This window comes from Equus quagga, chromosome 3 (assembly GCF_021613505.1).
Source record: "Equus quagga isolate Etosha38 chromosome 3, UCLA_HA_Equagga_1.0, whole genome shotgun sequence".
Lineage (NCBI taxonomy): Eukaryota > Metazoa > Chordata > Mammalia > Perissodactyla > Equidae > Equus > Equus quagga.
The window spans coordinates 101796635-101868723 of NC_060269.1; the positions used below are offsets into that span (position 1 = coordinate 101796635).

General features: G+C 35.2%; 1 pseudogene; it reads left to right on the forward strand.

Annotated features, from left to right (window-relative positions):
* Positions 1-19736: 19736 nt before the first annotated feature.
* Positions 19737-45754, forward strand: LOC124237229 (UDP-glucuronosyltransferase 2C1-like; annotated as a pseudogene).
* The last annotated feature ends 26335 nt before the right edge of the window (positions 45755-72089 follow it).

The window sequence follows — 72089 nt, forward strand, 5'->3', positions numbered from 1 at the left end:
TTGATTTTCTTTTCCTGCAATAGATCAAGATGTGGTCATCTGAGTTACCAAAGAGCATCTTGTGGGCATATGATTCAAAGATGCAAAAAATTAATTATGAATATTCTGATCTATTCAAAAGCTCTATGAGGATGCAGTTTTGAAAAAGAAACTAATGAAAAAACTACAAGATTCCAACCCTAATGTTGTTTTTGAAAATGTCTTTCTCCTTGTGGTGATATGTCATCTGAAATGCTTAACCTATGCTTAGTCTACAGTCTTCGATTTACCACTGACAATACCAAAGACTCTGTGAAGGGCTTACATTACCTCCTTCCTATGTAACTGTTGTCATATCAGACCTTAGTGACAAAATGACATTTATAGAGAGGATGGCAAATATGTTGTATTAGATAATTTTACATATAGATTTACATGTATGTATATAGATATATAAAATTAAGGAGAATTTATGTTTTCTTAGATTTAGTGTAAAAATGGACATATGATAATTTTTCAGTCAAAATTTATCAATCATCCAAGAAAGCTTGTGCAAATTGTTCTCGAATTTGTAGCCCTGGAGCTGTAAATCCATCTGACATTGGTCTCCCATATTAACACTCTTAGGGCTTCTTTATTTAAAGAGCTACATATGTACAACATTTTTCATAAATCACAATGTCTCTCTTATTTGTTGCTGTATAACAAACCATACTAACACCTAGAGTTTAAAAGAGCAACCACATTACTCCTCATGATCCTGTGGACTAGCAATTTGGGTTGGGCTCAGTGAAATGTTACTTCTTTGGGCCTTGCTTTGTCTCACTCATTAGGCTGCAGGTAGCTATCAAGTTAGCTGGAGCAGAATGGTCCAAGAAAGTGTCACTCACTTGGCTGGGGTTTAACAGACTAGCTGGACACTTTGTCTCCTCCATGTAGCCTCTCCAATAGGCAAGTTTGTCCTTTTGAAGATGGTAGCGGAATTCCATAACAGCTTGCATAAATGTTATAGGCCTAGAACATGAATGCCATTTTTGCTACCTTCCACTGCTGAAAAGGTCATGAGGCAAGTCCAAAGTCAAATAAATAGCCTTCACTTCTTAATAAGAGAAGTTGAAAAGAATACATAGCCCTTTTTAATATACTAAAGTAAGGAACTTCATTAATTATATTTAAAAATCAAGAGGTCAGCCATGAGGAAATATATTTTACCAATCTGGTTCTAGCAAAAAGTTTACTTTATGTATAAGAAAGTATGCCAACTTTGTGTAAGTTTGTGTTTACTTGTTTTCTAGTTAAATATTTCTATGACCTCACAGCTAAGTTTTCTTTCAGTTTTCAGAATCAATGTGTCTGATATTTGCCTTCTAGATTGAATTCATTGATTATTATTTCTGAATTGCTTCTGTGGTCTAATCATCTAATATTTCTATTAAGAGGAAAATTCTTAGTTATGGATAAGTTGTCTCTGAGCATTATCTAGTATTACTTCTTTCTTCTCAGTGGGTTAAAAGTCATCTGCTAAGGAAATCTGAAACTTTTGGAATTACTTTACAGTTATCAATAACTGTTTTCTTGTTCTACAGTTACTGCTTCCCTTCAGTTTAAAAAATAAAGCAAAATATGAGGGTCTAATGTACTTTTCATACCTTAATAGCTCCTAATTATGATTCGGTGAGCACATTCACTCAATAACAAACATTTATTGAGCTTCTGCTATGATTTTTTGTCTCCAGTAGGCAGAAGGAAATTAGTCAACATTTATTGAGAATTTAATCTTCCAGTAAACCTTCTACATCCTTTAAATTTATTGAATCATAGAAGACACACATAGAAATCATTTGTATACATACTATTATTATCCTCATTTTACAGATGTGAAAACTGAAATATAGAAAGTTCAGATAACTTGCCCAAGTTCTTGTGAGGAAGAAATGTTGTGAATAGGGTTGAAACACAGCAGTCTGGCCCCTGGATCTAACTCCTTGGTGTATTGCATTAACTAAGAGAAAAGAGAGACACACTGACTTCAAAAATCCACGCATATCTTAGAGAGACATTGTGCTAAGTACCAAGTATACTACAAAATAGAAGAACAAGAAAGTTAGTCTTTCTTGATCTTGGTGGTCTCTTTAACAGACATTTTCCATTGCCAGTATATATCTTTCAACTAACCAAATTTAGCTTTGCCAGGATGGGTGTTCCCTCATCACCTTTTACTCACATATAAAGCATGTTTTTGTTGGGAACTATTGTAAATATTTTGAAATCTAAAAAGAGAAATAGCTTTCAAATGAAACTTAACCATACTTAGCATAACTGTAATAATTATTCTCAATGGATAAGAAGGTATATAAGGATAATCTAAGGTTACAAAGCAATTAAAGATCTAGGTTTTAAATCTCTAAACTTTGACTATTTGTATATTGTATGAGGATATAGGAGGCAGTGGCTTGGAGAATAAAACCAAAGTCTAAACTCTCAAAAAACAAATTTGCTGAAAATTAATCAAGAATCACAAGTCATAGAAAATAAACTTTTTGATGAGATTCAAGAGCAAAGGTGTGCAATGTAATGAGAAGGAAAACAGGAATCAAATGGCAAACAATCAAAGAAGAAAACTGGTTGGTAAGTGGGTGTGAGAGTGGGTAGGTCTGCCCATAATAAAAGACTAAACAAGTAGTCTAAAGACCAAAGTTTCTATGATTAATCTGCTAAAAATTAATCAAGAATCATAAGTCACAGAAAATAAGCTCTTAGACGAGATTCCATAGTAGGGGCACACAGAGAATGTGAAGGAAAACAGGGATCAAATAGCAAACAATCGGAGTAGAAAGCTGAGTGGTAAATGGGAGGACAAGTGTGTTGGAGGGTCTGTGGGAATGTAAGAATAAGCAAATAATCCACAAAGAAGCTCAGGAGATATTTTAGGTAAATAAGGGAATACAAATGCAAGAGATTGATCCAAGCAGACTTTTACAAAAAAAATCATTTTCTATCCTGATTTTCCAGAAAGTTTATGTCATTCCTTGAAGAGACACCCATCACAGTACTGTTGATTTATTCTAGGGATAGAAACTGACAAAGGAGATCCCTTGGCCAAGTTTTAAATCCTAAAAGGGAGAATTTTCAGCATTTTTGCAGGTGAAGCTCCCTTATCACCAATTCCTACATGTTGTTAATGCTTGCTTTAGTTTCCCATATGTATAACTTTTCTGTAGCCTACAGACACAAATTAAGTATGGGAAAACACTTGACAGACTGAAATGTGGGATAGTGCCTCAGGCTCCCATTCTTTCATACAGTTATCAAGCAACAATCTCTTTACATTAAATTGTAATAATCAGTAATCAAAAAAAGAAACATATCAGGAGGTTTCTGGTTTCTTCAGAAAGAAAAAAACAGATAACATAGAGATGGAGATGAAAGACATGCTTTTGTTTAGTACATCTCATTCATCATGCATTTTCCTGATCACAGATGTTCCAGGACTTTGGTCCTGCAACATGGTTTCTTCTATAAAACACACAAGGGACAGTGAGTCTTTAAGCTATGGAAGTGAAGGCTTGTTGTTTCCTGCTGAGGTCAGCATCACTAAGGAGGACTCTTGAGCAACTGAGGTTTCTCTGCTTCCCATTCTCTAGATTCCTAAAGGATATTCAACGCCCCATGGGTAACCTAGTTATTCTCTGGTGCAACTGGAGAGGAGATTGAGACAAGTGTGGACAATGCAAATCTTCATGCTAGAGATCCGTATTTAACGCAGAAGACCATTATGATGTTTAGAAAACAATTTCTTATTCAACCACTTTCATTCACCTTGGGGCATGTCTTCATTTCAATGAGCACAAAATGGGTCCTGAGCTGGCCCATGTCCCATGTGAAACCCTGTCACATGGGTTTTCCTTTGAGACTGGGGATCATCAGTTAGCAAAGAAAATAAAACATGTTTAAAATGCCCTAGGATTCAGTGAAACTGTCAATAATATCATAAAAGAGGAACAAATCTAATACTATGAAGATGGAAAATGAGAATATGGTCATTTAAAATGTAATATCCATCCTATATAATTAAATGATTACAGAAATACATTCACATAGAAATATAATGTATCAGTATCTTGAATTTACAGTACATGAAAAGAGGATTGAATCTCTAATGAATTTTTGAACTTAGAAAGGCTGCAGAGGTGAGAATAATTTATTAATTAACTACTTAACTCTCTCACATACATCGGTGTTTTTTCAGTTTTGAGGGGATTGTTGTTTAAATGCTTGTTTAAATTTTAAAACACTGGTATATTTTGAACAACTTGACCTACAGAGACCTGAAACTTTATTCCTATATTTTCAAAGAAAAAAACTATGTCATTTCACAAATTTATGTGTTTTTCTTTTCCTAATTTCTTAGCAGGAAGTCCCACTACATTGTATGAATTGATGGAGAAACCTCATATATGTCTGACATGAATTTAATGGGATTTTGAATTCCCTCATCCACTCTTACCTAATTTTGAGTTTGTTGGAGGACTCCAGTGCAAACCTGCCAAATCTTTGCCTAAGATAAAACACTGGTCTCTGGAAAAGGGTTTTTCTTTGCCGTTCCAAAGACTGTCTTATAGAAATACATGAGGCAATATCAAAACTTCTTCACAGAATTCTTGCATATATTATGTATTTCATCTTTCATTATCACTGAAGTTTCTGGGCTACACAACAGTTGTTACAAGGATGTGCGAAATACAGGATCATGTGGGATATAGTCACTATAAAATATTCTTTCAGTGTCCAACACATAAGAAAGGATAATTTTTTCAGTAAGTATTTTCTGTCTACTAGATGCCAGATTCTGTACTCTGTACTGAAGAAGAAGAGGTGACTGAGATAAACACAGTTGCACCCCATGGGGAGCTTATAGACTAGTTGGTCAGAAAAATGATAAATGGTAAACAAGTATATGCAATTATTTATAATAAAATACAAATCATGTTATAAGTAAAATTGAGGTGATATGGGAGCTCTTTGCTTGTATTTTATTCAACAAAATTGCAATCAGGTATTTAAAATAATTAAATTCTGATAATGATATATTAAAAGTGAAAACATGTGTCAGTAATCAAAGGCCTTGGAATGTATGCTATCATGATAGCCAGAAAATATACAAAGGCCCCATTCCTGCCAGTAATACCATTTTTTCATAAAATATGGATGTTTTACTTACCTATCTCATTGAATTGGTCTGAGAATAAAAAGTTCTTAAACATTCTTTAGTATTTTCTGACTGTATTTTGAATTTGCCAAATCACTAAAATTTATTTGTAATCTCAAAATTAATACTTTCAGTGCTTTCATCTTCATCTATAGATGTGTACCAAGAAGCAAAAACATGGATTCACCTGACAGGCATGCTCCTGGTCGATGTCTCACAAGGGTCTCTGCCTTGTTGTACAGCTCTCAAACTGAAAAGTGTCCCTTTCCCAGTCTATCAAATGCCACATTTTTTGCATTTTTGTGGTTTCTCTGGTGATTGCACTGTTTAGAATGGCCCCCAAGGATGGTGCTGAAGTGCTTTCTAGTGGTCTTCAGAGGAAGCAAGATGACTATGACATGGCTTAGGGAGAAAATATGTTTGTTAGACAAGCTTCATTCAGTTCTGTGAGTTCTAGCTGTTGACTATGAGCTCAATGCTAAGGAATCAACAATATATATTAAACAAGGTGTCTTTAAGCAGAAATACACGTAAAACAAGGTACTGTGTAGATCGGTTGAATAAAATGCTGTAAAGAGAGACTTGTGGGAGCCCAACCTCGTGTTTCCACTGGGAGCAATGATTCAGTATTCAGCAATGATGAGTTTGCAGCAACTTCACAGAACACAACTGTTGGGAATAATGAGAATCAAGTAAATATGCAAAGCCCTTACACAGTGCCAACCACATAATGCTTAATAAATATTAGCTATTGTGATTTCAATTTGATTAGTGACTCTTTTAACAAAATGAATTCAGTTTAGAAAACAAAGTAAGCAGATGAAAATGTTAAAATCTATTTGAAGCTTTAAGTAGTCTCACCAGCATATAGAGTTATTCCTTCTGAGAGATATATATGAGTATGTATATATACAAGTGTATACTGGCAAACTCCTGAAATTTGCCCCTTCAGATCCCAGGTTCAGACCTCTGCAACACTTATCAATCCATGCTGTGGTAAGCGTCCCACATATAAAGTAGAGGAAGATGGGCGTAGATGTGAGCTCATGGCCAATCTTCCTCAGTAAAAATGGGAAGACTGGTGGCAGATGTTAGTTCAGTGCTAATCTTCCTCAAAAATAAAAAACGTGTATATGTATATATATAATTTTGAAATCTTAAATGGTGGTTGTTGTGGGCCGAAGTGTGTTCCTCCCAAAATATCCTAACCACCAGTACCTCAGAACGGGAATATATTTGGAGACTGGGCATTCAAAGAGATAATTAATTTAAAAGGAGGTCATATAGGGGCACCCTGTATGGAGATTAGGCCATAGACACATGCCAGGAGACCATGTGAAGACACCAGAAGATGGTCATTTATAATCTGAGAAGAGAGATCTTAGAAGAAACTGATTTTGTTGACACCTTGATCTTGGAGTTTTAGACTCCAGAATTATGAGGTAATACATTTCTGTTGTTTATGCTACACAGTTTGTAGTGCTTTGTTATGGCAGCCCTGGCAAACTTATACAGCGATATATAGGAATAAATTTGAATCGTGAATGTTGATGTGGTATATGTAATGAATTTTGAGAGTGTCAAGTTTGTATTAATGTATGAAAGGAGGATTATGCATGATTTGGAAGATAATATAGATATAACAAGTTAGGTGTGCTTATCAATCTTGTCATTTGAGAAAAGTCCGTCAGTAATTCTTGGCATACTCAATCATTATTTTCTGGGAAATAATTTCTATATTGAGTAATTGCATCCTAGATTCTTGTTTAGCTTTCATATACTTATAATAGTAGTAACTATTAACTTAAAATTTATAAATATATTAGTTTTTCAATAATAAGAACAAGACATTGTTGTGCATTTGGGAGTATAGATATAGGGGTTAACATTAAGGTAACCATTTCTTGCTGGAACATACATCAGCGTTCAGAGCAAGTGAGTAAACAGGAGAGAAAGCAAAAATATGGAGTTAATTAAGGAATAGAATAAGGGTAGATGGTGTACACAGCATCTTGAAGGAAATGATTTTTTTTGATGTTTTAGTGAAATTTAAACTATATAATAGGCCAAAAATATTCCAATTTTTGTTTATTTATTTATTTATTTGTTTGCTTGTTGTGGTAAAAATCAGGTAACATAAAATTTACCATCTTAACCATTTTTAAGTTTACATTTCAGCAGTATTAACTATATTCACATTATTGTACAATAGAGCTCTAGAAGTTTTTCATCTTGGAAAACTGAAACCACACCATTGAATAATTCTCCATTTCGCCATCCACCCCAGCCCTGGCTAACACCATTATATCTGATGTTTCTATGAATTTGACTTCTCTAGGTACCTCATATAAGCAGAATCATTTGTCTTTGTCTTTTTAAGTCTGGCTTATTTCACTTAGTATAATGCCCTCCAGGTTCCTCCATGTCATCGCAAGTGACATGGTTTCCTTCTTTTTTAATTTTTAATTATTTTATTGAGGTCATATAGGCTTATAACATTGTGTAATTTCAGGTGTACACTATTATATATCAGCTTTCACATGGACTGTATCATGTTCACCGCCAATAGTGTAGTTTTTATCAGTCACTATACATATGGGCCCCTTTGCCCTATTTTCCCTCCCTCCATCTTCTTCCCCTCTGGTAACCATTAATCTGTCTCCTTATCTATGTGTTTGTTTGTTTATCTTCCACATAAGAGTGAAATCATACAATATCTGTCTTTCTCTGTCTGGCTTATTTCGCTTAGCATAATACCCTCAAGTTCCACCCGTGTTCTTGCAAATGGCACAATTTTGTCTTATTTATGGCTGAGTAGTATTCCTCTGTGTGTATATACCACATTTTCTTTATCCATTCATCTGTTGACAGGTACTTGGGTTGCTTCCACATCTTGACTATTGTGGATAATTCTGCAATGAACAGAGGGATGCATAAATTTTTTGAATTGTTGATTTCACATTCTTTGGAAAAATATCCAGTAGTGGGATAGCAGGATTATATGGTATTTCTATTTTTTAATTTTTGGAGAAATCTCCAAACTCTTTTCCATAGGCAACATCAGTTTGCATTCCCACAAGCAGTGTATGAAGGTTCCTTTTTCTCCACACCCTCCACAGCATTTCTTAATTCTTCTTCATTATAGCCTTTCTGGATGTGTGTAAGGTGGTATCTCATTGTAATTTTTATTTAAATTCCCCTAATATTTGGCAATGTGGAATATCTTTTCACATGCCTGTTGGCCACCTATATATCTTCTGTGGAAAAATGTCTGTTCAAATCCTCTACCCATATTTTTGATAGGGTTGTCCATTGTTGTTCAGTGTTATGAGTTTTTTTAATCTATTTTAGGAATTAACTCCTTGAGCGATATATGATTATAATTATTTTCTTCCAATTGGCAGGTTGTTTTCTATTTTTTCTCATGGTTACTTTTACCTTACAGGAGCTTTTTAGTCTAATGTAATCCCATTTGTTAATTTTTTCTTTTGTTTCCTTTGCCTAAGTAGACATGGTATTCAAAAATCCACTGCTAAGTCCGATGTCAAAGAGTGTACTGCCTATATTTTCTTCTGGAGTTTCATGGTTTCAGGTCTTACATTCAAGTCTTTAGTCCATTTTGAGTTAATATTGTGTACGGTGTAAGATAATTTTCTTCTCTCATTCCTTTGCATTTGGCTGTCCAATTTTCCCAAAACCATTTATTGAAGAGACTTTCCTTTTTTCATTGTATGTTCTTGGCTTCTTTGTCAAAGATTAGCTGTTCATAGATGTGTGGCTTTATTTCTGGGTTCTCAATTCTTTTCCATCAATCTGTGAGTCTGTTTTTCTGCTAGTACTGTGCTGTTTTGATTACTATGGCTTTGTAGTGTATTTTGAAGTCAGGGAGTATGATACCTCCAACTCTGTTATTTTTCTCAGGATTGCTTCATCTTATGTTACTTTTCCTAATTCAGTCAGATATTTCTTGAAGAATTCTTCATTAATTTAATACCTTAGTTGTCTCCCTTCCTCCACCTGAATTATTTCTAGGTTTCTATTTTTGTGCTCTTAAGGCAGGCTTTTCCTAATATGTAAGAATTTAAGGAATAAGTTCCTCTGGATGTATCTCAGGTAAACAAGGAAACACCAACAAGAAAAGCTACAAGACACATAAATGAAATACTTGTTAGAGAACAAATTAATAAAAGTCAAACCACTCAGGAATAGCAAGATAGTGGTAAAACTCAAATCGCATCACTATATCCATGCAAATATCAAACTAAGGCTAAACACTACTGGAAATTGTGATCATTGATAAGATGTGTATGTGATAAGCCTTAACAATGTAATAACAATAATGTGCCAAACAAAAATTAAGATGTGAGGTTTAAGAGACATGAATGAGAGGTTGAGAAGTGACATCATAGTTAGAATTCATTCGATATTGACCAAAGTTGGAAACATTTAGAAATAATTATTCTAATCTCTAATGTAAATATCTCCTCAAGGATTTATAAGTAATTTTTAGTAAGTCATTTATCTATTAAAGAAATATTTATCCAAAGCCTGGCAATTCTTTCCCTGAATATATTTATTTATTTTACTGGAAATAATGTAATAAATGTAATCCTTTATTGTTGAGTATTTTTTTACATATTTATGATCACAGTTATGTTTATTTGAAACAAAGCAGCATTACAAAGTAACATCAAAATGAAAGTTTTACTGAGATATTAAAATATGACATTGTGTAAGTTTAAGATATTCAATGTGTAGATTTGATGTGTACACGTATGTATTGCAATATGATTAGCACTGTAGCATTAGCTGATACCTCCATCACCTCACATAATTACCATTTCATTTTTGTGATGAGAACATTTAGGATCTATTCACTTAGCAATTTTCAAGTATTTAATAATATATTATTAGCTTTAATCAACATGCTGTACAAAGATCGCTAGAAATTATTCACCTTATAACTGGGAATTTGAGACCAAAAAATGGTGCTCAAATCAACAGAAGTCAAGCAGTCATAATGAACCATAAGGTTAGAGTGGCAGCCAGGAAAGTCACACCTATGAAAAGCTATGAATAAGGTTATACAGCAGGCAGCCTTAGGGACAAAATGGATAAGCCACTTAAAGAACACTGCTTAGGCTGTATTACCAGAAGAGTTCAAGGATAGGCATCTGAAGGTTGAGGAAAATTTCTCCCCTAAAATCAGAACTACTTGTGGGTCTTTTGGACTTGAACATTTTTAAACCTGGAACTCGCTGACTGATAAAGAAAATAGGTCCTCCAGGCAAAGAATCTTGTAACATCACGCTACATGTACCTGCTTATGATTCCCTCAATTCTTTCCAAAAGAGACAGCAGCATCCCTGAAACAACTGATCATTTTCTCAGTCCCCAGCAATATAATTGAAGAGATACACTTTGTCTTTGGGACAGGCCGCAAAACGTATCTTTGCCTATGGGATAAGGTCTGTCATAGTGGGAAAGACCAAACAGACACACTTTACATCAGTTTCTTAGAGCTGCTGTAGCAAATTATCACAAACCTGGTGGCTTAGCACAGTAGAAATTGATCGTTTCATAGTTCTGGAGGGAAGAAGTCTGAAATCAAAGCTGTCAGGATCCATTCCTTCTGTAGGATTTAGGAAAGAATCCATTCCATGCCTTCCTCCTACTTCCTGGTGGCTGCTGACAATCCTTGGTGTTCTTTGACTGTGGGGTCCCTTTAGTCTGTGTCTTCACAGCACCTTTCCTTTTCTGTGTCTCTAATCTCCCTCCATCTTTCTTCTTATAAGGAGACCTGCTATTTGGTTTAGAGTCCATCCTACATCCAGAATGAAATTATCTTGGTATCTTTAGCTTAAGTATATTGCAAAGACACTTTCCCCAAATAAGGTCATTTACATAGGTTCTGGGGATTAAGACTTGTGCATATTTTGGGGAGGACCAGTATTCAACCCACTGTTTCCCTGAAACAGCTTCCTTTCAGCACTCCTCTGACTTTGCAGCCAAAGTGCAAATAGGAAATAACATCATAGTTCTGAGGATAGTGAAAATTAAAGGTCTTAAAGATTTAAAGGATGCAGGATGACGGACTCTATTATATCTCCATTAATTAATAGTCTGGGTACTGCCTACTCAAAAGATCCTGGAGACTGCTAATAGACTCCCCAAAACTCTAGCAAGCAGTTACTCCACTCTCAGCTTCTGTGCCAGATGTGGTATCTCTGTTGGAGCAGATTAGCTTATCTTCAGGTACATACGTGATATGAGGCCATTGCCTCATCATATTAGCTCATCATAAATATCATCATATTTGGTGAATGTGTTCTCTTCAATTCCTATCTGAAAAGACAATCACAGAGAGTTCTCATTCTCTTAGAGCACACAATGGCATACATTTACAGATGTTCCTCAGGACTATATCAAATAAACTTTCTTCTCTTCTCTCATATGACAGCTTAAAGAGATATAGATTCAATGGACATCCTTCAGAATATTGTGCCCACCCACTATGTTGATGATGTTATGCAAAACAGAAAAGATGAGCAAGAAGTGGTCAGTATTTTGTAGGACTGTGTAACACACATGAGCTCCAGAAATTGAGAGATAAACTCTATGAATATTAAAGTATCTGCCACATCAATAAAAATGAGATTCAGTCATCAGGGGTATTTGAGGTTATCATTTCTAAATAGAGGATAGATTTGCACATTTTGCCTGTCTCTCCACAAAGGAGGAAGACAGTGAATTGTAGGCCTTTTCAGGAATCAAAAGAAATATATTCCACACTCTGGCTCATATACCAGGTGCCACAAAAGACTACCAGCTTTGAGTTGGCCTAGAGCAAGTAAGGAACATGCAGTGGGTCTTGCCTGTGAAGGGCTATATTACTATGTAGATCTTATAATATTAGAAATGTCAGAGGTGAGAGATGATGCTGTATGGGTTCATGATAAGCATAATAAGAGAATCACAACTCAAAAGGACAATGCCATCAGGACTGAAGAATTACCTGTGTTTGGAAAAACACATACTGCTATACTATGGGGCCCTGTTAGATGAAACACTCAATCATGGGACACCATGTTAACACTTAGCAGAGAACATCCATCACAGAACAGGCAATAAATAATAATGTAGTAAATAACAATAAACTGACTTAGCCAGTTGACATTAGCCAGCCTCTATCATCCATCATCCCTGTTCTGGACCTAAGAGCAAATTAGAAAATGTCCATGGTGGCAGAGAGTGAGGCTGTGTATGGGCCTAATGTATGGACTGACATTTACGAAAGCAGGCCCTACTACTTTACTACTCTACTCCCAACACTGCGTATCTAGAGTATCAAGTCTGCTAGTACTAGAATGAAACACTGATTCCTTGATATGGCACCCTTGTTTGAATAGACCAAATGAATACTTGGGGCGCAGTTTCCTCAATTGGATCCCTTTCACCCTGCCTATTTACTCTGACAGAAATAGACACATATACTGGGTATTACTTATCTTATTATTTGCATGGGCTCTGTGAAAAGGTCACATTCTACCAACCTGGAATTTTAGCAGTTTAGACAGTTGACAAGCCTGAAAGATATAAAAGCAGTATTACAGTGATGATAGTTTAGGACCATGTGTGAAGACTGACTTTAACATGTCAAAACAAAGCCTCCTCTGAGTAGCTTAATATTTCAGTAGAAAACAGTGTGGGCTATTTTAATTTCTAAACTAGGCAGATCCTATTCCCCATGTATAGTTTCCTCAAACTCCACTTTGTTTTACTCACGCAGTGATATCCCTAGTTTCTGAAAGAGATCCTGTTCCTTGCAATGTAATCTGAAAATTGGCTATAGTCAGAAAGTTGGGATAATCTTAGCGTTCACATCATTATTTTCCCTTCTTTTGGTTATCATATTTCTTTGATATCTAACGTTCATTATTTAAAAATAGTTGATGTATGTAATTTGTCTAGTTTTCTAGTTGTTTATGGCAGAGGGTTAGTCTGGCTTTAGTTACATCATCATGGTCAGCAATGGAATTCAATACCTTAATTCTTAAGCAGTTCAGATGACTTGGAACATTATTTGAACTGACAAATTAAAGCAAATACTGGAGAAGCATTGTAAAAGGAGAGGAATTTTCATAATGTAGACATGTAGTGACCACTGAACTCAAATCTAGGAGACAGTCAACCTTCTTAGTTTTCTAGACTTACCAAAATTACGAGAACACAAATAAGCACTTTTTTTTAATATAAATAAAAAAATGGTTGATGCTCAGGCCATAATGTACCCAATAACATTGAGAGAGTAGTACTGACAATGGATGAATTCACTGGTGTATCAAACATCTTTAGCCCTTCTGCACTCAATAACAAACATAATTCAGAAGACTGCTTGACTTAAGGGATTTTTAAAATAAAATTCTAGCATTAATTTAAAATTTCAAATCTTTTCCAGCTTTATTAAAATATAACTACAAACAACATTGTGTTATTTTGAACTTATCACACTTATAGATTGCAAATAATTATCACAATATTATTAGCTAATGCCACTATAATGTCACATAAATATCACTTCTTTTTGTGGCGAGAAAAATCTAAAATCTATTCACTTAGCAACTTTCAAGTTTAATTCAGTATTATTAAAAATACCGTTATGTTGTACATTTGATCCCTAGAATTTATTCATCTTATAACTGAAGGTTGGTCCCCCTTGACCAACATCTCATTTCCCTCAAACCCTGGTCCCTGGAAACCATTATCCTATCTCTGTTCCTATGAGTTTGGCTTTTTTAGATTCCACATATATGTGAGACCATACAGTAACCATCCTTTTTTGTCTGACTTATTTCGCTAACCGTAATGTCCTCAGGGGCCAGCCAAGTTGTGGCAAATGGCCAGATTTTTATCTTTCTCATGGCTGTTTAATATTCTATTGTATAAATATACCACATCCACTGTACCAATTCATGTGACAATGGAAACTTACATTGTGTCCATATCTTGGCCCTTGTGAATAATGCTGCAATAAACACGGGAGTGCAGATATCTCTTCTACATCCTGTTTTCATTTCCTTTGGATAAATACCCAGAAGTGGGATTGCTGAACCATATGGTAGCTCTATTTCTAGTTTCTCAAGGGCTCTTTGCACTGTTTTCCATGGTTGCTGTATCAATTTATATTTCTGAAAACAGTGCACAAGTGTTCGCTTTTCTCCACATCCATATTAACACTTGTTATATCTTGTCTTTTGATGATGGCCATTTTAACAGGTGTGAGGTGATATATCATTGTGATTTTGACTTACATTTCTGTGATTAGTAATGTCAACAACATTTTCATTTTTACAAATGGCCATTTTTATAAATTCTTTCAAAAATATCTATCAGTTCCTCAGCCCATTTTTTAATCAGATTCTAATTTTTTTCCTATTGAATTGTATGAGTTCTTTATATATTCTGGATATTAACATCTTCTCAGATATATGATTTGCAAATATTTTCTCCCATTCGATGTGTTACCTTTTCATTTTGTTGATTATTTCTTTTGCCGTGCCGAGCTTACTTGTTTGATGTACTTCCACTTGTTTGTTTTTGCTTCTTTTGCTTGTGCTTTTGGTGTCATATCCAAAAATTTATGGGCAAGACAAATATCAAGGAGATTTTTTTCTGTATATTCTGTAGGAGGTTTACATGTTTTAGTGTTACATTTAAATCTGTATTCATTTTGTGTTAATTTTTGTGAGTGGTGTAATATGGGTGTCCAGTTTCCTTGTTTTGCATGTGTTTATCTACTTTTCCAGTCCCATTTACTAAAGATACTATCCATTCCCCCATGGAGTATTCTTGGGTCTCTTGCCAAATATTACTTGACTGTATATTTGAGGCTTTTATTTCTGGGCTCTGTACTCTGTTCCATTGGCTTATGTGGATGATTTTGCTAGTACCATACTTTTGTATCACTATAATTTTTTACTGTAGTTTGAAATGAGGAATTGTGATGCCTTCAGCTTTGTTCTTGATTCTCAGGATTCCCATAGCCATTTGAGGTGTTTTTTGTCCCCATACAAATTTTAACTTTGTTATTTCTATCTCTGTGAAAATGCCTTAGAATTATTATAGGGATTATATTTACTATAGCTCATTTGGGTAGTATGGACGTTCTAACAATGTTAATTCTACTGTTCCATGTATATGGAATAACATTTCATCCTTTGTGTGTTCTTCCATTTCTTTCATTAAAGTCTTGTACTTGTTTTATTTTTTTCTTTTTCCTGAGGAAGATTAACCCTGAGCTAACATCTCTTTCCAATCTTACTCTTTTTGGCTTGAGGTAGGTTAGCCCTGAGCTAACATCTGTGTCAGTCTTTCTCCACTTTATATGTGGGTCACCTCCACAGCATGGCTGACAAGTGGTGTATGTCTGTGCCCCTGATATCAACCTGCAAACCTGGGCCACTGAAGAACACTATGCCAAACTTAAACAATAGGCCACTTCTCCCAAAAATCTTGCGTTTCAGTAGAGTCATGCATCACTTAATGATGGAGATGCATTCTGAGAAGTGCATCATTAGGGAATTTTGTCATTGCATGAACATCATACAGTATTCTTACGCAAACATAGGTGATACATCCTAGTACACACCTAAGCCGTATGGTAGTAATCTTCCATGACCAACATTGTATATGCAGTCTCTCATTGACCAAAATGTTATGTGGACCTGACTGTATAGAGATCTCTCATGTATCTCATTAAATTTATTCCTAAGCATTTTATTGTTTTTGCTGCTATTGTGAATAGAAATATTTTCCTTTATTCTTTTTCAGATGTTTCATTGTTAGTGTACAGAAACATAACTCATTTCTGTATGTTGATTTTGTATTTAGGAAACTTGCTGAATCCACTGATTATCCACTCTAACCATATTTTGGTGGTGCATTTAGGATTTTCTATATGTAAGGCACATCACCTGCAAATAAAGGAAATTTTACTTCTCCCTTTCCAATTTGAATGCCTATTATTTCTTCATCTTTTCTGATTGCCCTGACTAGAACTTCCAACACTATATTAAATAAAAGCAGTGAGAGTGTGAGGCTGGGCCAGTGGTGCAGCGGTTAAGTTCACACATTCCACTTCAGCATGCCAGGGTCCACCAGTTCAGATCCTGAGTGTGGACCTAAACACCACTTGTCAAGCTGTGCTGTGGCAGGCATCCCACATATAAAGTAGAGGAAGATGCACATGGATGTTAGCTCAGGGCCAGTCTTCTTCAGCAAAAATAGGAGAATTGGCAGCAAATGTTAGTTTAGGATTATTCTTCCTCAAAAAAAAAAAAAAAGGTGGAGAGAGTGGGCAGATGTCTTTTTCCTGATTTTAGAGAAAAAGCTTTCTTCTTTTCACCATTGAGTATGATATTAAGTGTGGGCTTCTTGGATTTGGCCTTTACTATGTTGAAAAATGCTCCTTTTATACTAAATTTATTGACTGTTTTTATCATGAAAGGATGTTGTATTTTTCAAATGTGTTTTCTGCATCTATTGAGATGATCATATGATTCTTGACTTTCATTCTATTAATGTTGTGTATCAAATTTATTGATTTGATTATGGTGAATGATATTTGTATCCCAGATACAAACTCACCTGATCATAGTGTGTGATCCTTTTAATATGCTGTTGAATTTGGTTTGCTCATATTTTCTTGGGAATTTTGCTGCTGTAGTTGAGGGATATTGGTCTGTAGTTTTCTTTTCTCCACTGACTGGATAATTTCAAACGACTTGTCTTGGAGTTCACAGGTTCTTTCTCCTGCTTGATTGAAACTGCTGTTGATGATCTTTGTTCATTTTTTATTTAGTTCACTGTATTCTTTAGCTCTAAGAATTCTATTTCTTTGGTTATCCTCATCTAAACAAAATAGTTTCTTAAATTTTTTTTCAGCTTTATGTTTGATTCTTTCCATGATTTCTGTCTGTGTTGAACTCCCATTTTGTACATATATTGTTTTCCTGATTTCATTGACTTGTCTGTGTTCTTTGATAGCTCACTCAGCTTCCTGTAAACAATCTAATTTAAATCCTTTTCAGACAATTCATAGATTTTTACTACTTTGCTGTTCGTTGCTGGAAAGTTATTTTGTTCCTTTGGTGGTGTCCTATTTCCTTGATTTTTCATGTTCCTTGAAGTCTCGGATTGGTGTTCATATTTAAAGAAGCAATCACCTCCTTCAGTCTTTACTGAATGGCTTTGGGAGAGAGATAGCTTTGTCTGTCAGTCTGACTGGGAATTCTGAACCTTCTCAGAACTTTTTTAAGGATATCTCTGCTCCACACATCTTGTTCCCACTTGAGGGAATTTTGTTCAGATTATATATCTTCTCTTGATCTCACAAAGCCAGACTTAGTTTTGAGAGTCTCCCATTTGCTTTCCCTAGGGCGGAGGCTTGAAATGTGTCAGTTTATGAGAATTCTCCTAAACTCACAGATTAGATCCAGTATTTTACATTTGCTCAATAGATGTCTGCAAACGATTGCTCTCACCATCAATGGGACTGCACATCTGGAGCCATCAGGGTAATGAGAGTGAAGTGCCTGTAGCATGGGGCATCTTTCTGTCACTGGGGGTGGTCTGCAGGCAAAGTGTCCTCAGTGGCTTGTGGTAAAGCTTTCTACTGGAGTATTCAAACTGTTTAGTAGGAAGAACCATGAAGTGGTTTGTAGCAACACTTTGATGAGTTCTGAGCTCTGGCTGTGATCCTAGGTTCTTCTAGCCCCTCAGCCTCACAGGTCTCCTCAGTAATCTGAGTAAAGCAGAAAGAAATGGGCCTCTTGGGCAGCATCCTGCATGACTGGAGAAGCGAGATGCTCAGTTACATGATCACTCTTCCTGCCATAGTAGAAATCACAGATCAATTTGCTCTCTCTTGGCACTGAGTTATGCTGCGTTGGGGGAGGAGGAACACAGACAAAATGAAACTGTTCCTTTTACCCTCTTTGATGCATCTATTCTTGGAATTATTTTTCCCATGGTCAGTTGAATCTTCTCCATTGGAGTCCTGGATTCCCAAAGGTACTCTCATTCCTTGGTGGTTGTCAAAATCAATTTTCTTTGGAGGTGATGATAGTAGAGAACTCCTAGGCTGCAATCTACTGATGTCACTCCAGAAAAGAATTTCTTATGATCAAAAAGCTCAAAGGGACCTGATAATGATTAGTGGAGGAAATTGGAACAACATAAGAGTAGAAATCTAATCAGGATCTTGGGGGCCATGTCAGGCAGTGTAGATTTAAACGTACTGAAAAAGAAAGTTACTAAAGTATTTTGTTCAAGAATGTCATTCTTTGAAGTAAACTTTTTTGAAAATCAGAAAAATTCACATGTGGAATCTGTGTTGCAGGTGTGCAAAAGTGAAAACAGGAAGATCAGAAGGCTGTTGCGGTTACTCTAAGTTAGATAAAAAACAGCTAGGTTTTGATTCATGATAATGAAGACTGATAAAGGAGAACAGATTGATTTTTATTTGGGCATAGAATTTATAGATATGATGATCAATTGAATAATTACTTAATCCTATATTTTATTATCCAGTTATTCTTATAATGATAAAAATGATAGTGTTAACATCATATATTCCTACTGATTAATTACTTGAGGAAAAAAATCAACCTTTTAAGCAAATGTTTATACATGAATTTATTGTAGCAGATATATTTGGATCCATTTCTACATGTGACAGTGGCTTCCAGGTGTGGGAATCAAAGCGAAATAAAATAAGTTTACATTATAAAAGCTCTCTTCAGTTTAGAAAGCAAAGAAAATAGAATGGATATTCTGGAAAGAAAGGTAAGATTATTGTTATCTTCTTCATGTCCTGCTTTTTCTACTCTAAGATACCTCTTCTCAACATAACATTAATCTAAGCTAGAATCAGAACTTGAACTCATACCTGCAGTAATTTAAAAAAAATTCTTCTTTTTCTCTGTAAGATAAATGTGACTTAGCACAAAGAGCGCCTCATTTAGCAATAGTATATTTGGATTTAAATCTTCTCTCTGCCTTAACACCTCTTACAGTGCACATATTATCTCCAGGCAGTAGATGATAGCATTCTTCGTGTCTAGAATATCTAGCAAAGTTACGCATAAGAGAAATACTAGAGAGACAATTATGTTCAAATGAACATCAAATAAAACCAGAGAAAAAGATACAGAAAGCCCGATCTTAATTAAATATGCATCATATGATGATGCTTTAGAAATTATTTTAGATTTGTGTTTAACTTTAAGCCTCTTTATTTTCATATCCACTAAAAGAAGTGATGAAACATTGATTATGAATATTTCCTTCCTAACTCATTTTATTGACATTATTAATATTTTCTTTATCAAAGCAGTTGTTTTTAATTGTAGTGAATAATACAAAGTACGCTGGTCAAAGTTCAGCCCAAGCTACTATAAATGGTTGAGATAGTCAAGGAAGAGCTCTTTGCTTTGTGAACTTCACGCACTTGGTTTAAGCCCAGGTTTTGTTAGAGCAGGAGCTGATCATGAAGACTGTGCAAGGTTTATGTGTCCTTTTCATGCTTAACCTGTGTTTCCTCGACTCTGGAAGGACTGGGAAAGTACTTGTATGGCCCATGGATTTTAGTCATTGGATTAATTTGAAAGTCATTCTGGAAGAACTCCATCTTCGTGGGCACGAAATAACCATCCTGGTACCTTCACCCAGCCTTATGATGGATCATACCAAGATTCCCTTTAATGTAGAGGTCCTTCAACTTTCAGTAACTAAAGAAGTTCTCATGGAAGAGTTCAACACTGATCTCTATTCAGTTATTTTTGAACTGCCAAGACTTTCATGGTGGGACATGCTAACAAAACTGGCAGAAATGAACGAGAGATTTTTCAGGACACTCAAAAGAGTATGTGACAGTGCTATCACAAATAAGGAGTTACTCAGCAGGCTACAGGCAGCTAAGTTTGATATCTGCATTTCTGATCCTTTAAGTTTTTGTGGGGAGTTGTTGGCTGAGCTTCTCAATATTCCATTTATATACTCTTTTCGGTTTTCTGAGGGGAATGTCATTGAAAGACTGTGTGGTGGACTTCCCACCCCTTCTTCATATGTTCCTGGCAGCACAACAGGACTGACAGACAACATGACTTTTGTACAGAGGCTGGAGAACTGGTTATTTTACACAATGAATGATATGATGTTTTTATATTTTCTTTTTCCAGAATGGGATGACTATTATAGCAAGGTTTTAGGTAAGAAAATCTGCTTGCAATACGGATTCTTATTTCACATGTAAAATGTAAATATTTATCTGAGTGTATACAAACTTTAAAAAGGCAGTTTTAAGTGAGGACCCAAATTCCTGTGGGTCTTGGAGTAGCGAAATTGTGACTAAGCAGTGTCTTTAGTTGTTGCAAGTGGAAAAAATATGATTCTTTTGTTTGTTTGTTTTAGATGATTTAATACTTACAACATATCACAGAAGGAATATTCTTTATGTTTATACATAAATCCTACTTGCTGCTACTAATTTTTTTGAGTATCTGGAAAACCCCCATCTAACAGTGTGCTTTATTTCCAACACCTTGGACTTTTTCTCTCCCGTTTACTTCTCTTATACACTCTGTTTTCTTTCTGATTAACTTGCTATTTCTTAGGCTTTCTGTTTGCATCCTATCTAGGCTTAGTTTCACGTTTGCAGGGCTTGTCATATGGTGAGCACAAAACTAGAAAATAAATATATCTTGGTTTCATCTGCTCTTTTCTCCCAAAGAGGAAAAAAATGGAAGATATTTCTGTGAATGACCTTGTTTCCAGATTTTTTAACTTATCTCACTCTTTTGTTGTTCTGGCTCTACTCAAACATGCAACAAATATGAACTAATGAGCTTTAACCTCAAGTGTAATGTGTCTCATTATTTCAGCAAGTCTGTTTACTCTTTCCTTTTGCATAATTGGGTATTTTATTTAAAAAAATTGTTCATATAGTTGTGTTAAGAATGATGCTGCATAAGATATTATTTATCTTTGAGGAAGCAGTACCCTGATTACATTATTTAGAGGGGTTTTTTGAGATATAATTGACATAAAACATTACATTAATTTCAGGTGTACAACATAGTGATTTAATATTTGCATATATTGTGAAACGATCACTGCAATAAGTCTAGTTAACGTGCATCAACCAGAGTTACAATATTTTTTTCTTGAGATGAGGACTTTTAAGATCAACTTTCTTAGCCACTTTCAAGTAGTGACCATGCTGTACATTACATCCCCAGGACTTCCCTATTTTAGAAATGAAAGTTTGTATCTTTTGAACAACTTCATCTTGTGCTAAGACTCCAACCCCTACATCTGACAACCACCAATCTCTTCTCTGTATCTATCAGTTTGGGTGGTTTATATTGTTTTTTTTTAGACTCCACACACAAGTGATATCAAACAGTAATTGTCTTTCTGTTTCTTACTTACTGCACTTAACATAATTCCATCAAGGTTCACCCATATTGAGGTAAAAGGCAGGATTTCCTTTTGGCTCATGGCAGAATAACACACACACACACACTCACATATATATAAGGTATTAGAGGTATATATATAATATCTTATATAAATAATATATTAGATAATGTAATACTATATTATATATAGAATATTTATATTATATATATATAAAACCACATTTTCTTTATCTATTCATCCATCAGTGTACACTTAAGTTGTTTCCTTATCATAGTTATTCTCTTTTCTTTGGATATATACCCAGAAATGGAATCACTGGATCATATGGTAGTTCTTTGTTTAATTATATGCAGAAGCTCCATACTGTTTTCCACAGTGGTTGCACCAATTTACATTCCCACCGACACTGCATAAGGGTTTCTTTATCTTCTCATTCTTCTCATCATTTGTTATCTTTTGTCTTTTTGATGATAGTCATCCTAACAGGTGTGAGGTGATATCTCATTGTGGTTTTGGTTTGCTTTTTGCTGACGATTAGTAATTTCAGAATCTTTTCATGTACTTGCTGGTCATTTGAATATCTTCTTTGGATAAATATCTATTCAGATCTTTTTCTCATCTTTCATTTGGATTATTTTTTTATTTGCTGTTTAGTTGTATGAGTTTCTTATATTTTGGATATTAAATACTTATCAGATATGTGGTTTGCAAATATTTTCTCCCATTTCCTAGGTTGTCTTTTCATTTTGTTGATCGTTTGTTTTGGTATGCAGAACCTTTATAGTTTGATGTAGTCCCATTTGTTGATTTTTAATTTTTCTTTCTTCTGCTTTATGCAACATATCCAAATAATTATTGTCAAGAGTGACATCAAGAAGGCTTTTCCCTATATTTACTTCTAGGTGTTGTATAGTTTCAAGTCTTACATTTGAGTCTTTAATCATTTTGAATTAATTTTTGTGAGTGGAATAAGATTGGGTCTAGTTTCATTCTTTTGCATCTGATATCCAATTTTCCCAGCACTATTTACTGAAGAGATTATTTTTTTCCATTGAGTATTCTTGGTTTACTTGTGAATTATTAGTTAACTGTATATACATGCATTTATTTGGGGGCTCTGGATTCTGTTCCATTGGACTGTGTCTGTTTTTATGCCAGTATCATATGGTTTCGATTACTATATCTTTATAACATAGCTGAAATCAGGAAGTGTGATTCCTTCAGCTTTATTATTCTTTCTCAATCTGGCTCTGGCAATTCAGAGTCTTTTGTGGTTTCTTATGAATTTTAGGATTATTTTCCTTGTTACTATTTAACAAAGTATCTCTAATACCTTATCATTACTAAAGTTTAAGTGTATTCTTAAAAAATATTAAAGAGCCAGCCCTGATTGCCTAGTGGTTAAAGCTCAGTGCACTGTGCTTTGCTGGCCCAGGCTCTGTTCCTGGCTTGGAACCACACCACTTATCTGGCAGGAGCCATGTTACGTTGGTGGCTCACAAAGAAGAACTAGCAGGTCTTGCAACTAGAACATACCACTGTCTACTGGGGCTTTAGGGAGGAAAAAAAAGAGGAAGACTGTGAACGGATGTTAGTTCAGGGCGAATCCTTCCCAGAAAGAAAACAAATACATCAAATTTTCCTTTATACTTGTGATCTCTTAAAAGAAGCAACATCCTTTTTCCTTTTTCCTGGTATCTGTTCTAAATTTTTTATGAGAAACTATTTCCTCACCAACTCACAAAATCTATGAGTGTTTGTAATGAAGTATGCTGCCTACCAAGATCCCAGATGTTAAGGGAGGCATATGGCCTATTGAAGGCCAAAACATTGCATTGAGACTTTTTCTGGATTTTCTGTGACAGAAGCAGGTACTTATTTCTTCTAGACTTGACCCTAAAAAAAAATGTGGGCAGAAATTCTTGCACCCATCACTTATGCATGGTCAGAGTTCAAGCAGCAAAGGAAAAACTGAGAAAAGATAACTTAGAATTTCATCTTGGAGACATTTTCTGAATCAAGGATTAGGCTGTGGCTCTTCTACCACTGGATCTAAATTGTTTATTTACTTCTGTTTCCAGCAGTTTCATAGTCACTTTGGGAACCTCTTACATAGTGAAGCATTAATGATAGGATATGACTCTGTCTCTGAGTCTTTCCTCACTCTTAGGACCCTATAAATATTCTTTCTAAGAATATATCAATAATCTAGGACAAAGGAAGTCTTGATAAACAGAAGGAAAACATTTATTTTAACTCTCATAAGTTTAAAAATGCTTTTAGCTATAGATTATCATTTGGCTATTGAGAATTTAGGATCTTCATTTTATAATGTGTTCTAGTATATTTTCCAAATTTTTAAAAATATAACTCACAACTCTTATAGAATTAGTAAGAGAAACATACTATAGATAAATTCAAATCATCCAGGAGGGAATCATTAAGATCGCAAATCTGGTTCAAAAAATATTTGGAGAAACTATTTATAAACACTTTGGGGATAAAACAGTAATGTTAAGATAATACTGCTAGGTTAGACACAATACTGGTTAATGTCTTACAGGGCCATAAAATTATCGTTTTGGGTGTGATCTTTTCTACCAGACAGAAATATTCAAGTTAACACTTAATGTCATTGTATTTAGACTCAAAAGTCCATCGTAAATCAGTAATAAATAACAAAGTAAAACATAGGCACATTCTCCTAAAGAATTAAGTAATCCTTCATTCGTTATTCCACTATAACCCAGTATGCTATCAAAAGAGCGTGCTGTAGTTTCTTTTGATTTCCAAATTTGGAACATTTTCTTGTAACCTCTATGAAAATCCATTGTTCTTCACTCTTCTTGTGCTCTATTGTCTTCATTTCAATAAGATGCAATAAGCACACTAGATTATTATCTAAGGAGGAGAGATTTAACAGGAAAAAGATATTATCTTTTTATGAAAGAGAGTGAATCAACCATATGACTCTGTAATTTTACTCCTAGGTATATATCAAAGATAAGTGAAAATATATGTACATGTATACTCATAGGAGCATTATTCATAGTAGCCAAAAAATGGAAGCAACCCAAATGTTCACTAACTGATGTATGGCTAAACAAAATGAAGTATATCCATACAAAGAAATATTATTCAGAAATAAAAAGTAATGAAGTACTAGGGCAGGCCCAGGAGCATAGAAGTTAAGCTCAGCCATGCTGCTTCAGCTGCCTGGAGTTCACTGGATCTGATCCTGGATGTAGACCATCACTCTGCCTATCGTGCCGTGCTATAGCAGGCATCCCACATATAAAATGCAGGAAGATGGGCACAGATGTCAGCTCAGGGCCAATCTTCCTCAGCAAAAAGAGAAGGACCAGTGGAGGATAGGATAGGAGTAGCTCAGGACTAATCTTCCTCAAAAGAAAAGAACAAAACAGTAACACAGTGCTGATATTTACTACAACATGGATGAACTTTAAAAATCTTAGACTAAGTGAAAGAAGGTAGCACATAAGACCATATAGTGTATGATTTCATTTATATGAAATGAAATAAGATTATTTTGGAATAGGCAAATAGCAAAAGAAAGTAGATTACTGCTTTTCAGGTGCTGGGAAAAGGGAGAAATAGAGAATGACTGTCAATGGATATGGGATTTCTTCTGGGAGTAATGAAAATATTCTAAAATTAAATAGTAGTGATGGCTACATAGCTTTGCAAACATACTAAAAATTACTCAACTGTGTATTTAAAAGGAAGACGTGTGTGGTATATAAATTATATCTTAATAAAAATTCCATAAAAATGAAGAGGTAGTGAAGCATCACGCAAAGAGAACAAGATTATACTCATCGCTGGCACCAATAAGACACCAAAATGGGATATGTTCTGCATATAAAACTGGGAATTGCATACCATTGTAATTCCCTGATTCAAACTCATAAAGTATTGATATTTGCTTGTGATGTCTTATACAGATAAAATGTGCTGGTCCGTTCAAAATCCCTCATATATTCTGATCAAAACCTCAGTGCATTTAGGGGGCCACCTGGTGGTGCGGCGCTTAAGTTCGCACGTTCCACTTCTGCAGCCCCGGGTTCACCACTTGTGATCCCGGATGAGGACATGGCACATGCTGTGGCAGGCGTCCCACATAAAATAGAGGACGATGGGCATGGACTTTAGCTAAGGGTGAGTCTTCCTCAGCAAAAAGAGGAGGATTGGCAGCAGATGTTAGCTCAGGGCTAATTTTCCTTAAAAAAAACCAAAACAACACAAACTTTAGTGCATTTAGGACATCAAGGAGAATATGCAAAAAGCCGTAATATAAAAAACCATGTAGTAGTTATATTTCCTTATTTCGGGAATACTGAATGGATATTTCGAATGACACCAAACCTCTGGATAAGCTTTCATGTACCATAGTAACTAAATGGAATTTTAAAAAGAGGCTCTGTCTCCAAACTACAGGAAAAAGATTTAATTCAGAGTCACTAATTTGAGTTCTCTTTCTGTTAATGTTTAATGGCTGCCTCTTCAGTTGAAAGGTACCCATTTTGTACTGTGTGCCAACTAAAAGTGTCAGAATAGCAAATATTTTGCCCCCAGATTGTTATGCAATGCTATATCTTCACCAAAGAGGACAAAGTCTTGTGAAACAGGAACTTTCATTTTGCATAGCAAAGTAGATAATCACCTTTTAAAAATTTATTAAAAGATTTCCATTCCTGGTAGGATGTAATTAATTATGGAAGCACACTTGAAAACATTAGAAAAAGATGGGAAAATTACAAAGGTCATTTTTCAAAGATATCAAAAGTCTTTCGGAGGAACAAGGGTGAGATAAATTGGAATTCCAGAAGTGGAGGAGACACTGCCATTGTGAGCTGAGGATCACTGCCTGAGATCCCTGTTCCTGCTGGGAGCATTTGCCAAATCTGAGCAGGGACTAGGGCTCAGGCTTAGCACAAGCAGAGAGACTGTATTGTCTGCAGGCTTTTGCCTTGTTCTAGACTGAAATCCTTGTTTGGTTATTCATAATCTCACTATGGTATAGTCTTGGTTGAGGGAAGGCCAGTTGATTTCACATGTGTTACATAGGACTAAAATTGGTTCTTTAAGAATTTTCTTAGAAAATTGGATAGTAAAATATTTTCCACTTACTCTATCTTTGCTTTTCCCCTATCATCCTTCATTTTTCTTCAGGAAAACCCACCACGTTATGTGAGATTATGGGGAAAGCTGAAATGTGGTTGATTCAAACTTCCTGGGAATTTGAATTTCCTTACCCTTATTGACCTCACTTTGAATTTGTTGGAGGACTACACTGCAAGCCTGCAAAGCCCCTCCCTAAGGTAATTAAATGTCCTCATGTTTGCTTCCTCAAGTATTTGTCTTTTGGAATGATTTCTGGTTTCTTATTTATAATATTTAGCCATCAAAGTGAAAACTTGAACACAGGAATTAATGGTCATTATCCTCTTAGACTATCATACTGCCATAGGTAACTTGTAACATTATCATGACAATAATTAGTGATATTCATCAAGTATGCCACATATTTGATAGGAATGAAATCCCTAGCCCTGAGTTAGTGGAATCATAAAGTATTCTCTGGGCAACGACTATGAACTAAAGTGTCATGGAGCACTTCCAGGCTCAACACTTAATTGTCAAGTCCAGAGACTCCAGAATTCTCTTTTCCTTTGTTATGTCAACAGGTTGTGTTCCAAATATTGGCTACTCTGCCAATCTTAATTCTCGATTAAAGAATATATGTAGGAAGTGCTGCTTAATAGATGGTATTATGGCATAAAAAAGAAATAAACTGTTCTTTTAATCGACTGAGATTATATAGATGCATGTTATTTAGCATCTCCTCATCATAGAAATGAACAATAGTGAGGAAATTATAATAATTTGAGAATCCATCAAATAGAGATATGACCGTCTATCCAAAAATTTTTGGCAGAAGTTTAGTAATGATGAACTATTTGATTTGAATAGAGGAGAGTAATTAGATTAGAGAGAGAATGGGGAGATAGGTTAAGAAAAACCAAATGGGTAATACTGAGTATTCTTTGCTTCAAATTTAAGGGCAATGAAGGATCAATGCACGATTTTTAATCAGTAATGTGATATAGCTTACCCTGTCATAAATATTGGCTATTGAATTTTTTGGAATGGACCAAGGTTTAAAGCAGGGAAATGAGGTAATACAGTTGCAACAGTTACTGCATGAGATTACAGAGATACAAAGTATAGGATGTTAGTGATTATGAGCAGAAGTGCAGAGATTTGAAAGGCATTTACAAAGAAAGTCAATAGCATTTTTGACTGGCTGGAGGTGGATGTTAAGAAAGAGACTTCAAGAGTGAATGCTTTGCTGTATGTTTCTTTGTATGTCTTTCCTTTATTGTTTTTTTGCATGGGCATTTAAATTTTGACAAGTTAAATAATACTGGAAATCCATTCTATATTGTTCTAAACCATTGCTTCTGCTCAGAAATAGTCACTTAAATATTCTGGGCCTTCTTCACATTATTTCATACTTTTGGATGAAAGATCTATACACTGCAAAGATTCAATTCTAAAAACATAGAAGTCACCAATTGGGACAGTGTTAGACTTACTTATATGCATATTTAATATATTTTAATAATTCAAATATATTTGGAACCCTCCTATTGCATTATTATTGATCCAATAGCACCCTTATATGTATTTGTACATTTATGCATTTATTTGTTTCACCAACAGTGTCTCATGAAGCATCTATCTGATGTTTTTCGTATGACCTTTAAGAATACTCAGAAAGGGTCAGAATTGTATAGTATTTACCATGGAATCTTATTTCCCCTGTCTCCTCCTGCCAAACCACAGTAGGGCCTTGGGGACACTACAAAAACACAATCACAATCTTTATTCAAATAATGCACAGGTTTTTGTGCTCATGAAAAAATTGATTCCTGAGTCTATGATGGCAGTAAAGATTCTCTAATATGGTAAATTGTTTCATGACATTTAAGTTTTTGAATAATTCATGTTAAATTTTGGTATCAGAATAATTCAGGATTTTCAGTAATATTCCTAATTATAAAAATCTGATTAAGAACACTAAATCTACATGTTACATACAACCTCAAGAGGCAAAGTGAGTGTGCAAAGTAACCCATAGTGAGGGTGACAGTTAAAGTAATCATCAGGTTTGAGGCTTTAATAGACAGAAACATGATGGGAGAACCTGGTAAAACTTGAATCTTTCCACAAACAATAACCACATTTGTGTGCTGTGTTGGAGTTAGTGTACGTACAATGGAAAAATGACTAATAAGTGGGAGCCCTTTTGTTAACTGTATTTGTGCCTTACTCTCTATGCAGTAAATTAGTCTGGATCATTTTTTTAGACTCAACTGTCCATAGCTTCTGCTTCCTTTGAGTCAAAACCCTACAGATAACCAGGCAGCTGTGTCAGAGTAATATCAATTTAAACATGAAAGAAGAAAACAGTATGCAAGGCCTGTCTTTGGAACAGGTTCTTTTCTTTTTAAACTTTTAATCTCATCTACAGAAGAAGTAGGGAAAGAGCCACACTAACCCATGTCTATGTGTTCTTATCACGCTCAATAAAGTAATCTCCTAGTAAATGTGACCCAATCAGGGTTCTGAAGTAAGACTGAAACAGACCTTAATCTCTTCCTTCTAAGGAAGAAATAGGAAAAGGTTGGGAAGAAGAGGGAAAAATTCCCCTCCCACTAAAGCATGATAAAAAATGTCAATTTAATTTTGAATGCTAAAACATATGTTTGTGGAAATATGGAATTTATGTATTGTTTTCATTTGCTTTGTTTGAACCTCAGGTCCTCAGAATGTGTTAATCGTAATCTCAACTCACCCCATTCCGTAATCAGCGCGTATCCTCTTCTCTTCCATTACTCGACAACCAGTAGACACCTAGTCAAGTGTGCATAATATTTGTGCTCTCATTCCAATTTACAGAAACATCTGGATCTTTGAACAACAGATAGCATTGATTTGAGTTTAATTATGTAAATGGAGTTATGCTATAGCTCAAGTTTTCTTTCTTTTATTACTTTATTTTTTAATATGTGTCCAAGTTTCTATTTCTAAATATATTTCATTTATTCTGATGGTTGCAGAGAATTTTGCTGTATGTATTTACCATATTTTGTGTGTTTATTTCATAAAGGACAATTAGTTGTCTCCAGCTCTATCCTGCAACAAAGAATATTGTGAAGAAAAATTTGAAACGTATTTCTTTATGGACGTTTACATAAATTTGTGTTATATATCCAATAGTGGGATTGTAGGGTCATGGGGTACATGCATGCTTTATTTCATTGTGCACTTAATCTTACTGAAAATCTGTACAAATGTATAGTTTCATCAGGAACGCTTAAATGGTCCCATCTTCCACATTGTATCTAGCCCTCAATAGTATTCTATTTTCTAATATGTGTCAGTTTAATAAAGGTAAAGTGGTATCATATTGGTATATTTTATTGGTAATCTCAATTAACAGCAAAGTTGAACATCTTTTCAGAAACTTACCAGTTATTCTCATTTTCTCCCTGTTAAAGTTACATACTTGGTATATTTTTCTTTTGGATAACCTCCTTTTATTTTTTTGTCAAGCAATACAAATTTTTTCCATAATCTAGAATATCTGGGTATTAATCCTTATTTTAGCCATTGCAAATATCTTCATTTATGAATTCGTATATCTGTTAACATTATCCCTTATTTCCTTCTTTCAGGGATACATAAAGTACTAAATTTGATGCAATCAATTCCATCCTTTTCTACCTTATGGTTTGTAATTTTCAAAGTCTCATTTAAAATATTTTCTCATTTCTATGATTATAAAGCTCCTCTTTTATATTTTATTTGAAAAGTTATAATATTTTACTTTAATACGGATTCTTTTAATCCATTTAAATTTTATACTAATGTATAATATGAGGTAAGGATTCACTTTTCTCTTTTGTCTAGGTAGTGAATATATTTTTATAGCACCACCTAATAGTAAATAATCTACTCAGTGTGAATTTTTCTTTCCGATTGTATCAATGACTTGTGATATTGCCTTTATATATAGCAGGCTTTTACATACTCATTCTTCTTTTTCTGGTCTCACTGTTTTGTTGTGTTGTTCACTTTGTCTGTTAGGAGGTTAGTTGCACTCATTTTGTATTATTTATTATTATCTGGTTTAAGAAGCTCCCAATATTTCCTTTTCTTTTTCAAAAAGTTAATTAATTATTTATAAAAAGAGTGTTCTATATAAATTTAAAAATATTTGTCAATTTCTCAAGAAAACTATATCATAATGGAAAATTAATTTTAAAAGATTGATAGCTTTTACATATTGAGTCACTCCATCTACAACCACAATGTGATGGTTAATTTTATGTGTCAACTTGTCTTGGCTTGTACCCAGATATTTAGTCAAAAATTTCTGGATGTTCCTCCAAAGTTGTTTTTGGATGGGATTAACATTCAAATAGTGGACTTTGAGTAAAGCAAATTGCTTTCCATTATGTGCGTGAGCCTCACTCAGTTAGATGAAAGCATGAATAAAACAAAAGACTTACTTCTCCCAAGTAAAAGCAAAGTCTGACAGCAGAAGGCCTTCACACTTGAACAACATTGGCTCTTCTCAGGATCTCCAGCCTGATGGCCTACCATGCAGATTTTGGAATTGTCAGGCTCCATAATCTCATGAGCCCTTTCCTTAAAATAAATCTGTCTCTACAGACAGATAGATAGATAGATTGATTGATTGATATAGATACATAGATACAGATACACATCTTATTCATTGTGTTTCTCTGGAGAACACTAATACACACAATACATCTATCTATTAGGGTCTTTTTCTATCTCATTTACTAGAATTTGAAACTTCTTTCAATGAAAGCACATGTGTTACTACTCTTAAACAGTTTATATTTTCAATTACTACAGTGAAAGATGATTCATTTTAAAAGTTCAGGTTGGATATTGCTGTTGTGAAGAAATATTTTTTGTGTAATGATTATGAATATGACCAACTGTTATTTATAATGATTTGGTTATTGGTTATCTTTGTTTCCCCAATATTGTCATTTACATGTTTATAAAATTTATGTCTTCTCCTTTAGATCCTCACACATTTTTTTCTTGTCTTATTTTGTTCTTTTAGTTTGATTAGTACTTAATCATAGGGTCAGAAGATTTCTTTTTACTTCAACATGATTAAATATGCTATTTTTATTTTGAATGAAAAGCTGTACATTTCCATATTACTGTTCTCTCCAGAGCATGCATTACAGGTGTTTCTATATTACTTATTTGGTGAAAAGTTGTAAGGCTACCTCATTCCTAGATGTGTTTGGGGAAGCTTATATAAAGTATGAGTGGAACCAAAATAAAAGAAAATTTAAAAAACAGTAAAGCAAAGTAAATAAACCATTAGCATGTCATTATGCTGACTGACACAGCATAAAAGTTAAGGACAATCTTCACGTTATCCAAGACTAAATATGATTTGAAGAACCAGAGCTATCTGTCTTAGAGTGCCACTCAAATCTTCTCCATTTGGAGCATTGTGGAGAGGATGTTGGAAGGCAGTAGAGAGTATTAGATATGGTCATTGGCTTTACAATCTACAAGCTTAATTTAGAAATTTGGTTCTGCCACCTAATGCTGTCTAGCCTTGAACAAAGTACTTAATCTCTCTGAGACAGCTTTCTCATCTGCATATGTATACATATCTCTTCCGATCATCATATACTTAAGCTAAATGAGACCTGTAAAGAGCTGAGCACCTTGCAGAAGATAACAAGTAATCAAAAATTTGTTAAAACAAACACACACACAAACACACCTCAGAAATGTTTAGAACAATCTGGATGGAAACCTTCAATTTAAATCATTTTAATTTGCCTAATAACCAGTGATTTCAGGTCATATTTCATACTGTAAAATGGTTTATGTATGAAAAGTCAGAACTGTTTTAATAATTCAGACACATTGAGAAAAGTGTGTGACTGTTTTATTCTTCAAACTCTGGACTTTCATATTACAAAGACTGTTTTCTTTACAGGAGTTAGAAGAGTTTGTCCAGAGTTCAGGCAAAGATGGAGTTGTGGTATCTACTCTGGGGTCAATGATCCAAAATCTCACAGAAGAAAAGTCTAACATGATTGCATCAGCCCTAGCCCAGATTCCACAGAAGGTCAGATAATCTTATTCTTTGAAGGGTAGCTATTTTAAAATCCATGAAAGTCTCCTTGAAAGTGTACTTTACAAATGTAGAAAAAGCTATTGGTACTGTTATTGTCAATTTAACTGAGCCTTTAAGAAATATTGAATGTTAGAAGAGATTAGTTAAAAAAAATTGACTGCTCTCTTGCTTTAAAACTGGCATTACTTTCAGGCAAGCATTTTGCAGTATTTACTTTAAATAACGAACTAAAACTAAATCATTCACTGGTCTTAAACAATCTGTCAACTTTATGGGTAGGTTTTAAGGCTTCCGTGTAAGCTAATCCTGTTTTGTGGTGTTTCTTTGTTTTTTAAATCTGAGGCATGCATATCAGGTACAACTAACATAAAGGAAAAGATATTCAAAAACACGACCTCAATTCACAATGTCCCTTGGGACCATATTTCCTTATAATTTATGGTTTTGGATCAGACCCAGGTTGCACCTGGAGCTGACAGCTACGATTCCTGGAGTACTTCTAAATAATGATTCTTCTATTTAAACAGTTAAAATTGTTAGTAATATAGTAAAAGATTTGTGCAGTTCACTCTATGATGTTACTACAAAATGTGATGCTATTTATTAACATCATTCTAAATTATAATTGAGTAACGTTGTTTTTATACTGCCAGGAATATTTTTCCTCTCTAGCTTTAGATAAAATAGACAAATAAAAGTCATATTAAGTTCTAAATGATCACAACAATACTTGTATTTATAACCAAATTTCTTTGAAAAGTCGTTTGTGGCAGCAGTATGCATTTAAATATTTAATCTAAAATGATCATCCTAAAAATATTGATTTTTATATTCCATTAAAATAAAATGCTTAACGGTGACATCAGGATGGTGTAGAAAGCACCAAGGATATGCGTTTTAACCTAAAACAATTGTGCTGGCAGAAACTCTCTGAAGTCACTATACTGGAACTCTGAAGTCCATCAGAGCACTCACAACTTCCAGGGTAAAGCTCGGCTGGTACACAGCGATTAATTAAAATTGGTCAATTTCAATCTTTAGCAGAGCAGCAGCTTCAAATCCTCCATCTTCCAGACCCCTGTCAGGTAAAATGCCTGTATTCCCGGTACAACTCTGTACAGCCAGAGTTGGCAATAATGACCATATCCTCCAGACATTGGGCTTCTGTATTCCAATTCTTAACTGCTGGCTTAATCACCAAGGTAGAGGAATGAAATTTGGCCACGGTTGTTTCAACTCTCACTAGAAAGAGCAAGTTTCAGGAGATTTGAAGGAGCAATACTTTTTTTTTTTTTTCATTTATCCATTTTCTCCACTTGGGAGAAATAGTCCACTTTAAAGCATCTGCACATAAAGTTGAATTTAGAAAGCCATGTGCACATCTAGAGAGAGATACAGAGAGGCTCAGAAAAGATTTGAGAACAGTTAAAGTCTCATGTCAGCTTGATTCTTGCAAAGAGACACCCTTCAACAACCGAAAAAAAGAAAAACCACAAGGAAAGAAGAGAATCTGATTTTCAGGGTTAATACATTATGCGAATCAAATGTCCAGGTCTCTACAAAAATCACAGGGCAAACAAAGATAGATGTAAGCATGGCTCACTCAAAGGGTCAAAATAAATTGAGAGAAAGCATCCCTGAGGAATCTTAGAGGTTGGAATTACTAGAAAAAACTTTAGAACAATTATCTAAGGATGATCAAAGAACTAAAAGAAGATACTAATAAAGAGAAGACACAATGAAAGAACAAAATGAAAATATCAAAGAGACAGAAATTATAAAAAGAACAAAAACAAATCTGGAGCTGAGGATTACCATAGCTGAGATGAAAAGTTCATCTCAGTGACTGAAAAGCAGATATGAACAGGTGGAAGAAAGAACTGGCAAACTTGAAGAAAGGATGATTGACATTATTGAGTCAGAGGCACAGAAAGAAAAATAATTGAAGAAAAGTGAACAAAGCCTAAGAGACTTGTGAGACATCATTAAGCAGAGAAAAACATATACTGTGGGAGCCCCAGAAAGAAAAAAAAGGGGCAAAATAATATTTGAAGTAATAATGGCTGCAACTTTCCCAAATTTCAAGGGAGAAATGAATCTATAAATCCAAGAAGATTAACAAACTTTAAGTAAGATAAACTACCTCAACAAGACACATTATAATCAAGCTGTGGAATAGCAAAGACAATAAGAGAATCTTGAAAACAACAAGAGAGAAGCCATTCATCACATACATGATCAATAAGATGATCAGCCAATTTCTCATGAGAAAACTTGGAGACCAGACGGCAGTTGGTTGATATTCTCAATGTGGTGAAACTGAAAATTCTCAACTGAAGATCTTATATCATGCAAGAATGTCCTCAAAAATGAAGTATAAATTAAAACATTCCCAGGTAAACAACAGTTGGGGAGATCATTACCACTAGACCTGCCTTGCAAAAAATAAAAAAGGGAGTCTTTCAGGTTGAAATAAAAGGCTGCTAGACTGTAACACAAAACATAAGAACTAAAGATCTATAGTAAAGGTAACTACAAAGGTAATTATAAAAGGTACGATTACTGCACTTTTGAATATAACTCCACTTTTTTGTTGCTATTTCTTTTTGGGGTTTGTTCTTTTTTTTTTTTTTTTTTTGAGGAAGATTAACCCTGAGATAACTACTGCCAATCCTCCTCTTTTTGCTGAGGAAGACAGGCCATGAGCTAACATCCATACCCATCTTCCTCTACTTTATACATGGGACGCCTACCACAGCATGGCTTTTGCCAAGCGGTGCCATGTCCACACCTGGGGTCCAAACCGGTGAAACCCAGGCCGCCGAGAAGCAGAATGTGCAAACTTAACTACTGTTCCACCGGGCCAGACGCTAACACCACGTTTTTACATTCTCACTGACTGAAAAGAGAAAGGTATGAAAAACCATTATTAATTGACATTATTAGGAAAACAATGTATAAATACGTAATTTGTGACATCATTAACAGAAGGAGGGATGGCGATAAAAGGAGTAGAGTTTTTGTATGCTACTGAAGTTAAGAACCAGAGAGTCAAAGAATAAATCACAAGGACGATTAAAAAAACTTTAAAATCAATGCAAGTGGAACAGACTGAAACTGATGAGATGCAGTGAAAGTAGTTCTCAGAGGGCAATTTATAGCTGTAAACGCCTACACTGGAAAAGAAGAAAGATATGAAATCAATAGCCTAATTTATATCTTAAAGAATTAGAAAAAGAAGCCAAAATAAACCCAAAGCAAGCAGAAAGAAGGAAATAATGAAGACTAGAGAAAAGACAAATAAAACACACAACAGAAAAACAATAGAGAAAATTAGTGAAACCAAAAGTTAGTTCTTGGAAAAGATCAACAAAATTATCAAACCTTTAACCAGAGTGGCAAAGAGAAAAAAGCAGATGTGAATGACTAAAATCAGTAGAACATGGAGAGAACACTGCTGACTTTACAGAGATAAAAAGGATTATAAGAAGGATATTATGAACAATTGTACTCCAAACAGTTAGACAACCTAGAGAAATAGGTACATTCCTTGAAACGCATAAGTTTTTTAATCTGATTGGAGAAGAAATAGAACACATCAACAGACTTATAACAAAATAAGGGATTGAATTACTAATAAAAATCTCTCAACAAGGAAATGTCCTGAATCAGATGGTTTCACTGGTAAATTATATTAAACATTTAAAGAAGAATTAAAGAATTAAACTAACCCTTTTCAAAGTCCTCCAAAAATTTGTAGAAGAGGGAACACTTCCTAAATTTTTCTGTGAGGACCCTTTACCCAGATACAGATGCCAGATGAGGACTTCACAAGAAAATAAAATTACAGTACAAGGTCCCTTGTAAATATAGATGTAAAAAAACCTAAAAAATGTATTAGCACATCAAATCCAAGAGAATACTGAAAGAAGTATTCACCATAATAAAATGCAATTTATCCCAGGAATTCAAGAGTAGGTCAACATGTGAAATTAGTGTAACATATTACATTAATAGAATGAAGTAAAAACAATGATCATTTCCACTTACACACAAAAGCAACATTTGACAAAATCCAATATTCATTCTTGATAAGACTAGAAATAGAGCGAAAATTCCTCAATATGCTAAATGATATTTTTTAAAACCCACAGCTAACATCTTACTCTGTAGTGGAAACTAAAAGCTTTCCTCCTAATGTAAGGAAAGACACAAGGATGTCTGCTTTTACTGTTGCTATTTAGCATTGGACCAGAAGTTATAGCTCAGGATATTACACAAGAAAAGAAATAAAAGGCATCCAAACTGGAAAAGAAAAGGTAAAACTTTTTCTATTTGCAGATATCAGAATTCTATATCCAGAAAATCACCAAGAATCTGCAAAAAGCTACCAGAACCAGTAACCAAATTCAACAAAGTTGCAGGATACAGGATCCACATGCAAAAATCAGTTGTGCATATATGCACCATCAATGAACAATCTGAACATGAAATTAAGAAAGCAATTCCATTTAAAAGAACAACTAAATGAATTAAATGCTTAAGAATAAATCTAAACAAGAAGGTGAAATGTTTGTATGCTGAAAACTACAAAACAACATTACTTCATGGAATTAAAAAAGGCCTACATAAATGAAAAGCCATCACATGTTCATGGATAGGAATACTTAACATGGGTAAGATGTCAACACTGAACAAAGAAATCTACAGACTCAATACAATGCCTATGAAAATTACAACAGAATTTTTGTAGAAATGGAAAATATAATCCTCCACATCATATGGAACTGCAAGAGCCACAAATAGAGAAAAAATAATCTTGAAAAAGAATAAATTAGATGACTCACACTTTCTATCTTTGAAATTTACTATGAAACTACAATAAGTTATACAGTGTAGTGCTGGCATATAAACAGATATATAAACCAATTGAATACAAGATAGAGTCAGAAATCAACCCTCACATATATAGTCAGTTGATTTTCAGCAAAGGTTTAAGACCCTTCAATGGAGAAAGAACAGTCTCTTCAAAATAGTGCTGGTTAAATCTTGATAGCCACATGCAAAAGAATGAAATTGGACCCTTAGTTTATTCTAGATACATAAATTAACTCAAAATGAACCAAAGACCTAAACTGTAGAGGTAAAACTATGAAACTGTCAAAAGAAAGTATTGGAGAAAAATCTTTCTCACATTGAGTTTGGCTATTATTTCACAGATAATGACACCAAAAGCACAGGCAAGAAAAGAAACAGCAGATAAACTGGACTTCAACTACTTGAGAGAACTTCTGTGCGTCAAAAGATCCTATTAACATAGCAAAACACAGTGTCTACTGATTGTTAAAAATATTTGCAAATCATGTGTCTGATAAGGGATTAATGTCCACAATACATAAATAACTCCTATAACTCAACAACAACAAAAACCCTGTTAAAAAATGAGAATGAACTTGAATAGACATATGTTCATAGAAGATATACAAATGGTCAAGAAGTGCATAAAGAGAGACTCAACATCATTAATCATTAGGGAAATACAAATCAAAAGCACGATGAGATACCACTCCACACTCATTAGGATGATTATTTTCAAAAAATGGAAAATAACAAGTGTGAGTAGGATGTGGAGAAATTGCAACTGTTGGGCATTGCTGGTAGGAGTGAAAAATGATGCAGGCACTGTGGAAAACAGTTTTGCAGTTCCTTAAAACGTGAGAACATAGAACTACCTTATGATGCAATAACTCCAATTTTAGCTATATACAAAAGAATTGAAAGCATAAACTTGAATAAGTTTTTGTACACAATAATCATAAGAACATCATTCACGATAACCAAATGAATGGATAAACAAAATGTAGTATGTGCACACAATGCAATATTATTAAGTCTTAAAAAGGAAGGAAATTCGAATACATCGTAATATGGATGAACCATCAGGACACAATGCTGGGTCAAATAAACCAGTCAGAACAAGAAAAATACTGTATGATTTCACTTTTATGAGGTACCTGGAGTAATCACATTCTTAGAGACAGAAAGTAAAATAGATGTCATCAGGGACTGGAGCGTAGGGCAAGAGGGAGTTACTGTTTAATTAGGCAGTGTTTAAGTGTGGGATGATGAAAACTGTGGAGGTGTAGATAGTGGTGATAGTTACACAACATTGTGGATATAATTAATGCCACCAAATTGTATACTTGCAAGAGATTAAAATAACAAATATCATTATGCATATTTTTCCATAATAAAAAAAGACAATGCTTGCTTCTAGTTACTGCCAAATAAGTAAGAAAAGTTCAAAACACTAACAAATTCTTAAAGTGAATTTAAGTAACATCCTTCCCTTTGCTTCATAAAACTCCATTTAAAACTTCCCTTTACCAGAATGGCCTAGTAATACCAATATATAATTATTTCAGATACAGATTGTTTTGTTTTTCTCATCTGCCAAGTGAGAAATGTCCTATTGATGGCAGCCTATCTGTTAGGACTATTGCAAGCATTTGAAGGCTAGCTCCAGTTTCAAAGGTTTAAAAACACCAATTACTTATTTACTTAGGGCCTCAGTTTGCTCACCTTTTACATGGAAGCATTGAACTAGATTGATTCTAAGAACTGAATAATGTGACTCTGAAAATCTAATAAAGGAATTTATCATAACAGGTTCTCTGGACATACACAGGAAAGAAACCAGATACATTAGGACCCAATACACAGCTATATGACTGGATTCCACAGAATGATCTTCTTGGTAAGATCAAAGAGAAGCAAAACTAAACAAAGTTGAATGAGGATTTAATCTGAATGATTACTCAACAATGGATATATACAACAAATTTGTATTCAAAACCAGCAAAAAAAAAAAAACCCCACTTCATGTCTTCTTTACATTTTTTTCTGAAGTTTCTTAAAGAAACAATTTTCCATGATACTTGCTAAGGACTGTAAGGCACACTTTGTTGAAGACCATCACTGAAGTGGACTTTTGCAGTGAGTCAGAGAGACTGGACTCAGCTCTGAGAACAAAAAGGAAAAGTAGGGATTTTATAGCCAAGGAACAGAGTAGCAGGGCAGATGGGAAGGGGAGGAGGTGTCACTGGATGGAAAATTACACTTGGGAAACCTCAAGGGCATGGGGAGACCCTGGCTAAACTGACCTACCCAGATTCTTGCTGAAGGCAGGTCAGGGTGATCAGACATCACCTATGGTGTGCTGATGGATAAGGAAACTGATCAGATATAAATGGTGACCAGATATTGAGGCTGGGAGAGTCTTACTAAACTGACTTAGCTGGATTCTTGCTAAAATTAGACAAGGCAGAGACAACATACAGAAGCCCAAAATTCAGGGTCTAGTTGTAAGAAAGTTCAGAAGAGCCTGACTAGAGTTTGGTCAAGGAGAGTCTTTGTCAGGTTTCAACATGAATATGGAAGTTATAATTCTCCCATTTATGACACAATCTCTCCATCCTCAGAATCAGAGTCAGCACACCTTTAAATCAGGGTCTCATTAACTTTGACATAGAATATTGCAGTATCTCCTGAGTCTCTGTATCCATTTTCAACAACCTCTCTTCTCTCTTTCGCACTATAACTATTTGAAAATAAAATTCTGGTAATTCTAGTCATCATTTCTAATATTGTAAATGTCTCCATATTACTATAAAGTCAAGTGCAAAATTCCATTATCTTAAACAGAGTACTTCGTGAACTCGCCCTATCTTTCTAGCCTGTTAGTACAACGTTCTCCCATTGAAACCCTGCACATCCTGCTTCCCCTTCCCCATCCACACAAGAGTTTCATTTCTTCAATCTTTCCATTGTTTTTGTTAATGTATTCCTTACCCCCAGAAATTGTCGACCTGACAACTATTCTCCATCATTTAGACTCCACCGAAACCTTCTCACAGGTATATGGAATGGATTAATTGCTGGCATAACTAATTGCTGCTTTCTTTACAGTTTATAGGACTTTATATATGACCTCATAGCACAGAATTGTATAGAAGATGTTGCCTAATTGAATCAATGTTTGTACACCTACCATGATTTTCTGTTTCTGAAACTATCTCAAATTAGAATAATGGTATATTTTTTCCTGTTAGGTCATCCCCAAACCAGAGCTTTTATCACTCACTGTGGAACAAATGGAATCTATGAAGCTATTTACCACGGAGTACCAATGGTGGGAATTCCCGTATTCAGTGATCAGTTTGGCAATATTGCTCGTGTGAAGGCCAAAGGGGCAGCTGTTGAAGTAGACTTGCATGCAATGACCACTTCCGATCTGCTTAATGCTTTGAAGGCAGTTATTAACAACCTGTCGTGAGTATAGAATATATTCTTTACTGAGAAGCATCTAGTGTTTTAAAAGAAATAAATTGTTTTATTCAACTTTAAATTGGTTACTTTTAAATAATCACCAGCACATAATTAATATAAAATACAATTATCTTATACCACTCAAATTCTGTGGTGGCATTTTGAATCACCTACAGTTAATGGGTAATAGATCAACTTCAAAGAAACACTAAATTAATGTAAATAAAATAAGCTTGCTAAAGAGATGCAAATCTTTATTTATTATTTACAATAACTACTGTTAATTTCTCACAAATTGCAGATATTACTGCTATAAAGAATTTAGGTAATATAACAAAAACATAGAGAAACAAAAATTAAAAATCACTTAACTCTCCTCCTGAAGCTCTAACTAATTACCAATAGAGAAGTATTACTTCAGATATTTTCTTTTGCTAATTTATAAAGGATAAATAAAAAGAGAAATTATTTTATAAAATTGCATCCTGCTAGTTTTTAACAAAAAAAATTCTATATTGCAATATTTTAATTTAGAACAAGAGAAAGGAAAGAGGGGTCACACCCAAGGTCAAGTGGTTAAGTTCACGCACACGGCTTCAGCAGCCCAGAGTTCACTGGTTTGGATCCTGGGCTTGGACCTACACACCACTCATCAAGCTATACTGCGGTGGCATCCCACGTAGATGAGCTAGAATCAATTAGAACTAGGATATGAAAGTAGCTTCTGGGGTTGGGGAGAAAAAGGAAAAAAAAGAGGAAGATTGGCAACAGATGTTAGCTCAGTGCTAATCTCCCTCCCTCCAAAAACAAATAAATTAAATAAATAAATAAATGAAAGCCTAAGAAAATAAAGTAAAATTGAGAGGTCCAAATGGCAACACAGAAGTCCCAGCTTTTCCATCTCCAGACAAAAATCAATAATTAGATAGTTATCCATGAACAAAATCAGCTTTGGGAGAGCTCAAGATTCTGCTCAACAAATTTTAGCAACACAGTGAAACAAAAACAGAACAATTGCTCAAGAACAGAAGGGCAAGAGCTTCTTTTTGCCAGCATCATCCCCTCCCGAAGCATTGCTCAGTGCCAGGAGGGAACTTCCCAACTAGAAATAGTTCTTCATCAGGAAAGGTGAAGATCGGGTTAAGTGATAATGTCCTTAAACCTTTTGGGGCACAGAAATGGAAAAGAACAATTCTAAATTTATATGGAGCCACGAAAGACCCCAAATAGCCAAAGCAGTCTCCTCAATAAATGATGCTGGGAAAACTGGATATCACGTGCAGGAGAATGAAACAGTACCACTATCTTACACCACTCACAAAAATTAACTGGAAATGGATTAATGACTTAAATGTAAGACCTGAAACCATAAAATTCATAGAAGAAAACCTAGAGGAAAGGTCCCTTTATATAAGTCTTGCCAATGATTTTTTGGATATGACATCAACAGCACAAGGAACAAAGGCAAAGATCAACAAGTGGAAGTACAACAAACTTAAAGGATTCTATATGCAAAAGAAAGGATCACCAAAATGGAAGGCAACTTATGGAATGGGAGAAAATATTTGCAAATTATATATCTGATAAGGCATTAATATCTAAAAAATATAAAAAACTCATATAACCCAATAGGAAAACAAAGAAAACCAAGTAGATAAAAAAATGAGGAGTATTGAATGGACATTTTTCCAAAGAAGACATACAAATGGCCAAGAGGTACATGAAAAGTGGCTCAACATCACTAATTATCAGGAAATGCAATCAAAACCACAATGAGATATCACCTCACACCTGACAGAATGGCTGTCATGAAAAGACAAGGTAGAAGAAGTGCTGGTGACGATGTGGAGAAAAGGGAACATACACTCACTTTTGCTGGGAATGTAAATTGGTACAGCCACTATGGAAGACAGTAAGGAGTTTCCTCAAACTATGAAAAATAGAATTACTGCATGATTCAGCAATCCCACTCCTTGTATACATCCAACTGAAATGAAAAAGGATATGGAAAAGTTATCTGCACTCCCATGTTCTTTGCAGCATTATTCACAATGGCCAAGATATGGATGCAACCTAAATGGCTGTGAATGGATGAATGGATAAAGCAGATGTTGTGTATGTATACAATGGAATATTATTCAACCATGGGAAAGAAGGGAATTCTGCCATTGGTGACAACATGGATGATCTTCAAGGCATTATGCTAAGTGACATGTCAGACAGAGAAAGGCGGATACTTTATGGAATCACTTATATGTGTAACCCAAAAAGCCAAACTAACAGAAACAGAGAGTAGACACTGGTGTTTACCAAGGCCCAGGGATTCAGAGGGTGGAGATATATAGGTTAAAGGGTACAAACTTACGTGTAAAGAATGAATATGTACCAGGGATCTTTGTAAAGCGTGGTAATTATAGTTAACAATACCATATTACATACTTGAGAGTGGCTAAGTGAGTAGATCCTAAATGTTCTCACCACAAAAAAAAAAAAAAAACACGGTAATTATATGATGTGATAGAGTTATTAGCTAATGCTAAAGTGGTGAACATATTGCAACGTATAAGTGTATGAAGATACAGGTCATACACCTTAAACTTATACATTGTTATATTTCAATTATATCTAAGTAAAGCTGAAAAATCCTTTCATTTTGATGTTTCTTGGTAATATTATTTAATTTCAAATAAACGTAACTGTGCTCATAAATAGACACATAATTTCTCAACAATAAATGATTACATTAATCATGTTGTTTTATTTGAAATAAATCCAGTAAATATATTCAGAGAGTGAAAGAAACCATAATCAAATTAAAAGAATGGCCAGGATTTGGATAAATATTCTTTAACACATTAAGCTCTAAAATTACATATAAACCTATGAACTAATATTGACAAGATTAGGAAAAATGTTTTTAAAATGTTTCCAATTTGGTCAATATATAATGACTGCTCACTCTAAAGTCACTTCTCAACCTCTCATGCTTGTCTCTTAAACCTCACATCTTAATTTTTGTTTGATGTATTATCATTACTTCATTGCTAAGGCTTACAACATATACATCTTGTCTATGCCCACAATTTCCACTATTGCTTAACCCTAGTTTGGTATTTATATGGAGTTAATAGTCTCATTCGTGTTTTACCTCAGTCTTTCTATTCCTGAGTTGTTTCGGTTTTCTTAATTTGTTCTCTAACAAATATTGTACTTTCATGTCTTAGAGCTTTTGTTGTTGTTTCTTTTTTTTCCTGACATATATCCATAGGAACTTATGCTTTAAATTCTTGCATTTTAAGGAAAGCCTGTCTTGTTGTTTTAAAAGCAAAGTGCAACAGGGCTTTGCATAATTTTTCTGATTCCCCATTCTCTTCCTCAGAACTTTCTACATGTTGTTCCAGTATTTTCTACAATTTAATGTTCTATATTCTCTTGAAATGATTATTGCACTTCAGTGTGGAAGAATTACCTCCTTCCTTCAACTCCTTCACAAATTCAAGGAAATCCTTCTTCTAGGTCAGCCATCCAAATCTTAAACCAAAACTCTGGCCTAGTCTTTTGTTCCTTGAGTGAAGTTAGAAGGATTTGTGTTCTCACTATTGCCATTGTCCCTTCTCAACACTGAAGCAGACTTCTGTAGTTTGAAGCAAAGATCTCAGCCTCTACTTACTCTCAGGCCCTACTTTTTGCCCATAGGGTCACATTAAGCTTTTTGGTTCAGTCTGAAATGTCAGAGGCAGGAGGGTCATAAACAAAAACCATTACCTGCTACTGTTGAAGACTAACTTTTTGTCAACACTTACACTCCAGACCAAACATGTAGAGGGAGAAGGGAGTCTCTTCATCATAGATCTGCCCCTCAGTGATCCTTCCTTTCACTGTCTTGTTCCTAAAACCACACTTAACAAATTAGATCAAAATTCTGTATTCTTAACAGACATAGTCTGCATTCTTATTTCGGAACTTTTCAAATCCTGTTTCCAATCAGAAATTATTTTCTCCCCTACCTCCCATTATTACTTAGACTTTGAAATATTGAATAATTCCAACTGATAGGTCACCATATCTAGAAGTTTCTCATGAGAAAATAAATTGTCATATGCATTCTAGGTTCTTGGTGCTATCATCAACGAGAAGTTTATTATATAGTTACATAGCAACTGTTAAGAACATAACATAATTAAGCATATCATGTTCTTCATGAATTTTTCAAGTTGCTATCTATGTATCCAATCTTTAGATATAAAGAGAATGCTATGAGGTTATCAAGAATTCACCATGATCAGCCTATGAAGCCCCTGGATCGAGCAGTCTTCTGGATTGAGTTTGTCATGCGCCACAAAGGAGCCAAACACCTGCGGCCAGCCTCCTACGATCTCACCTGGTACCAGTACCGTTCTTTGGATGTGATTGGGTTCCTGCTAGCCTGTGTGGCAATTATTATGTTTCTGGTCACAAAATGTTGCCTGTTCTGTTGCTGGAAGTTTGGGAAGACAGGAAAGAAGAAAAAGAGAGAATAATTTTCTTTGTGTTTGGCTGGAAGTCTTGATAGGGTTCACCCAATTAATCCAGCTACTGATTTGAAGAGACTCTTCTTCTACTCTTCCAAGCTCTTGTGCATCCCTCAGCTTATCAAGTGAGAGATTAAAATCTCTTCCATTGAGTTGGGTACAAGATTTAGAATTAAGGTGTTAAGTAATCTAGTCTTTAAAAAGAGAAGACAAATATATAAGAACATGGAAGTTGCTACTATTGAAATCTTAGTGCTCTAGTTGATTCATTTGTTTCAGTTCAACAAATTGAGATGCTGTTTGAGGCCTTAGGAACATAATGATTAATTCTATATTCAGTGTCAATCATATTGAACATTTTCTAAATATTTGACATCATTTTTGTTCCCGTATGTTATAATTACTGCATATTCTCTAAAGCTACTAGACAAGAAGTAGGATGGAACACACTATAGCCAGAGCTTCCCTTTCAATTAGAAATATCAGGAGACTGTCAGGATTTCTACACTTCTGTGAAGCATGTTTATACCATCCGTTTCCTTTCATGCGACACATCTGACTTTCTCCTCCTTGCAATACAAAGACTATTTTTTGTGTTTGATTTGAGGGTTGTCCTGCTTTGGAAATTAATATTGATAAGACCTATTTGTATTGTAATGCTCTGGCTTCAGAGAACTAGTGGGAGAACTTGATTTTGACAAGTTTGCGTGATTGGTGGTATGGTGGAGATAAGTACCTGATTGGAATTTAATGCCGATCCCTTTAGGTAATTTAAATTTTTTAAAAAAAATTCTTTCTTGTGTTAATTTTACTTATCCATATTTGGAAAGAAGAGGCAAACCTATTTAGCTACACTTCAGGTATTTTGATGTGGGCAATGCATTTCTCAGAAATGCTATTTGCTATGGGGGTAATTTCTACATCTATTCAGAAACTCAATTAGTTTGCCCATTTCTTCTTCTTCCTTTCCTCCATCACTTCTCCTGGTTCTCACATAAACTGTACCGTGATGACTATACTAGGCACAAGTACTTAAGATTCTTGTTACCTAGCATTGGCCAGAAATCTGCAGTAAACTTGAAGATGTAGGTTGAATTTTAATAGAAGTAAGGCTTTCTCTTCTTTTCTTTTCTAAAAAGTCTCTCTTCTAATATATTTGCTAATTCCTTGTCCGTAAGGTCAAAGAATTACTCAACCTAACTGTGATAACTTTGTCTATTATACAAGTTTAGTAAATGATTCAGCACAGAGTTTGATATTTATAACCCAAGCTTAAGAGGCATAAACGTATGACTTTGAGAACAATACAAATCATTAGGGTGATATCTGTTTTTTACAGGAATAGTAAACAAGAGGAAGGTAAACAATTAATTCTTAGAGGGGAAATTAATTTAAAAGATATATAGGAGAAAAAAGATATCATCTCAATTTTATGAAATTTCGAAATAATTAATTATAATGATTTAAGATGTAGAATTTAAAAATGTAAACACTAAAGCTGCTTGGTTTAAGATCTACTTAATGTAATCAGAGCAATAATTTACAATGGTGCTGATTTATTGATTCCGGCAATAAAATGATGCTCTTTCCTATCATAGTCTTTAAAAGCATAGCTTAATCTTTGATCATTTTATGTCAAAGTTAAGATATCTCTTCATTTTTCAATATTATGTAACATGAGTTGTTAAACTACACTCAAGATCTGATACTTTGTCACCAGTTTCTATTTATTCAAAAGAATTACCCTGAAAAATAGATGAATATATTCTATCTTGTAGAGACGACTGCTTTTCTTAAAAACAAAGATTTATCTATTCAAATCACCTATAGATCATTATATCATTATATTAAGTATATAAAACATTCATTAATAATTTTCTGTTTGCAGAGACTAAACATATGTAACTTACTGGTTTTTTTTTCCGGGTTAAGTTTCAATAAGAATACATTTGTCAGGAGTTTAATGATTTCTGGCTTTGTTACTCATTTAAAATAACATTTTAAAATACTTTATTGTAAAACTATTTACAACACATCTGTGACTGTGTTATGAAAATCTGCTCAATTTTCTTCTGGACTATAGCTTAAATGAAATTCTAATAGGTAGATGCAAATATTTTGTACATATTCACATGCATATATATGTGAACAAAACACTATGTTCTGTATGTTCTAAAGAAAAAGTGATTCATAGTGTTGTATGTTTTGATTTTTGAAGTTGCTTGCCTTTTACAATGAGGGAAATGTTTGTTTCTGTGAAGTTTTACGTATTTTACCAAAAATGATGATTCACCTGCAGACCAGATCTACCACACTCCAGAAATTAATGGAACAGTATCCATGATGTTTAAACTGTTAGACAGCTGCGACTGAGAACAGTCTTCTGCGTAAGGAACAGAGAACCTAAGTTCTGCAATGCATACTGAAACGCTGCCTGCCGTCCACTCCTATTTTCATTTTCCCCCATGATTCTTGACTTCTAAATCACACTCCAGTTCTATCATTGTTCTGGATTCTGGGTGAAAACCCAGGTAAAGAAGCTGAAATCCTAATCTCGCCCTCTCATTTTCTGCCATTCATTTCCCTCATTCAGAGATGGACCTTTCATCAATTCAGATGAAATCCCTCATATAGGATACCAATTAATCCGTATGACACCACGACATACATCCACCTATCTTTCACTCTTAAAGCAATTGTCATTTCATAAAATCATGATTGTACCATGAAAACAAAACAACCCTACTGTCCTGGAGATCCTTGGCCCTAATTAGCATTCCTCCTTAAGAATTCCTCTCTCTTTTCCAGGAACTGCTAGATATAAGGTCTCATCACCCAGGTAATGATGAGGGTGGGGGTCCTAAAAATCCTGGAGAGTTTAGAATAAACTAGATCTTTCTTCCTTTATTGATATAAAACTGCTATTGCATCAATAACTAGTTGACATTGAAGGAAGACTCATGTTCTACGTGTCTTAATGGTATCATATTGCTTGTGTGAAAGGTAGAAGAAACCACCTCTGTTAGTATGACTTCTGCACCATCCCTTTGTAATGAGTGGTGAGCTTCCATTCCAGATCTTCACAAGACCCAATGCCATACTCCTGGAGAATCCTAAAATTCAAAATGTGAGTTCACCTGTTACTTTTGTATATTTGCTAATCTTAAAGACTCACAGAAATTAGTTGAGTACATTTTCTGCCAGAGTTTATTACAGAGCAATGGTCCCACTACCCAGTCATGACAATCCCAGAAGAATTATGAACATGGACTTGATCATGGACCTGTTCCTCATTACTGGGTCCAGATGATAGGTTGCTATGAAGTGCTATTCATTTTTTTCTTCTTACTCGAAAATATAATGCAATCTTGACCCACATATTCTGAACTCTTCCTCTGAGCATTTCTTCTGACATCTTTCTTCTAATTGCTTAGCTCCTTTGTGATGAAGCAATTTATCTCAAACCTAAATCAGAATTAATTCTGATTCCAATTCCAGATTAGATCTCTTTATTAGATTAAATTACATAGAGTGTATTTACAGTGGTAGCTGTATTCAGGAGAAAGAGAAATATCTAGATCTTCTAGATATTATTTGATAATCACTTTGAACTGACACTAATCTCTGGAGACCCAAAACACCATTATGGTACAAAAGTAAGAGTGAGAGTTCACAAAGGTCAAGTTATAGGTAAAGATGTGCCCTCAGTTCTTGCAATGCATCCAGTATGATCACAGACTCATCTTGTTTATTTCTGTGAAACCGAAATGTAGATAACTTAGTAACTGACAGAATTTCCATTTGAATCACCTCACCTGGACTGTGACAGGCTCATGGTTATCTTTGTGGAACTCTAGATTCTAGTATCAATTCTGGGCCAAGAGAAGGATGTGTGACTAACTAATTGTTTAGATTTGGTGTTTAAGTTTGAAAGTCTTCCTCCCCTTTTCCCATTAGCCTCCAAGGCCACTTGTTTATTGATGGCTTACAACTGATGTGACCCATGAGACAGGCTGGCTTAGTTAAAGGACAAGAGGAGCACAGAGGACCACATTAATCATTTTTATATTTACAACCAATCAAAATTCATTGCACAAATCTTGATGGTTCATTGCCTGAGACAAAGTCTGACCTGTACAAACAAGAAAGTACCCTGGGAATCTGTGCCTGGAAGTCATTTGGACCCTTGGTGCTCTCCTTTACTCTCTTTCTCCTACTTTAACTCCACAAGCTCTAATTTTCCTATATTAAAACCATTTCATGAGTATTCTCTATGGAGTCTGTGCGTCCTTTCAATCACCCAAACTAGAGATCTTCACAACAGGCCAAGTGGAAGCCACTGACATTGCCTGCTCCTCACCTTCCAACAAGACAATGCATCACAAGCACTGTCACAACTCTGGGGGATTTCCAGATATCCACGTACTGTCAAAGACTTGGAAGATACAGAGGTGATGATTCCTATCACAACCTCATTTAACACATCTGTTTGGAGTACTAAAAGGTGGGTCATAGAAATGACTATAATTTATCACAAACTAATTTATAAACCTAATCATAGGTTCAGATATGATATCTTAAGTGAAGCAAATCAACACATCCCCTGACATCAGGTACTCAGTTATTAATCTGGAAAATGCTTTTCTCCTCTATCCCTACCAACAAAGAGAATAAGTGTCTGGATTTACTGTGGCAATAGATACTGTATACTGTTCAGAGTTTGAAGATATTTGTGATCCATGGAACACTTATCAGAGGGCATCCACTACAAAAGAAACTCAGTGACTACAACATGAAAACCCATCCCATGCATTTTAGTCGACTTCTTTCCCCATCCTCCTTGTTTCTTGTGAATAGGCCCACGTATAAAATGGCCTTGGAAGCATGTACTGCAAAATATGTAATTTCCCCTTTCACGACTGAACAAGTTGCTGTCATTGCATACGTCTAATATTCTAATCATTAAGATCAATGTTGAGACCCCAGTTTCAACCATCATTTTCTGAGCAATGCAGTTGGTATCAAAATTATGCATAGGACTCTTTCCACTACGGAAGGTGCAGGTTTTGGTCTTCACAGGGTGACACATATTCAGACTACATATTTGCCCTTCCCTGCCTTCAGATTTTCCTCCAGAACCACTATTTATGAATTCAGTGACTGCCTTTTCCCTTGTGATGTTATACCACACATCACCTCTGATTAGGTAGCACAATTTACAACGAAGGAAGCATGGAAATGGACTAGGTGGTCTGAATATATGTATTGTATTGAGGTTTCAATGTTAGTTTTACACAGGTTGCAGCAAAAAATCAATTAATTGCCTGAGGCAGCAGGTCTAAGTGACCACACAAACCACATAATGAGCACTAACAGTTTAAAAATTTATTTCCTTAGAAAGCTAAGTTGTTAAATAAATGAAAAATACAGGATAGGGGTTTAGGACTCAAATCTCCAAATTTCTCTCTCTGCTTCGACTGACCCCAGGTGTCCTGTGCTTACTGATAGTTCTTGGAGGTACAGAGGGAGCCAAGTGCACGGATCGCTCAATGGGACCAGGTTGATGACATTGTGTCAGATTGGCTTCTCATACTAGTTAGGCACTGGATGTTGTTGTAACATCTCACATTCTTTGGTTCATAATTTTTAATTGGGTTACCTCATTAAAGTTGCATCATTATTCTTAAATGCACCTGTGCTTGTTGTATTCTTAAATGTCCAGTGAGAGGTGGGCATCTATTTGTTGGGATAGTCAGATCACCTGGGGTGATGTAAATCAGTAAATGAACTTAAGATATAGTTAAGTTGAATTCTAAGCAATCTTTCACATAGGGCAGTTATAAATACATGATGACAAGCAAATAGGATGAGTCATCTTTGCAATATTTTGAAACGCACATACCATGATATGTCCATTACCTTAAAACAATTGACAATATGTTCTTGGACAGGTCAGTTAAAAGCGGAAATATGGCATCTTCTGGAGGCCCGTCATACAGGAAGTGGTTGAGACCTCACTCTTGGGGTCAGTATAGGATGCCATTACCTCCAAAACCAGAATATGTAAGTCTGGGACCAAGAGGTGAAAGTAGCCCCTAATACTACAACAAAAAATAAATCTTTCAGCAATTTTTGCTTCCAGTCTCCATGACATTAGGTTTCAGTGGGTTTTCAGGTCCTATTTCTTAAGAAGGAATGCATTCATCAGGAAGTAATTCTGTGAAAATGAAAGCTGAGCCTGTTCTCTGCCTTCTGCCAGAACTAACGGACAGAGAAGGGAAATTAGGATGATACTTAGCAATGAACAAGGAGCACTATTTTGAAAATCCTGAAAATACACTGGGATGCCTCTTAATACTACCAGGCCCAATAGCACTTGCCGATGAGAAGCTGCAGCACCCAATAAGGACAGTACCACTAAGAACTGGGCTCTGATAACCACAAAACTCTCATGCCTTTTAGATGTGGGTTGGTAATAGCACTTTCTGTTGCTAGCCCAAAATTCTAAATTATTTTTTGACGATTCCCCTAAACCCTGCTTCTATGTCCAGAAATAGTTACGTAATTAATATTAAACTTTTGATTAAGTACATTTGTAATCAGAGTACTGAAAAGAAGACAATACTGAAGAAGACGTTCCTATACTATGTGAGCTTATGTCCTTTACACAAAATGTGTATCTATAGCTAAAAATTCTACTGTAGATAATCATGTGTCTAGTGCCCTGTTCAATACTAGTAGGACCCAAGTATGACTAGTTAATGCAACAAGCCGCAAATCTAACCCTGAACCACAAATATTGCCCTGTGAGCATAGGGAATGTCAAAGTAATATGCACAAGAAAAAACAGTAAAATTAAAAAGAAGAAAGATCACTAGATGTGTTTTTACTTAGAAACCCAAATATACAGCTCTATATGAAAATGACTGCCTTTAGTCCAGCTGTAACTGCTTCTCACACTCCCCAACATACATCCAAATTGACTACCAGAGACCAAGGTACTGAACACATCTGTGGTGGTGGTAACATCAATGAATGTGTTTGTTAGTAGTTATTTAGCTGTAGACACATATGGGTGCATTTTATAGTTTGTAAATTGTAATTGAACAAAGATAAGATAAAAAGAAAAAATGCATGAATTAAAAATTATTACCATGTATGCTTGTAAAATCCATAATAGTTCTTTAAGCTTTAGCCTACACAATCTCACCTGCCAAACTTAGAAACATATAATGTTTATAGTCTTTGTGGAAGAAATGTCTAGTTAAATATTACATTGACTATAAAGGTGGATCTTAAGTGAGAAGTAAGATGTGGATTTCCTTTAAATTTGTCTTCTAAACTCATATTAGTCCACAGATAAAGTTGTCTAGATGATTTGCCCAGTAATTGATACCAAAGGAGTAAAATCCACCATCCTGATGACCTATGGACAAAATGTGTCAATCATCCACAAGCAAAGGTCTCAGTTCCCAGGTAATAATTAGACCAGCCTTGAGATATATGGTCAAGTTGTTATCTCATTAGTGATCTGAATGAAACAAACTGCTGCGTTGTTAAAAACGTTTGCCAAATATGAAGCTGTTATTAAACAGCATATCCATTTTTAACTCTTCCACCTGCATAAAAATCATTTTCAAAATTTTATGTCTCTTTAAGAAAATTGATGTCTTGTCATAAGGAAATAGTTAGCGAATTGAACTCTTAACAGACATAAATTCAAGGTGTTTCATGTACCAGTAATGTGGAAATTTGAAACATAAGGTAGAGCATTGTGAATCAGGTTCTTATTTATGTGCATCAGAGTGATTTAACAAAGCTACTTCTCTTCTTAAAGCAAAGCAAAGCGATGTAAACTCTCTGGTTTTGGTTACTTGGAAAAATAGGTAAGAACTACTCAGTAAAAAGCATCCTGAAAGTCTACCCAGAAGAAAAATGAATCAGTAATAATAATTCTATCAGACATAGAAGGGTATACAAGTGAACCCAGGGGCCAGAATTTGGACAATCTCTTGTTCCTGCTTTTAAGCACCTAGAACTCATCTTTATCAATTCCTGGTAAATCTGGTTCATTTCCCTGACTTTTCCACTAGTCATGTTTATCTATATTTAAAGGGATAGAGATTTTATATCAGCCATTTCAACTGAAGGTGTCCAATGGTTTGGAAAGTTAGAAGGCAGAAATTTATTATCAATTTATCTCCATTTTCAATTGTAGGCACCAATTTAAAAAAAAAATATCTCTAATGCATTTCTTATCTGGATGAGCAAATTTTTTCTTTACAGGAAATGGAAGAATTTGTGCAGAACTTTGGAGAATATGGTATTCTGGTGTTTTCATTGTGATCAATCATCAAAAATCTAACAGAAAAATATACAAACATGGTCACAGTGGCCCTTCCCCACATCCAACAGAGAGTTAGATAAACTTTAAACTCTTTATAATGTTTATCAATTACTTTCGAAAAGAGGAGATAAAATTTCAAAATACATGTGTAGCCAAAGATCTTCCTGTTTCCATTTTGCATTATTTTCATACATTGCTTAAATCTTGGAAAGCTTGCTTTGCATTGCTTTCAGAAAGTTATATGAATATAAATTAAGGATGAAATTTGGATATTACGGGCAAGGATAAAACAATTTCTAGATTCATCCATCAACCAGGATTTATTCCACTGCATTTTCTAAATAAGGTGTGGCACCTGAAGCAGCATCAGATGGAGTCACGCTATCATTCCAAACACTTGCTACTCAGTATAGAATTGGTAAAATGTTGAGTTGACAAGATGTGACTCTAGGTATAAAAATGAGCTCCAACTCCGATCCCTTCTCTTATTCCCTCTTTTTGCCAACTGAGTACAGTGAACAATTTGGGTATAGCATACTTACAGTATCTCCCGAGAAAGATGGCATAGGCCACCATGAATCCTCTTTTACTCTGGTTCTACAGCAGAAGAGAGAGACCAAAATCCTTTCCAAAACTAGCTATTACTTTTTCTAGTTTCAATTTGGAAACAGCAACAGAAGTGTTGTGACATGGGTTCCTAAATTTAATGTCTCTTCGCTTGCCCATTCAGAATCTGACTTAATCACTGTAATTGTTTCTGAATAATCAGATTAAGAAAATTCCAACTTTCTCAGATGGGTAAGAATAGGCAAGTATAAATTTGGGAAAAAAGTAGGCAGAATCAAGTCTAACCTTGAAAAAAGTAAGTAAATCCCCTTTTGTAAAAATTTTTCTAAAACTATATGATCAGCCCTGCATTGCTTTGAGCTACAGCCCAGGTTCATGCCTGATCAGAACTTCTTCCGAGCAATCTACATTACTTTTATCACAGTGTTATTGGAGAACTGACCTGGCATATAGCATATAACAACCTGCCATAAAGAAAAATATTCCAGTGGCCAGCCCTATGGCCTAATGTTTAAGTTCACGTCCCCTGCTTCGGTGGCCCAGGGTTTCACCTGTTAGGATCCTGGAGGCAGATCTAGCACGACTCACCAAGCCATGCTGAGGCAGCGTCCCACATAGCAGAACTAGAAGGACCTACGAGTATGTACTGGGGACTTTGAGGCCATGAAGAAGAAAAAAAAAAAAAAAAACTTTGGCAACAGATATTATTTCGGGGCCAATCATTTAAAAAATTCTGGGATTTCTTGGAATTTATTCCATGGATATGGTTACAGAGTCAAGCTCTAGTTAAAGTCATGATCTACTCAATATTTCTGTATTATAAAGTGAAATTAGGTCATCTAATAGGAGAAGCTGATAATTTTCACATTTTAGCTAATGATGGTCAATTGACTATAATGTGAGCTCCTCTTTCTTGTGGACATGTAAATGATAATATTATGATTTCTGATGTTTCTATGGGCTTTTCTTCTTCCTACATCAAAACCACAGAAAACAAGTGACTAGGTATCTAGTGTCAAAAAAGCATTAGACTCAAGTCAATGACTTTTGTCTACAATATTCTAGGACACAATGTTTCCCTCCAACTGTGTAACAAAAACTAAGTTTTTCTGTTTCTCTAAGAAGAATACATGTTAGGAGTTTTCTTACTCCTAAGTCACTGACATTATGTTATTGACTACATAACACAGAAAGACATAAATCTTCAGCTAAATATCCATGGATAATAAAATATAAGCAAATCATCCTTTACTTCCTTCAAAAAAACGTAGGAGCACGGATTGTGGTTTAGAAAACTAAACTGTTTTAGAGAATACCTAAGTCACGAAAAAGACTGTAAACAGAAATACAGGCAGTAACATTGCTGCCAGTGAAGGCTCACAAGGTAATGAGAAATATCTTATTGGAAACTGAAGGAAAAGGAATTCTTGGTTTACAGAGTGAGAAAGCTTTGGGGAATTGCGTCTCATGATGACATGGTAAGCAGGATTTCCAAGTGATGAACTTATATGTTTACCTGAGGACATTTCCCAGCAAAATTTCAAGAGACTACCTGGGATTTCTTCTGCTGCTTATAGTGAAGTGTGAAAAGAGAGATAAATTGATGGAAGAACTATAAAATAAAAAGGAAAATGGGCTTGAAGATATGTAAAATTCATAGTCTGTCCAAATTGCTAAAGAAGCTTATGAGATTCTCTGTGAGAAAAACATGCTCTAGAGGAAAAACCAAGGGTGCGACTTTGAAACATTTTACTAACACTCCAGAAAAATCAAAAGGTTAGAGTATTCAGTCACACAAAAGACTGTTGGAAGAGATCAAAGGGTACATCTCAATAGATCCAGAGAACACCTGGGAAGATACTCCTCAGTCATCTCAGTAAAAGTCGACAGAGAGGATTAGCTAAGAAAGATCTATCTAAGAAGGAATGAGCCTGTTACCTAAGGAAGTGTATCTCCATGACTTACACAGGAGACCCACAGAGTTATTGAAGATTTTATGCCCACAGAGACACTCTCAGCTTCAACCACAAGACAGTAGAAAATGAAAGAAAGCTGCCTGATGTCCAAATTTCTGCATGCAGGAAATGGGCTAGTAAAACTACTTGGTTGCAAATACTTGCTATCTTCCATGAAAAAGACAACATAGCCACGAAGGGAGAGTCACAAGGTCAGACGACAGTGCCATGAAGTACAAATGATCATCCTCAGTTCTTGAAATCTAGTAGCATTTTCCCAGGTGGATTTTGCAATGACTTGAACCATCAACTCTGTTTTTTGGCTTTGTTTTGAGGAAGATTATCTCTGAGCTAACATCTGTTGCCAAGCTTCCTCTTTTTTTATTGAGGAAGATTGCATCTGAGCTAACATCTGTGCAAATCTTCTTCTATTTTATGTGTGATGCCACCACAGCATGGCTTCATGAGTTGTGCTAGGTCTACATCCATGATCTAAACTGACAAACCCCAGGACGCCAAGGTGGAGCACGCAAACTTAATCACTATACCACTGGGTCAGCCCATGCATCTGCTCTTTTTAAAATTTTCTCCTCTTTTGAATCAAAATGTCTATAACTGTTATCCTGGATCTATCACTATCATATTTTGGGAGCAGACAAATTATTCTTTAGTTACGCATAAAAGAAATTTCTCTCCAAAATGCGTCATACCTATAGCTTCTCCTATACCTGATCTAGATGACATAGATGATGAGATTTGGGACTTTTTTTTTTACATATGCTTTTCGGTGAGGCAGATTGTCCCTGAGCTAACATCTGTTGCCAATTTTCCCCTTTTTTTGTTTTTTTTTCTTGCCCAAAGCCCCGGTACATAGTCATATATCTTACTTGTAGGTCATTCCAGTTCTTCTATGCGGAATGCTGCCACAGCATGGCCTGAAACAGTATGTAGATCTGCACCCATAATCCAAACAGATGAACCCCAGTCTGCTGAAGTGGAGCAAGTGAATTTATCTGCTTGGTCATGGGCCCAGCCCCCGGAATAGGGACTTTTGAGCTGATGTTTGGACTTTGACTAGATGTTTCAATGGTGGAAACTTTGAGGGATGTTAGGGTGTAGTGAACATATTTTGCATGGGCGATGGACATGAATCTTGGGGCCTGGAGGACGGACTGTTATAAGCAGAATAATGGCTATTGAATATAGCTAGGTGCTAATCCTCAGAATCTGTGAACATGTTTGCATCCATGCCAAGAGAAACTTTACAAGTGTTATTACTGATTTCTTATAACCTACCATTGTAGTGAGAAAAGATGGTTGGAACTATTTCAGTCTTCTTAAATTGCTAAGACTTGTTTTGTGGACAATCATATGATCTATCCTGGGAATGTTCATGTTCACTTAAGAACGTGTATTCTGCTGCTATTGGATGGAATGTTCTATATATGTTTGTTAGATCCATTTGGTCTAATGTATAGTTCAATTTCAACGTTTTCTTGTTGATTTTCAGTCTGAAGGATCTATCCATAGCAGAACGTGGGCTATTGAAATCCCTTACTATTTTTGTGTTGTCCATTTCTTCCTTCAGATCTGTCAGTGTTTACTTAATATATTTAGGTCCTCTGATGTTCCGGCATATATATTTACAATTGTTTTATCTTCTGGGTTAGCCAACCCCTTTATCACTATATAATGACCTTCTTTTTCTCTTATTGGCTTAAAATCTATTTTGTCTGATATATAGCTACTCCTGCTCTCTTTTAGTTTCCACTTGCATTGAATATCTTTTCCATCCCTTTACTTTGAGCCCACATGTGTCCTTAAAGCCAAAGTGAATCACTTGTGAGCAGAGAGACCTAGGTCTTATTTTGCTTTTAATCCATCCACCCACTCCGTGTCTTTGACTGGATAATTCAATCCATTTACATTTAGAGGATGTTTCGATATATAGAGACTTAGTAATGCCATAATGCCATCTTATTAATTGCTTTCTCACTGTTTTTTAGTTCCATTGAATCTTTTTTCCTTGTGTTCTATCTTTGTGAATTGGTGATTTTACATGATGGTGTGCTCTGATTCCCTTCTCTTCATGTTTTCTGAATCTACCAGAGGTTTCTGTTTTGTTGTTACAATGAGGCTTCCATAAAATATCTTACAGATAAAACAGTTCCTCTAAACTGATAGCAGGTTGACTTTGATTGCATACAAGTCTCTACACTTTTAGACCCCCGTTTATGTTTTCATGTCACAATTTCTCTTTTTATATTGTATCTTGTTAACAAACTATAGTAGCTGTATTTTATTTAATTCTCTTTTCCTTTAACATTATCCTATAGTAAAATGGTAAACATAGTATCATATTACAGAATTGATGTTTTCTAAATCTAACTGTATAGTTACATTTACCAGAGTGTTGTATATTTTCAACTGATTTCATGTTACTAATTAATCTTTCTCTCTCTCTCTGGTTTTTTTTTTTTTTTTTTTTGGTGAGGAAGATTGGCCCTGAGATAATATCTGCTGCCTGTCTTCTGGTTTTTGTTATAGGAAGATTGTCACTAACTAACACCTATGCCAATCCTCCTCTATTTCGTATGTGCAATGCCACCACAGTGTGGCTTGATGAGCAGTGTGTAGGTGCACTCCCAGGATTGGAACTCATGAACCCTAGGCAACTGGAGCAGAGCACACCAACTTAACCAGTACACCACCAGGCCAGCACATAATTAGTCTCTTTCTATTTCAGCAAAAGAAATCCTTTCAGAATGTTTTGTAAGGTAGGTTTGGGGTAATAAATGCCCTTAGCTTTTATTTGTCTAGGGAAGTCTTTATTTCCCCTTCATTTCTGAAGGATAACTTTCCAGTGAGAGTATTGTTGGCTGGCAATGTTTTTCTTTCACCACTCTGAATATATCATTCCACTCTCTCCTGGACTGTAAAGTTTCTGCTGAAAAATCTGCCAAGAGCCTAATGAGACTTCCTTTGTAGATTACAATTGTCTTCTCCATTGATGCTTTTAGGATTCTTGCTTTGTTCTTGATTTTTGATGGTTTCTTTAAAATATGTTATGGAGTAGATTGTTTTGAATTTCAGGATTGCGGTGATCTGTTAGCTTTGTTAATTTGGATATCCAAATTTCTCCCGAGGTTTGGGAAGGTCTAGGCTATTATTTCTTAAAATAAACTTTCTACCTCCTTTTCCCTCTTCTCTTTCTGGAACTCTGGTGATTCAGATATTGTTTTCTTGATGTCCCAGGGATCACAACCTCTTTCTTCACTCTTTTTAATTTTTTTTCTTTCTTCTTCTCAGGTGGAGTTATTTCAAAATTTATTTGCTCTAACTCACTTATTCCGTCTTATGTTTGGTCTATTCTACTTTTGATTCTATTGCATTTTTCATTTTATTTATAGAATTCTTAAGCTCCAGAGTTTCTGTTTGGTTCTTTGTTATGATTTCTGCCTTTTTATTAAATTTATTTTTTTGTTCATGCTTTGCTTTCCTAATTTTACTGAATTATCTTTCTGTCCATTCTTGTAGCTCACTGAGTTTCCTCAAAACAACCATTTTGAATCCCTTATTGGGTAAATCACAGAATTCTGAGTCTTTGGTTTGCACTTGGAGGATTATTGTTATCTTTTAGTGATCTCATGTTTCCCTGATTCTTCATGTTTCTTGGAGTTTTGTATTGCTGTTTTTGCATTTGAAGTTTTGGTCTCCTCCTCAAATCTATACAGCTGCCTACAGGTGGGAAATACTTTTCATTTGTCCTACTTAGCTCTGGGGCTTTCTCAAGCTTGTATAGATGCACCTGCTTCAAACTTTTTGCTCCCTTTTGTGGCAGAAAGCTGATATTTGTATGTATTCTATTGATCTTAAAACTCACAAGACCTGCTTTGTGAAACCTCTCTTTTGTTTTCCAGAAGGTGGCACTGCTGCTCAGGTTTTTGGTTTCTCTTTCGTCCATAGTCCCTGGCCTGTTTTCTGCATACAGTCTTTGTCTACCAGAAATCTCTCTCACTCTTACCTTCAGGAGCGTGCACGGGGAGCTCATTGTAGAGTTCAGAAGGGTGGATGGTTGGCACTTGGAGCATTAAAAACCAAACTAAAAAGAAATGAATGAAAGGATCTCAAGGTGGAACTTGTCTTGATTATTGAAGTATAAGCACTCTAATTAGTTTAACAGTATTTGTTTGCAAATGTTTGAGATATTTGAATTAATTTTGCTTCACTTCCTATAGTTTCATCGAATCTATAAATAAAAGATTTTCTATATTTGAGTGTTAGAGTCCAGCTTCCATTAGGTTTAGAGAGATTCATGGTACTACATCCATCCTTAGAATCACTCTTCATCCCTGCAAATTCCTTCAAAGGAAATGGCCAGAATTTTGTGTTTCAAGAAGAAATCACCTCCTACAAAAATTTATATTATATTTTACATTTTATTATGATATGTGGCTGCTTTTTACAACAAAATAGAGCTATTTGAGAAAGTCACTTGTTTCACAACTTAAAGTAATTTTTCCTATGGCTTTAAAGGTCCTTTACTTTGATGTTCTCCCTCTGTCCATCACCTTTGATTGTGCATGTTCTGAAATGCGGTTTATCTTATGAGGTTAACGTCTTTGAATGCTTATTCTTTCAAAATATATGTGTACTTATATCTTCCCATACTGGAACAAGAGAAATGTCTAGCTTCTTTAAGGTTGGCTGTGGTACTGAAAGTGTTTTAGAAAGACAGACATATATGAAGCTATTGTTCCACATAAACAACTTTAGATCATCTTTTCTTGTACTTTCTATATCTTCTCAAAGACATTTCTTTCTTCTCTCTCATGACTTTAATACATAAACATTGAGTCCTTCAGCAGAGGTGATATTAATAATATCTTTTCCTCTACATTTTAAGATTAGGTAACAAATATCTGTAATCAATGAAAAAACAGAAAATTATAAATGAAGATTACCAGTATTGGGAAAAATTAGGAACCATTTCACAAAGTTTTAACAATTCTTCACAAAAATCATTTTATGATAAGAGAGATCTATGATGAGAAAAATGTAAATATCTCAATTGATCGAGAAATTTTTAATCTAAAATCTAGACTAGCAAAATTGTCTTCATCTCACAGCCCAATTCGTTTAAAATACAACACTAACAAGATGTATCAGCCTGGAAACTTAACAACGGGATTTGTATGAGTTCATCGTAAAATTATAGGATAATTTTAGAGTAAAATAACATCTGTAAACTGAAAAATGTAATGATATATTTCCTAATTAAAATTATCAGTAAAAATTATTTTGTTCAAACATAAACTAAAATAAAATCCATAATATACAGGACAGTTTCTTAATATTTTCTTTGCAATTAAGATCATTAAAGATCTTTCCAATAATTATGCTTAAGAATGTCTTCTAAATGTCAAATTGTCATTGGACTATCTTAACTAGTCATCTTTTAACATTTCTTGTCTTTCTAAAGTGATGACGCATTTGGCAAAATTCCAATTCCATGCTTTAAGAAATTGTTTTGATTGAGACATATATGCAAAATTATTTAAGTTATTAAAGAATATAAACTCCAAAATCAAAGGAACCAGCACATTTAATGAAAGATGTATTCACACTTAAAGATAACTGACCTAAGATTTTCCATACACTAGAGACAACAAAATAGGCATAAAACTCAGAAAAAATAAAGCACCCTATTTATCTCTGTCCAACTACATACACACACACACACACACACACATCACTACATGATATTGTGGTTTTCATTTCTTTGTCTTAGTCAGATAACCTGAAAAGCTCTAGAGGACCATGACTATGTATCTTACTGACCAGCCCACATCTGACATATCATAGCACAGTGCTCTAAAACTGGGTTAAAAATGTGAAACAATTATTACTCTAATAGTCAAGTGAAGCATTTCAAATCACCTAGTTTGCTTTTCCAACTTTGTGCTTTTGCTCACATAATTTTTTTGCTGTTAAAAAAACTTTATTTCTCTATTAATATACAGTACTGCCTCCTCTATCAGGAAAAGGTGCTAAAATCATTCAAGAAAAAATATCATCTTTTTCTTCTTTCATGTTTATATGTCTTAGTTTGTGCCATCTGAAAATTATATGTAATGAAGAAGAAGAAAACAATGTATTTCTTTCTATGTACATTTTCCTTATTTTAAAATAATGCTACTGTCTTACTTTAAAAGACCCCTAAATCAAGCATTTTTCTGGATTATATTTGTTATGAACCACAGAAGGGCTAAAGACATTTGACCCATGACAAGTAAATTCAATCATTGTCAACAACAGTCTCTGAATCTTATTGGGTGCTTCCTGGCCAGCATTTTAGTCATTTTGCTCTTTGTTAGAAAGAAAAAGGCGTTTATTTTATTGTCTTTATTTTAATAATTTGGAAAAACAAGAGGGTGTAGTTTCTCTGAGATACAAGTTCAGTTAGTCACTAAACTTGTCTATTAAGAAGATTCCCTTCTTGCTACAAGTTTGTTCATTTTCTGCCTTAATTTTTCTATTCAAAAATATTCCAAGATGTTTGAACTGCTTCAGAGTTAGATATTGACTTCCATTTCTGGTCCTCATGGAGTAACTGTGGTCAGTTTAGCCCTCTACCATAAACAACTAGAAAACTGGACAAATTGTATATAACAACTATTTTGAGACATCGAACGTTAGGCATCACAAGAATGTCATAACTAAGAGACAGGAAATTGATAAGGTTAACCCTAAGATCACTCCAGCTTTCTGAGTATAGCCAGTTTCCAGATTACATTGCAAGGAACAGAATCTCCATCAAAAAGTGGGGGTATCACTGCATAATGGGAAAAAAAATGTGGAATTTGAGGAAACTAGATATTTGGTATTGAATGTGCATAGCTTGGAATCTCAAAATAGCCCACGTTATTTTCTACTGTAAATTTAGCTTCTCAGAGAAGCATTTGTTTTGTCCTACTAAAATCAATTTTCATATCTGGCCTTAAACTATCTTGATTTTAAGATCAATTTTATATCTCTCAGATTTCTCAACCATCCAAACTGCTAAAATTCTAGGTTAATGGAATGTGACCTTTTCTTTCTTATCTACATATCTGATTTATGCACTTAAGAAACATAACAGGATTCCCAGTATATGTAGCTAATCCTGTCAGAGTATATAGCCAGATGGAAGGGATCCAATTTGGGAAACTGGCCCCCAAGTGTCCAGTTGTTCTACTCAAACAGTGATGCTGTATCAGGGACACAGTGTTCGGTTCTATTGCTAGCAGATTTGATACTCTTGATATTTAGTTTAAGCAGTAGTTAGATCACCTTTGTTAAACAAGAGGACATACATTTGGGCCCCTACATAGCTTGGCTCTCTGTTACTTGGCCACTTTGCTAATTTGCTCTTGTGGTCTGAACTGGGATAGCTGATGATAGAGGCTGACTGATGTCACCTGGCTGAGTTATTTTGCCTACTTTATTGTTTAGCACCTATTGGTAGATGTTCTCTGGGGAGCATTAACACAATGTTTCATGATCAAGTGTTCCATCTGTAACAGGGCCCTGAAGCATGCCAGGATTTGTTTTTCCAAATCCATGTAATTCTTCAGTCTATGTAGCATCATCTTGCTGTGTTGTCGTTCTCCCATTAGGCTTGCCAGAGATTCCATGCAGCTAGTATATGTTGTGTAATGCCCTTTTTTCGCAGCTTACTTTTTCCCTAGGGCTGCCTGTTCTATAACCATATCCATAGCTTTTCATGAGTTAGGCCTGCTGGCTGCAAGCCTGATCTTATTGTTCTCTGTGACTGTTGTGACCACCTAATTTCTGATGATTGATCACCATCATTTGGTCTCTTTTATTTTTGTATTTGATTATGATTAATATCAGTAAGCTGAGTTTTATAACTACCTCAAAGCCTGTCTCTCAGAGGACAGCGACACTGAGCACTCCTTATAACTTCAGTAATCAATCACCTTTTGGATTTTCCAGATCTACATACCTATCTTAACATATGCACTGCTAAGCCTGTTGATTGTTTCTCCCACTGTTTGCCATGGCACTTCCAGCCCACCAGTTTCACTCTGTATGGGCCATCACTTTTCCACTATTCAACAACATCGTAGTAGTCTGTTACTCCAAGCTCCTGGAGTCTGAACACTGGTATTAAAGCCTATGTTCTGAGAGACTTCTCCAAAATAAAACTATGCTTCCTTATGGAACTCTATGTTCTATTTTTCATAATTCAGTTCCTCAGTGTACAGTTCCCTATAGAATCTCTCAGTTCTTGTTGTTAAATATTGGCTAGATCATTCAGCTCCTTGAGTTTTAACGTCTTTCCTCCCTTGTTAAAACAACTTATATCTGCCTGTCTTAGACTGTGACTAAACACTGGTTATGGGCCTATGTCCAAGAAGGGACATAAGAGCAGATCCTGAGAGGGGCACTCGATGTCCTGTGCGAAGAAGACCCTACACCATCCTCAAACAATGGAGAAGTGCTCTCCCTTAACAGACAGGAATGGGCCACTTCTGAGGACTCAGAGGGTTCAGACAAATCTGGGATTTCAAAATTGTCATGTATAATTTATTATTTACAAGACCTCTTGGGATTCTGCTCTTTCTCAACTAGCGTCCTGACCTTGGTAAGAGATCAGACTAGGTTGGGAATTTAAGTGGAACTGGAAATGTTTTACTTTTAGAACAATACAGAAATTTTTTGGCCTCTGAAAAGGATGAGAATCTCTTTCTTGCTGTGAAGAAGTCCTCTCTGGCTTTCATGATTAGCCTTAATTTGAAGGATAATAGCTGCCATTTTTACAGTGTAGTCTTCAAAATTTGAAATCAGCAAAAATAAAAATCCAGCCCCATTGTCATCATAATTTCTACTCTTCCCATATTTATCAAATACCTTATATATCACACCACGGCAGAATTCCCTTTCAACGCTATATGGTCCCAATTCACCATCACTGAAACTAGTAAAAACTTCAGTTACCACACTTCCAAGGCTATTTGTATCCCATCTACCACCAGTGATAGGGTCATTACAGCTGGTGTTGAATGATCCAACTCTGAAATCTGATCTCATGGTGTACTCTCTCCTTGGTATCCATTATCAGAGGTTGAATGCTGCCAGGAAGCAGAGTCTGAGCTGGATATGAGCTTGCAGGGAGATTACTAAGGTGTGTTGTTGGAAACAAAGTCTATGAGTGTGAAGGGTAGGAAACAAGATTGGATAGTGAAAAAAATAGGGACATAATAATGCTTCAGCATGGGCCTCACCATCCCACTGAGAGATCTGAAGCTAACATCACCTTTAAGAGTTGGCCCAAATTGAAATGAGGAGACCAGGCATTGGATATGGGCTTCCCTGGGAAGGAGACATCACTTTAGACTAGATAGTTCTCTTCAGCATAGGCAGCCCTCAAAGAATGCAGGTAGAAGAGGGGTGCCAGCTGATAATCTTCAGATCAGCTGGGGAATAATTTCTACATTGCCAAGAGGACAATCTGGGTAACACATCAAAACATCCACCAAAAGGCATTACCAAGATCGAAGGATATTTCAATTCTGCTGGTAAGGTTTTGCTTAGAATCGATGTTCAAATTCGTTTTCAGAGAGATACACCTCTCATTTCAGGTCAACAGATTATTAACAGCATGAAATTAACAAATTATTAATTGTATAAATTCTATCCCGTGACATGTATCTTTCCCTTCCTACTTCTAATTTGATGTGCATTCTTGGTAGGATTTTTTTCCTAAAGACAATTTACGTGGATTACAAAGGCAATCTTAAAAATAAAGTTCAAAGGATGGTACTTAGAAGATAAATGACTTCTAAGAGTAAGTACTTAGGATGGAAGAGTAACATAAGGAATATTGCAAATGTTTAGAAAATAAAAAATTAATAATTTAAAGGCAATTTTTTCAAATAAAAGAAAGAAAGTAAAGTGGCATTCAACAGTCACCCACATTTGGATATAAATGAAAAAAATAGAGGGAGTATCTACAGTCAGAAAAACAAAGGCAAGAGAAAGTAAATGGAGCTAACATAACAGATGTGAATACATGGAGGAGGAAATTTAGAAAGCCTGCCTGGAAATGCTCAAATAAATCAGAATATATTTGTGTTGACACAATACTACTTTCTTAACAGGAGACTCCCTACATGAAAGGTAATGTCCTCTTAGCCTAGAGGCAATATTGTTTATAATGATCCTGGGATTTATTATAAGCATATACAAGCACAAGATCATTTACTTTATTTGCTTTCCAAAACCAGTGCTTTGAGCTCTTTTAATCATTGTGAACTTGATATGTGCCAGTTATATTTTAACTACTTAAGTTATTCTTTCCTGGATATAAATGAGAGCCACATCAAATTTAAAAGAAGTTTATAGAGAGATTGAATTTTACCAGGATGTCTAAGAAATGGGCCTCTCTTCTTGCACTGTATTGTTATTTGAACTATGAGTTCTGTGGACAGGTGCTTGTGTAGCCAATGGGATACAAACATTGGATGAATTGAAAAATTATGCTGGACAACTTGCTTAGAAGGGCCATGAGGTGACTGTTCTGGTATCTTCAGCATCCAACATTGTGGATCCCAACAAACAATTTGCTTTTAAATTTGAGGTTTATCCTACATCCTTTACTGATGAACTTGATTTGCTTTTCATGAAATGGATTGAGATGTGGTCATATGAGTTACCAAAGAACACGTTGTGGACATATGATTCAAAGACGCAAAAAATATATTATGAATTTCTGATCTATTCAAAAGCTCTAGGAGGATGCAGTTTTGAAAAAGAAACTAATGAAAGAACTGCAAGAATCCAAATTTAATGTTTTTCTTATTAATGTTTTTCTCCTTGTGGTGAGCTGCTGTCTGAAATACTTCACCTACTTCGCTCTGCAGTCTTTGATTTACCACCAGCAATACATACAGAAAACTCTGTGGAGGGCTTACATTACCTTTTTCCTATGTAACTGTTGTCACATCAGACCTGAGTGTCAAAATGACATTTATAGAGATGGTGGTAAATGTGTCGTATTTCCTATACTTTGACTTTGCGTTTGAGACCTTTAATGAGAAGAAGTGGGATAAATTTTACAGTGAGGTATTAGGTAAATCAGTGGTTTTCATCATATACACCATATGTGTATATACATATATGTAAGTATATGTTTATATATGCATGTATATGTATATATATACACATATATATGTATACACATATACAAAATTAAATAGTATTTATATTCTCTTAGATTTACTGTAAAAATAGACAAAAGATATTTTTTTGTCAAAATCTACCAATCTTTCAAAAAATTTGTAGAAATTATTCTCAAATTCTGTGGCACTGGAGCTATAACTCCATTTTACTTTGGTCTACCATATTAATATTCTTAGGGCTTCTGTATTTACAGAGCTACACATGTCCAACTTTTTTCATAAATCATAATGTCTCTGTTATTTTTTGCTGTGTAATAAACCATCCTAAAGCTCAGAGTTTAAAAGAACAACCATATTACTTCCTCATGATCTGGTGGACCAACAGTTTGTGTTGAGCTCAGTGAACTGTTGCTTCTTTGGGCCTTGCTTTGGCTCACTCATCAGGCTATGGGTGGCTATCACCTTAGCTGGAGCAGAATGGTCCAAGAAAGTGTCACTCACATAGCTAGTGTTTGGCAGAGTAGCTGGACAGTTTGTCTCCTTCATGTAGCCTCTCCAATAGGCAAGCTTGTGCTATTTCAGAGGACAGCAGAATCCCAGAACAGCTTGCATGAATGCTCTAGACATAGAACATGAATGCTTCCTTCCCACCTTCCACTAGCGAAAAAGGTCATGAGGCAAGTCCAAAGTCAACAGATGGAAAATTAGTCTCCACCTCGATAGAAGAAGTTGCAAAGAATACATAGCCATTTTTAATATACTACAGTAAGAAACTTCATTAAATATATTTAAAACTCAAGAGAAAGTCAGCCATCAGGAAATATATTTTGCCAATCTGGTTCTAGTGGAAAGGTTGCTTTATGTGTAAGAAAGTATACCTACCTGTGTAAGCTGTATATTTGCTTGTCTTTATAATTAAATATTGCTATGAGCTCATAGTTAGGTTCCTTTCAGCTTTCAGAACCAATGCCTCTGATATCTGTCTTCTAAATTCAATTTTTCTATTATTACATCCAAATTGTCTCTTTGGTCTAATCATGTGATATCTCTAATAAGAGGAAAATCCTTAGTTACGGATGAGTTGTCCCTGAGTGTTATCTAGTATTACTCCTTCCTTCTCAATGGATTAAAAGTTGTCTGCTAAGTGAACCTAAATCTTTGCGAGTTACTTTGGAGTTATCAATGTCTATTTTCTTGTTCCACAATTACTACTGCCCCTCACTTTCAAAAGTAAAGAAAAATATGAGGGGCTAGTATATTTTTCATATATGAATGGCATCTAATCTTGATTCTGTGAACACATTTATTAAATAACAAATATTTATTGAGCTTCTGCTATGATTTTTGTTTCCAGGAGGCAGAAGTAAATTAGTCAACATTTATTGAGAATTTACTCTGTTCCAGGAAATCTACTACATCCTTTATATTTATTGACTCACAGAAGACACTCATAGAAATTCTTTTTGTAGGTACCATTATTATCCTCATTTTACAAATGTGAAAACTGAAGTACAGAATGTTCAGATAACTTACCCAATTTCTTGTGGTGAAGAAATGATGGGAATGGGATGATAACACAGAAGTCTGGCCCCAGGACCTAACTCCTTGGTGTATTACATTAAGTGAAAGAAAAGAGAGACACTGTGATTTCAAAAATCCACACAAAACTTAAGTGAAATTGCTAAGCACCAAGTATACTACAACATAGAAGATCAAGAAAGTTAGTTTTTCTTGATATAGGTGGCCTATTTAACAGACATTTTCCATTGCCAGTATATATCTTTCAACCGTCTAAACTTAGCTTTGCCAGAGGGATGCTCCCTCATCACCATTTACTCACATATATAAAGCATCTTTTTTTGGGCACTATGGCAAATATTTTGAAATCCAGAAAAAAATCCCTTTCAAATGGAACTTAACTATACTTTGTATAAAAGTAATAATTATTTTCAATGGACAAGAGGTATGTAAGGTTACTTCAAGATTACAGAGGAAATAAAGGTCTGGGTTTTAAAACTGCAACCTTTGACAATATGTGCAATGTACGAGGGTACAGGAGGCAGTGGCTTGGAGAATAAAACCAAAGATTGAAATCTCAAAAACAAATCTGCTAAAAACTAATCAAGAATCACAGGTCATAGGAAATAAACTCTTAGACGAGATTCCAGAGCAAGCAGATGAAAAGTAATACTGAGGAAAACAAGATATCAAAAGGCAAACATCAAAGAAGAAAACTGGTTGGTAAGTGTGGTGAGAGTGCGCATAGGTCTGCCCACAATAAAAGACTAAATAAACAACAATTGAACTATCAAAATTTCTAAGATTAATCTGCTAAAAATTAATCAGGAATCACAAGTCATAAAAAATAACCTCTTAGATGAGATTCCATAGTAAGTGCATGCACAGTAATGTGAAGCAAAACAGGTATAAAATGGAAAACAATCAAAGTAGCAAGGAAACCATCAACAAAAGGAAAAGACAACCTAACAATTGCAGAAGATATTTGCAAACCATATATCAGATAAGGGTTTAATATCCAAAATATCCAAATAACTCATACATCTCACAAACAAAAAAACCATCAACCCAATTAAAAAATGGGCAAAAGATCTGAACAGAGATTCCTCCAAAGAAGATATATGGATGGCCAATAGACATATGAAAAGATGCTCAACATCGTTAGCTATCAATGAAATGCAAATCAAAAGTACAATGAGAGATCACCTCGCTGTGGTCAGAATGTCTATAATTAACAAGACAAGATTCAACAAGTGTTGGAGATGATGTGTAGAGAAGGGAACCCTGGTACACTGTTGGTGGGAGTGCAAACTGGTGCAGTCACTATGGAGAGCAGTACGGAGTATCCTCAGAAAAATAAGAATAGACCTACCATATGATCTAGCTATTCCACTGCTGAGTATTTATCCAAAGAACTTCAAAACACAAATGCATAAAGTTACATGTGTTGCTGACGAAATGAAGAAAGTTGGGGCCCATAAGAAGGAGACAGACACCGGTGTCGATAGTGGAGAAAAAAAGCCCCGCCTTCCACGGGCTGTTTATTTTTATATCCCCCGAGACAAAGCAGGCAACTAGCCAAAGGCAATGACTCAGCATACATGCTTCTAAGCAAGCGCGCTCACGTGCTTACACTGCTGCGTTTGCTTTTTATCCCTAGGCTGAATTCCAGGATCTGAGAACACTCCTGTTTGCAGGCAATGTTCTCCCCAGAAGGGCCATAAGAGGACTGGGCAGAACATCCTGTTTGCAAGCAAGCTCAGCCACAAGTCAGCTCCATGAAATGTCCCGTATGCAAGCACATTCATGTTCTTAGGCCAGATCTCCTTCATACATGCACCCCTATGTTCATTGCAACATTATTCACAATAGCCAAGACATGGAAGCAACCTAAGCGCCCGTCAAGGGATGAAAGGATAAAGAAGATGTGGTATATATACACAATGGAATACTATCCATAAGAAATGATGAAATCCGGCCATTTGTGACACCATGGATGGACCTTGAGGGTATTATGCTAAGTGAAATGTCAGAGGGAGAAAGTCAAATACCATACGATCTCACTCATAAGTAGAAGGTAACAACAACAACAAACACACACATAGCAACAGAGAGTGGATTGGTGGTTACCACAGGGGAAGGGGGAGGGCGAAAGGGGGGATTAGGCTCACACGTGTGGTGATGGCCTATAATCAGTTTTTGGGTTGTGAACATGATGTAATCTACACAGAATTCAAAATATATTACGATGTACACCTGAAAGCTGTATAATTTTATAATCCAATGTTACAGCAATAAAAAAATAAAATAAAAGATAAAACATTTAAAAAAAAACCCAAAAACAAAGTAGAAAGGTGGGCAGTGAAGGAGGTGGGTGAGTAGGTTGGAGGGTCAGTGGGAATGTAAGAATAAGCCAATAATCCAAAGCCACAAAGAAATTCAAGGAACAGTTTAGGTAAATAAGGGGATACAAGTGCAAGTGCCTGATGCAAATAGACTTTTACAACAAAGTCCATTTTCCAGCCTGACTTTCCAGAAGGTTTATATCATTCCCTGAATGGATACCCATCGCAGTATTGTTGATTTATTCTAGGGCTAGAAGCTGACAAAGGAGATTCCTTTGCCAAGTTTTAAATACTTAAAAGGGAGAATTTTCAGAATTTTTGCAGATGAAGCTCCCTTATCACCAATTCCTACATGTTGTTAATGCTTACTTTAGTTTCCCATATATATAACTTTTCTGTAGACTAGAGACACAAATTAGGTATTTG